The 72,089-nt window shown below is 29.9% G+C and overlaps 4 protein-coding genes across 7 annotated transcripts in view; 1 reads left to right on the top strand and 3 right to left on the bottom strand.

Moving 5' to 3' along the window:
* Positions 1-11,552: 11,552 nt before the first annotated feature.
* LOC114368233 (wound-induced proteinase inhibitor 1-like) lies at positions 11,553-21,414 on the bottom strand. Its single transcript, XM_028325561.1, has 2 exons — positions 21,201-21,414; positions 11,553-11,746 (listed from the first exon to the last, which is right to left on the bottom strand). Exons 1-2 carry the CDS (start codon positions 21,412-21,414, stop codon positions 11,553-11,555), a joined length of 408 nt encoding a protein of 135 aa, XP_028181362.1.
* Positions 21,415-49,512: 28,098 nt separating this feature from the next.
* On the bottom strand, positions 49,513-53,037 carry LOC114425796 (DNA-directed RNA polymerases II, IV and V subunit 8B-like). Of its 2 annotated transcripts, none has more exons than XM_028392755.1 (5): positions 52,971-53,037; positions 52,703-52,821; positions 51,794-51,951; positions 50,344-50,432; positions 49,513-49,809 (listed from the first exon to the last, which is right to left on the bottom strand). In XM_028392755.1, exons 2-5 carry the CDS (start codon positions 52,779-52,781, stop codon positions 49,698-49,700), a joined length of 438 nt encoding a protein of 145 aa, XP_028248556.1. In that variant the 5' UTR covers positions 52,782-52,821; positions 52,971-53,037; the 3' UTR covers positions 49,513-49,697. The 2 variants fall into 2 exon arrangements, with proteins under 2 accessions (XP_028248556.1, XP_028248557.1); XM_028392756.1 differs by lacking the exon at positions 52,971-53,037 and adding an exon at positions 52,857-52,880.
* Positions 53,038-64,746: 11,709 nt separating this feature from the next.
* On the top strand, positions 64,747-69,322 carry LOC114367465 (IQ domain-containing protein IQM6-like). The gene is made up of 9 exons (XM_028324654.1): positions 64,747-65,122; positions 66,374-66,650; positions 67,087-67,201; positions 67,296-67,361; positions 67,436-67,524; positions 67,612-67,699; positions 67,886-68,116; positions 68,230-68,331; positions 68,562-69,322. Exons 2-9 carry the CDS (start codon positions 66,379-66,381, stop codon positions 69,255-69,257), a joined length of 1,659 nt encoding a protein of 552 aa, XP_028180455.1. The 5' UTR covers positions 64,747-65,122; positions 66,374-66,378; the 3' UTR covers positions 69,258-69,322.
* Positions 69,323-72,042: 2,720 nt separating this feature from the next.
* Positions 72,043-72,089, bottom strand: part of LOC114368608 (homogentisate solanesyltransferase, chloroplastic-like) — a 5,502-nt gene continuing 5,455 nt past the window's right edge. For all 3 annotated transcript variants that reach the window (XM_028325822.1, XM_028325821.1, XM_028325820.1), the window contains one exon: positions 72,043-72,089. This exon is cut by the window's right edge and continues 231 nt beyond it. The gene's annotated coding sequence lies outside the window, so the exon portion shown is untranslated.

The following is a 72,089-nucleotide window of genomic DNA, read 5'->3' as shown; positions in this document are numbered from 1 at the left end:
ACTACGGAGGTCTGATTTTCTCATCCCAAATTGAGGAATACGTAGGAGCAAAGGGAAACACCCTTGTCGACCACAAAAAAGGAAAAAATATAAAAAGGGTATAAAGGATATAAGAACATAAAAGGGAACAAAAAATCAAAGTCATGTTTGCACATTCGATTAAAGGCTGCCGTCCCTTGGGACGGGCGTGTGGGGTGCTAATACCTTCCCCGTGCGTAAATACAACTCCCGAACCTTTCAACTTAAAAGTTCGTAGATCGCGTCTTTTCCGGTTTTTCCGACGTTTTCCTCAAATAAACGTTGGTGGCGACTCCGCGCGTATTCCTTTCGTGGAACACGCATCCCGCGAGTCTCGCGTCGCCCTCCCTCCGAAGGGTAGGTTGCGACATATATATATATAGAGAGAGAGAGAGAGAGAGAGAGATGACAAACTCTAGATTATCTATAACTTCAATTTAAATATTAACAACTTGAAACCACTAATTATTCTATCATTTAATAGTCTAACATGCCCCTGTAAGATGGTGGTAATGAAAACAACGTTCATCATAAATTTGTGGCAAAAAAATGTAAGATCTTTGGTGAGAAAGTCCGCACGTCAATTAAATCCAACAAACACAAACTTAACCATTAAGCAGAATTCATAACAAAGGCTTAACCTCTTAAAAGAATAAAACATGCTTAACCACCATAAGACAAAAGCAAACACGCTTAACCATAATAAGGCAGAAACAAGCACGCTTAACAACCATAAGGTAGAAGCAAAAAAGCTTAACCACCTAAAAAGGCAGAAGCAAAAGGTTTTTGTAGAAGCAAAGCTTCCAAGATTATTTTGATGATGCCAAAGATTATTAAAGATCCATTAAAACAAGATTAAAGAATCAAGAAGATTCAAGTGAAGATTCAAGAGAAGACTCAAGATATGCAAGAGCCTTAAGAAAAGCATCAAGGTAAGTTAAAAAGAATTTTTCAAAGAAAAGATTGAACAACACAAAATTGTCCAAGAGAATTTTTCAAGAAATATCTTTTACCAGAGTTTTTACTCTCTGGTAATCGATTACCATAAAGGTAGTAATCGATTACCAGAAGCCCAAAACATTTTATAACTGATTTACAAAGTAGTAATTGATTACCATGGGCATGTAATCGATTACCATTGTCTTGTAACGTTCAAAAATATTTTCAAAATAGTGTAATCGATTACACAATATTTGTAATCGATTACCAGTGGTTTTTTGAACGTTGGATTTCAAACCTCAACATGAAGTGTCACAACTTTTGATAAAATAAATTGTGTAATCGATTACACCATAATGATAATCGATTATCAGTGACTGGTTTTGAAAAATAAATTGCCAAAGAGTCACAACTTTTAAAGTGACTAGTTTTTGCCAAGAGTCACAACTTTTAAAGTGACTGGTTTTTGAAGAAATTGCCAAGAGCCACAACTTTCTTAAAGTGATTGGTTTTGAAGAAATTGTCAAAAGTCACAACTTTTAACATGGTTTCTTCAAGAGCCATCAAATGGCTATAAATATGTAATCATGGCACGAATTTCAAAATGACATTTCTTAACATCTTTCTAAGAGTTTTTGTTCAACACTTGCTTTATCAAGAAAAGTTCATTGGGCAAAAACTTGTTCTATTTTATTTTCTTCCTCTCCTCCATTCTTACAAAAAGCTTTTCAAGAGACCTACTCTTGGTGACTATTTTCAAGAAAATGTCTTCTTGGTTGCAAATACTAAACACAAGGGACCAACGTTCCTTGGGTTCATTGCAAGAAGCAGGATTTGCTTCTTGGTTGATCACTGGACACAAAAGACCAAAGTCTTTTGGGTTCATTGCAAGAAGTGGGTATAACTTCTTGGTTGTTATCACTAGACACAAGGGACCAACGTTCCTTGGGGTTCATTGCAAGAAGTGGGAATAACGTCTTGGCTGTAATCACTGAACACAAAGGAGGGAAGTCCTTTATGGTTCATTGCTTGTAAAGGATTTTACAAGGATAGTGGAAATCTCAATTGGATTGCTTGGGGACTGGACGTAGGCATGGGTTGTGGCCGAACCAGTATAAATCTGGTTTTGCATTCTCTCTTCCCTTAATCCCTTTTACTTTTTGTTGTGTTCATGTTTCTTTAAAGTTACTTCTCATTATTTATTATTCGAGTAACTTATAATTAAAGAAATAATTGAATCTAGGGAATATCTAAGAAAGGGAAATTTTCAATTAGGAATAATCAATGAAATCTTAATTCAACCCCCCCCCCCTTCTTAAAATTTTTGAGGCCACTTGTCCAACAGTTTTGACCACCTAAAAAGACATAAGCAAAAGGTCTTAACCATTTAAAAAGGCAAAGGCAAAAAACAACTTAACCACTTAAAAGGAAAAGGCAAAAAAACAACATAATTTAAAAGATAGAAGCGAAACGTTTAACCACCTAAAAAGACTGAAGCAAGAGGGCTTAACCATCATGAATGATTTAGGATGAAAGACATGATGTGATCCTCGTTACATAATCAAGACTTTCTGGTTTCAAGGAGATGATTCATTTGGTAATTGGAAAATGCTAAATTTAATGGGTACATTGAAAGGAATGGTGAGTTTTCATGAGGAAAAAAATGAAGAAAAATTATCGATTTGGTTGTTAAGCTCCTGCCTCTAAACAAAATAAAGCAACTTACTTTTAGAATCTCAAGGGTGCTCAAAGAGAATATCAATATCATTCACAAGAGAGAGGAGACAATTATGTTCAAATAATCTTTTTTACAAAAAAAATATTTTAAATTACTTTGTCAATAATAATACCACAATTTAAGCAAAAATTCATCTTACATACCACATGTATCACTCACAAAATAGCTTTTTCCTGAGTCAGGTACAATCATTGTTTAACAAAATAGAATTTCCAAGGTTCAAGAATATTTAAAATCTTAAAATTTCATTTTTTTTATATTCTGTATAGGAAAAGAATTTTCCTTTTATTATCTATCCTACTCATTTTTTTTATTTCTTTCTTTTAACATTTTTTTTACTTTTTTATTTTTAAGTTATTTTACTTTCCTTTTCTTTAAAAAAAATTATGTTATTTTTTTGTTTTTTCTTTTAATGTTTTTCTATATAAGAAAAAAAATCCTTTTGTAGTATATCCTTCTCATTTTTTTTTCCAAATTTTTCTTTTAACATTTTTCCTTCCTTTTCTTTTTATATTCTTTTACTTTCTTTTCTATTTTTTCTTTTTACATTATTTTATTACTTCTTTCTTTTTATATATTTTGTTACTTTTTATATTACAATTTTTTAATTTTTCCTTTTGAGGTTTCTTACTTACACTTATACGACTATTATACTGGTATTATAATATGATATACAAATAATTAAGAAACTTTTTTTAAAAATAATATTGTAAATAAAACGTTTATTTATGTGCAATAAATATATTAATTTTTTTGTTTAAAATAAATTATGTTTGTTTATATTAAATGATAATAAATTAATTATTTAAAAATAAATTTTCAAAGATAACTTTATATAATATGAAGTTGAAGTTTCTATAGTTAATAACTTCATATATGAATTTTTTTTATCAATACATATAACAATGTAATTTTTTGGGTTAAAATGAAAATTTTGTACCCCTATTTTTAAAAATTTATGCTTTTAGTCCCTCTATTTTTAATTGAGTCATTTCATATGTTACTCTTAAAAAGTTCACGATTTTAGTCCTTAATTTTTTAATTGAGACATTTTATCTTTTACTTTTAAAAAATTCATAATGTTAATCATGATGTCGAATTTTAAACATTGATCTATGTACTCTATAAATGTTGACGAATAACTGTTTGTTTATTGTACAATGACAAATGTTTTTTTTAATTATTTAATTACTAAAAAAATTCATTAAAAAAAAGAATAAAAAATATACAATGAGCAAGTCTGAAATTGATCAAAGAGACTAAAATCGCAAATTTTTTAAAAGTAATGGATAAAATGTCTCAATTAAAAAATAGAAAGACTAAAATCACAATTTTTTTTAAAAGTGAAAAACAAAATGTCTCAATTAAAAAATAGAGTGACTAAAATCGCAGATTTAAAAAAATAGGAGGATGAAAATTATATTTTAACCTTTTTAAAATAAATATTTAATAAATATAAATTAATTTTAATCTAATTAGTTAATATATTTATTAAAAATAATATTTTGACTCCATGTTTACCAATTTCACATATTAAGATTTTGTTGAACAATATATATAGAAATGTTTAAAAAATTACATAAAAATATAATAAATATATTAAAAATAATTTATTTAGCATATTTCTTTTATAAAATAGATTTAAATCAATTCATCGATAATATCATAAATTAAAGGTTTACTTTATATGCTGGAGACCCTTATTATTTACGAACTCAGGAAAAAAAAACACATAGTATTCACAAATACAATCATGTTAAAATCAAGTAAAATCATATTATTATAATGTTCAATAACTCATATATCATATGTGATAAATATATGAAGTCAAATTATGACTATGATTTTTTTATTTTTTTGAATGGGCTGGGCAAAGAGCACCCAAGACCCAAGATTAATAAATCGTAACTTGGGAATTACAAACATATTAAAGCATATCCTCCATAAAGGAGTTTAAAGAAAAAGAAGGAACAAAATTAAACAAAATACAATCACTGCTTAAGAATATTATATAGTAATGTTATATATATATATATATATATATATATATATATATATATATATATATATATATGTTTAATATGTTTAATAAAATTATATAAAAAAAATAATATTGATTAATATGCATATAATAATGTTATATATAAAATAAAAAATGTTAAAATTAACATACTAAACATATTTTATTACATTTTTTAAAATTACCTAATCAATAATATTATAAATTAAAAAAAATCATCATACAAACCACATTTAGCATTCATCATTCATGAAATACAATTTTGCTTCAATAAGGTAAAACTATTTTTTTAACAAAATTGCATACCCAAAACTCAATAATATTTTAAATCCTATAAAAAAAATTACTTACAAAGTGTATGAAATATTTCATCAATTATTTTTTAATAATTTCATCAATAGTTTTTCAGTAATATTTTTATTCTGTATAGGAGAAGAAGTTTTCATTTATTATCTATCCTACTCATTTTTGCTATTCCTTTCTTTTAACATTTTTTCCTTATTTTTTTAAACTTTTTATGTTTTTTACTTTCCTTTTTATTTTATTTTATTTTATTTTATTTCTTTAATTTTATGTCATTTTCTTTCTTTTTTATTTTAATGTTTTTCTACATAAGAAAATAGATATCCATTTATTATATATCCTTCTCAATTTTTTCTTACGTTTTCCCTTTATTTTTATTTTTATATTTGTTTTCTTTCCTTTTTATTTTTACATTATTTTCTTACTTGTTTCCTTCAATGTTTTTCTTTCACTTTTTTTCTTTCTTTATACGTTGTATTCTTTCTCTATTATATTTTTTTTACTTTCTTTTATTCTTTTTACATTTTTTTTTCTTTTTATGTTTCTTGTGTTCTTTCTTTTTATGTTGTTTTCTTTCTTTGTATTTACACTTATATGGATATTATTTGTACTATTATTATAATATGATATATAAATAAAAATTTTGTTAAATTCATCTTACATACCACATGTATCATTAACAAAATACAATTTTCCTTGAATAAGGTAGAATCATCATTTGACAAAAAAAAAATTCCCAAGACTCAAGAATATTTAAAATCTTATAAATTTTTTTACTTACAAAGTGTATAAAATATTTTTGAATAATTCACCAAATAACAATCAAATTTCTAAAAGTTTTTAATTACCACGTCAAACAATATTTTACTTATCACAGCACTCTTCTTGAACCATGATCGATTCCGCTTGAGCGTCATGACCTCCATTAGGGCTAGCAATGAATTGAACCAATCTCAACATAGTTCAAAACTTTATTTGAGAATTAACTCATTGAACTTAATTTATGAATTAAATGAGGTGAATTTCATGTAAAAATTGAAGTCTTTAAACAAACGAGCTAAACTTGAATTATATATGTATATAGTTCGGTTCAAAACCAACTAAATAATATATATATATATATATATATATATATATATATATATATATTATTTAATTAGTATATTTGTTTTTTAGTTAATTTTATTTAATTTTATTGTATAAAATAAATGAATAAAAGTATGTAAAATAATTTATAATTTCAATTTGAGTTGAGTTAACATGCTAAGTCTAGTTGAAAATTTGAACCAAACATAAAACTCTTAGCAGAAGCTTATGTACGTTGGTTAATCAGTTAGAAGTTTGTTCATTAGTTAGTTAGGCAAAAAGCTGTTAGAGTTAGTTTCCTAATGTAACTAACTAAACTGCACAAGTTTTCTCTTTCCTTTGCACGAGCTCTGCAAGTGTATAAATGCCTCATAAATGCAGCAATAAATGACATGCAGTATTTTGGTCATTCTGCGTATGTTTACTATATTTTTCTCCCTCATGGCTAGCAACCTATCTTAATATGGTATCAGAGCTCTTCATATGAAGAGTTCTGCTGCGCTACCAATTTCATTCTTTCGTTTTCCTCTTTCTCAACGTTATTCACCATGAACGAGTTACTACTGAACTCAGAAAGCTATCTTTATCTTCATCCAAGTGAAAACCCAGTTGTTGCACTCGTCTCCCCAGCTTTGGATTCCAGCAACTACCATTCATGGAGTAGGTCCATGATAACAGCATTGAGCGCCAAGAACAAAGTGGAATTCGTGAACGGAAAAGCACTAGAACCACTAAAGACTGATAGAACGTACGGGGCATGGAGTCGCTGCAACAACATGGTGGTGTCCTGGTTAGTTCATTCAGTATTCATTTCCATTAGACAAAGTGTTTTATGGATGGACAAAGCAGAAGAAATTTGGAATGACTTGAAGTCTCGATATGCACAAGGGGATCTTCTAAGAGTTTTTGATCTTCAACAAGAAGCTTCATCCATCAAACAAGGTACTCTTTCGGTTACGGAGTATTTTACAAAGCTACCCGTCATATGGGACGAGATCGAAAATTTCAGACCCGATCCCGTCTGTTCATGCACCGTTAAGTGCACTTGTTCAGTCCTTACCACCATTGCTCAACGAAAACTAGAAGATCGAGCCATGCAATTCTTGCGAGGGCTGAATGAACAATACAACAATATACGATCTCATGTATTACTCATGAATCCAATACCTACAATACCAAAGATTTTCTCGTACGTGGCACAGCAGGAACGACAACTAACAGGTAACAACTCTTTACCAAGCTTCAATCTTGAAACTAAAGAAGGTCCTTCCATCAATGTTGTTAAGAGCGTTTGTGAGTTTTGTGGACGTATTGGCCATAATGAGAGTGTTTGTTATAAGAAGCACGGTGTGCCTCCAAATTATGATGGAAAAGCCAAAGGATACAATACAAGAAATGGGAAGACATGTACCTATTGCGGGAAACTTGGCCACACCATAGATGTTTGCTACAAGAAACACGAGTATCCCCCAGGATTCAAGTTCAACAATGGCAAAGTAATAGCTAACAACGTAGTGGCAGTAGAAGGAAAGGCCACAGATGACCAAATGCAGCGCCAAGAATCTCAAGAATTGGTTCGTTTTTCACCTGAGCAGTACAAGGCATTGCTGGCTTTAATACAACAGCCATATGCAGGAAACTCAGCATCCACCAAGCCTCAGGTCGCTTCCATTTCATCTTGCTCTAGTAACGATGCAACAGGTATAACCCTATCTTACGAAAAAGCAAACTCTACCTCCTGGATATTAGATTCAGGAGCCACTGATCACGTTTCCTCCTCCTTAACAAACTTTCACTCATATCATCAAATTAACCCCATCACGGTTAGATTACCAAATGGCCACCTTGTTCATGCTACCCACTCAGGCACAGTACAGCTTTCTGCATTCATTACATTGATTGATGTCCTATACATACCATCCTTTACTTTCAACTTAATTTCCATATCAAAGCTTGTGTCTTCTACTAACTACAAGTTAATATTTTCATCAAATATTTGTATTTTACAGGATACCAATACCAAGGCGAGGATTGGTACAGCTGAAGTGAGTCGCGGTCTCTATCAGTTCACACCCGAAACAACAAAACCACATACCATATGTTCCACTATTACTCACCCAAAATGTAAAGTCATTCCCATAAACCTATGGCACTTTCGTATGGGCCATCCTTCCCTCGAAAGATTACAAGCTATGCAGTCTTATTATCCGTTTTTTAACAATAATAAAAACTTCATGTGTAATACATGTCATTATGCAAAGCATAAAAGATTACCTTTCTCTTCCAGCATCTCTCATGCATCCAACAAATTTGAGCTTTTACATATCGATATTTGGGGGCCATGTTCAAAGACATCCATGCATGGGCATCGCTATTTTTTAACTATTATAGATGACTACTCTCGGTATACATGGACTCATCTCATGCACACAAAAGCCGAAACACGCAAAATCATTACTGATTTCATTGCATATATTGAAACTCAATTTGATAGTAAAGTTAAAACTATAAGAAGCGATAATGGAGCTGAATTTCTTATGCATGATTTCTATGCTCAAAAGGGTATAATCCACCAAACCACTTGTGTCAAAACCCCTGAGAAAAATGGCATCGCAGAAAGAAAACATCAACACCTCTTGAATGTCACACGAGCACTCTTATTTCAAGCACAACTTCCACTTAATTTCTGGTGTTTTGCATTACTTCATGTTGCATATCTAATCAATTGCATTCCTACTCCCTTTTTGAAAAACAAGTCTCCTTATGAAAAACTATATGCGCATCCATGTGATATTTCTAATCTTCACGTTTTTGGGTGCTTATGTTACATCAGTACTCTTTATAATAACAGACAAAAGTTTGATCCTCGAGCACACCCATGCATTTTTCTTGGTTTTAAACCACATACAAAAGGGTATCTCGTTTATAATCTTTATTCTCATAATATAATTGCATCTCGCAATATCGTTTTTTATGAAGATCATTTTCCATTATTACATGAACACCAAGACTCCAGTAACACGCATACCCGTATCTCACCAACTCCCTTTTCCAGCAACACCGAAATCCTTGACACTACTATAACACCCACAATCAATCCAAACAATCCTACCCCCCCTCACGATACCTGTTGTCAACTCACCTTCCTCACCTACTCAGAACCCAAACCTACATCGTTCTACGAGAACAAGGCATGCACCCACATACCTCCAAGACTTTCATCGCGCTCTCACTTCCCTTGTTGATACCACCTCGACCAAGGTTAAGTACCCTCTTCATTCTGTCTTGTCTTATTCCCGTTTGTCTCCTTCTCATAAAAACTTCATCATGTCTATAACCGCGCCCACTGAACTCAATTCATATGCTGAGGCTTCTAGATTTGACTGTTGGATTAAAGCCATGCAGACTAAGTTAAAGGCTCTTCAACAGAACCAAACTTGGATTCTAACTACACTCCCACCACACAAAACGGCCATTGGTTGTCGCTGGGTATACAAAATAAAGCATAACGTTGACGGAACCATTGAAAGATACAAAGCGCGCTTAGTTGCAAAGGGATACACTCAGATGGAAGGCTTGGATTTCCTCGATACATTCTCCCCCGTGGCCAAGCTTACCACTATCCGGTTACTCCTTGCCCTTGCTGTTCTTCATAACTGGCACCTTCGACAACTGGATGTAAACAATGCTTTCCTTCATGGGGATCTTAACGAAGAGGTTTATATGAAGCTCCCTCTAGGACTTATTGTGGATAATCCTAACCTTGTTTGTCGCCTTCAGCGTTCCTTATATGGGCTCAAACAAGCCAATCGCCAATGGTTCACACGGCTCTCGTCATTTCTTCTCTCTCAGGGATTCCATCAATCTTTAACTGATCACTCGCTTTTCTTATACTCTGATAATGATAATGATATAACAGATATTCTTGTTTATGTTGATGATATCATCTTGACAGGAAATAACCTCGAGACTATAGCATATGTTACCAAGCTTCTCGATCAAACTTTCAGCATCAAGGATCTTGGTATTATGAAGTTCTTCCTCGGTCTCGAAGTTGCTCGTTCCAGCCATGGTATACACTTGTGCCAGCGCAAATATGTTCTGGATATCTTATCGGATTCCGGTATGCTTGGTTCCCATCCTACTTCTACCCATATGGATTACTCTACACGCTTAAGTGCTTCCATGGGAACCCCACTATCAGAAACTTCTGCTTCTTCATACAGACGCTTGATTGGACAACTCATATATCTTACGAACACACGACCAGACATTGCTGATGCCGTGCAACAACTCATCCAATATATGGCTAATCCCACTTCCACGCACTCACAAGCTGCTTTTTAGGTCTTACGTTACCTCAAAGGAACTCCTGGTTCTGGCATCTTCTTCGTGGCTCAAGGTACACTCACTCTCAAAGCTTTCAGTGACTCCGATTGGGCAGGATGTTGCGACACACGACGCTCCATCACTGGCTTCTCAGTCTATCAGAGTGAGTCTCTAATTTCCTGGTGGTCCAAGAAGCAATCTACGGTCTCTCGCAGTTCATCTGAGGCAGAGTATAGAGCCTTGGCTTCTACTACGTGTGAACTTCAGTGGCTCACCTACCTCCTTCATGATTTTCCGGTCCCCTTCCTTCAACCTGCAACTCTCTATTGTGATAATCAGTCCGCCATCCAGATAGCCTCAAACCCTATTTTCCACGAACGAACTAAACACATTGAAATCGACTGCCATATCGTGCGAGACAAAGTTAACAAAGGATTGCTCAAGCTTCTTCCCGTTTCGTCTTCAATGCAGCTTGCCGACATCTTCACGAATCCTCTTTCTCGTGCTCTTTTTCAAGGTTTATATTTCAAGCTGGAAATGATGAACATCCATTCCCAGCTTGCGGGGGGCTCTTAGCAGAAGCTTATGTACGTTGGTTAATCAGTTAGAAGTTTGTTCATTAGTTAGTTAGTTAGGCAAAAAGTTGTTAGAGTTAGTTTCCTAATGTAACTAACTAAACTGCACAAGTTTTCTCTTTCCTCTACAAGAGCTCTGCAAGTGTATAAATGCCTCATAAATACAGCAATAAATGACATGCAGTATTTTGGTCATTCTACGTATGTTTACTATATTTTTCTCCCTCATGGCTAACAACCTATCTTAATAAAAACTTCATATGCAACTCAATTAAATTGACCTGCAAACTAAATCATTTCTTAAGACAGTCATCAACACTGATATATCTCAATATATAAAAGGAAAATAAGGGTTAGTTTCTTAAATAGACAAAATTAAACACAATTCATTTATGTATTTATTGTGCAGAGCATAATTAAAAGTTTAAAATATTTTTTTGCAATCAAAGAACATAATTGGAAAAATAACTCCTTATTTAAATATTACTATATATTCATAACTTATTAGAACATATATGGTGATGTGCTTTAGTGTAAACACTTCCTATCCAATTTTTGGAACTCTATTAACAATTCCATCTTTATTAACCCAAACCCAAACCCTGTCACTTCGAAGATCCGTTGTGACCACGGATCCTAGAGGCACAATAATAGCATTCACCGAAGGATTCTCCCTCTCAATTGTAGCCTCCGCTACCGTTCCTTGCACCCCAACCAACTCAGGCCATGAGAACTTACCTGCACACAAATCAGCATCAAATTATAATAACATATATACTGTAGTATTAAAACAAAGGAGAAGGAAGAAATTTTTATAAAAAGCTTGCCTTTGATTTTTAGGAGGGGAGGAGCAAAATAGAGAGGAGCTAATTAAATTCCTCATCTGATTTTTGTCTCTATCTCACATTTGAGAGATTTGGAAGTGAGAATAGAGAATTTAAAATAATTTAAGCATAATGTTATTAGGCAACTAAATTAGATTCCCCTTCACAAATCTCTTCTCTCTTTTTTCTTAACTGAATAAGAAAAGTATTGTTTTTTTCTCTCTTCTCTTCCCTTTCCTTTCCCTCCTTAAAATCCCTCTCCTCCTCTCTTTTAACCAAACTTTACCTAAAAATCAAGAGACACTCTGTTGCAGCATAGTATAATTAAAAACTCATAGCATGTATATATGCACGTAAACATATTTACCATTGATCACGGACATTATTTTTTTTTCCTGCTTTCTTAATGAAATTTTTTTTTTTTTTGTTGATAAGATAATGAAATTCTTCTTTTTGTGATACAGATGCGTTAATATATGTATGTGGAGGTATTTATAGTTTGTTTTGGTGGCAATCTTTATGTGTTGCTGAACGTTGCATTATTATTTTTACTATAGTCTTACAAGTAACGTACGCCGGAAGTTAACAATATTGTCAACTGTCATAACCGATATCACGATGGGATGATATAAGAATACTTAAAATAAAGTTGTCACGAGGGAAAAATATTAAAAAATTCTTAAAAAAATGATTTTTAAGATTAAAGATAGATTCGATAGACGATTACCAGCAGGAAAGATATTAACATCTTTAAAATGGTATCTATAATTAATTACACAAAATTATATAATTATATAAATATTTATTTTACCCCCAAAATAAAATATTTTTATTTTTATTACTATTTTTTAACAACACATTTGATTTTTTAGGCAATTGCTCATGGATTCAAGCTAATAAATAGTTGTCATTAAACCCACACGATCAAATAACGTTAAAGATATAATTATTATTCATTAATGCTATTAATTATACATACTCAAATAAAATATATCATTTTTAAAAGGAAAACAACTTTATGACCAAAGGCTCTAAATAACAACTATTTATAAACTTAATTTTATGATTTACATAACATTAAGGGTAAAATTGTTACTCAATGTTAAAAGGATTATTTATCACAAAATCGGAATTTTTTCTGTATTTTTCAATGAACAATATTTATCATTTTTTATAAAAGGAAAGTAAAAAAAAAAAGGTGAAATTAGTAAATTTGATGATAAAAACCTGGAACTAAAAAAAAGATGATTATTTAATGCCCTTTTATTGACAAAAAAAAAAACTTAAAGCCAAAACAAATCTTTTCAATATCCTAACATGCTAACCAAGTAACCATACTTAAAAGGGAAATGTAAGATGCCATCTACACATATACTCAATAGGGGAAAAAATAATAACATGAAAGAGAAAAAAAAAACCGCAACATTCAACAATATTTAAAATGAAAACCAAATTTGTTATTGGCTAAGCATAGTAACGTGGAATAAAAAGAAAAATCAAATTTCAGAGCAAAACATATTCGAATATATGAAATAAATGAAAAGACCAAGAAAAGAGAAATTGCAACGAAGAAAAATTACTTTACTTTTCTGGTACATGAATCTATATCTTTCTCAAAACTGTTGTATGGTGATCAACCACATAGTAGAGCTTTTGACTTTATGGTAACAACGATGGAGTCTGCCTTCTTTTTCCCTCTTCATTTTAGTGATCTCAATCCTGTCACTTTTCCCCCTCTTTTTTTCTCTAAGTATTAGTGCGTCTCTTTTATTCACTATCTCATGATCTCCTTATTTCTAGGCTTATGACTTCATGACTGTTATTTTCTAATAATTGCTTTATTTTTTATGTTGAGTGATTGTTACTTCGATTTATTTGTAACTGAAATATCATCCCGTATTTTCTTAACCACCACATGTTCTCTAATTGTTTTTTTTCTTTTTCTTTTCAATATACATTTTTTAAAAGAAAATAAAATAAATGCACCCGAATAAAATTGGGTATTCGCATCAACTTTTACAATTTTATGTAATCAAGTGTTCTATTTTCAAACTCTTTAATGCGGAATTGTGGTTCACATCTTTATATACATAGCTTCTAATCTAACTGGATATGTTTATGAGATAAGTTAAAAGGCCTCTTACTCATACAATTGCTTACCATAGTATATTATATATATAATTTATATCAATATTGGACACACTATGGCATTTATTTTTTCATATAAAATATAAATCCCTTTCTTCAAAACAAGACTATATATATACAGTGACGCATCCAGAAATTTTTTAATCGTGGGGTAATATTCATATATATAAATCAGTATTTTAGTTTATGGATCATATATAATTAAAATTAAAATAATAAATAATTTTTTAAGTATATAAATTTGATTATAATTATAATTCATAATAAATAAATATAATTAATTAGCAAGTTATTGGTCTAAATAATATTAGACTCAATTCCCTTAACCAATGATTCGAATTCGAGTCTTGTAAATAATAAAAAAAAATATAATGAGATTTAGTCATTTGCAAAGTCGATAATACTATGTAAGAATAATAAGATAATAAAAAAATATAGTTAAATATATAATTTATATTTTGAATTTACAACGAAGAACTTAAATTATAATTTAAGATTATTTTTAACTATTAATAATTTGTATTGAAAAAATATTTAAATTTAATTGGAAGATGAAGATAAATAAAGGTAGGTTATATATATATATATATATATGGACTTTTTTCGCCCCAAACGAAAATTCTTGGATCCACCATTGTATATATGGATATGAAATTAATCCAACGACTAAAATTTATGGTCTATGGTGGACTAGTTATCAAGGTGGTCTACCGTAAAAGCTATAATTCATTATTATTGGAGTAAATTTAATAATTTATGCATGAGTTGCTTAAATATGGTGAGGTATTATGAGAGCTACTTAAATAATTTAAGGCTCAAAATATGTTTTTTGTCATTGTAAAAAAATTTGTCCATTTTTTGTTTACAAAAGCAAGCACCACAAGAAGGAGAATTGAACTGTTATTTTATAAATTTTAAAGCATTTTCCTTGGAAAACAAAGTTATCGTCTGAAGGATAACTTTATAAAATAGACAAGAGATTTTTGCAAAAATGATTCAAATGATATAACAAATTTTGCAAAACAAAATCAAATTTAAACCTAGGTCAGTTTAGCACAGAAGATAAATAGAATTAATATAAGATACAAAGATTTATATTGGTCATCTCTTCCACTAACACTACATCTAATTCTTAGTTAACAACCAAGTTTTACTAACTTCAATGAGTTACAAGTATTTGTCACTATCACATATGCCTCTTACAGTAAAGTTTATCACTAAGCTTTAACAAATTCATTATCCTTTGTTCTAAAAAATCATTATTGGCTCTATACAAATTAAAAGATTAGTTGTTTGATTTGTTCACTAACTAAATCTTAATCGTCTTACGAACGGATATGAAATCTAAGCATTTAGTCTTGTCTCTCGAAATGCTCAAAGTATTTTGAGAGCTTTTGAAAATATTACAAGGAGATATGGAGCTTTTTATAGAAAAAATAGGAATGATAGTAGGTAGGTTTATGATGAGAATCATGAAACTGGGCAAATACAGGCTAAAGGCCCAAGTGGAGAAGGACGAAGGCCTAAGTGGAGAAGGACAAAGCCCCCGAGTGGAGAAGGATGAAGGCCCAAGTGGAGAAGGATGAAGGCCTAAGTGGAGAAGGATGAAGGCTCAGAGGCAGAAACACTATCAAGACAATTAATTGTTGCTGAAGGCCCAAACTAATTTGAAGGCCCAAGTTAAATATGTTTTTAGTTAAAATATTTATTTATTGTAATTTTGGCCCAACCTGTTTAGAAGGTCCATATTTATTTTTATCTTTTTTGTTCAGCTACACTATAAGTATTGGTTTTTGTTTTGAATAAAAAAACTTTTGGCATTTGATAAAATTTGGTGAGAGTTTCTCTCTGGGTTCCTAGTTGAACCAATCTCAGACTTATCAAGGTAATCCTTGTGGCGTCTACCCAGACTTATCTTCCTTCACCGGAAGTGGCGTCTACCCTAACTTATCTTCCTTCACTGGAAGTGGCGTCATCCAAAACTCTACAGCTTGTATCAAGCGATCCGCTCCTACTCATAATGATGAGAATCATGAAACTGGCCAAATACAGGTTAAAGGCCCAAGTGGAGAAGGACGAAGGCCCAAGTGGAGAAGGACAAAGCCTCCGAGTGGAGAAGGATGAAGGCCCAAGTGGAGAAGGATGAAGGCCCAGAGACAGAGACATTATCAAGACTATTAATTGTTGCTGAAGGCCCAAACTAATTTGAAGGCTCAAGTTAAATAAGTTTTTAGTTATAATTTATTTTTATTGTAATTTTGGCCCAAACTGTTTAGAAGGCCCATGTCTATTATTATCTTTTTGTTCAGATACACTATAAGTATTTGTTTTTGTTTTCAATAAAAGAAACTTTTGACATTTGATAATTTGGTGAGAATTTCTCTCTGAGTTCCTTGTTGAACCAATCTCAGACTTATCAAGGTAATCCTTGTGGCGTCTACCCTGACTTATCTTCCTTCACCAGAAGTGGCGTCATCCAAACCTCCGTAGCCTGTATCAAACGATCCGCTCCTAATCAGGTTCACATCATCTTGTCTCATTTCTTCAAAGCTTCTAGTACTTATAAACATTCATTTTCAAGTGTTTGTTGTCTCTCTAAACAGATAGATTTCTTCACTTGATCTCACGTATGAAGTTTTTTATTGTTGTAACATTTAATGCTTGCATTAAATACACATCCTTCTTTATGTTGAAAAATCACTAGTTGACATTTGCGTTGAGCAACTATAGTAGAAAATTACTTCCTTTGAGTCAAGAGTAAATTTGAATATCCAAACCTAATGTATAACTTTTTTACATCAGTTATATGCATCATTGATGTAAAAGAAAACATTACATTTACATTGGTTATATACCTAACCAATTACATGCAATCGAAGTAAAAAAAAAAATCATCTTCCTAAATTCTAATAATCAAATTTTGTTCGAGTACATTATAATTTTAAAAGGATAATGTTGTCGTGGTTCAAAATGACTTGTTTTAACTAGGAGATTGATTTGAATTGAAAAGTTGTCATAGCTATAAAAACTTGCAGAGGTGGAAATGAATGAAAACACATTTAACCATACTAGGAGCTACTTTTTTTACATTTAACCATACTAGGAGCTACTTTTTTTTCCATTCAATTCCCTCTCTATGAAGCAATTGGACTTTTTATTCCCTCATAATTGTACTTTACTTTTTTTAAAAGTTAAATACCATAATATTGATTTAATACTGCAAAGGTGAAATTAATTAAAATTAAAAATATCCCAAAATATTTTTTTACCAATAAAATAAATTCAAAATTATATAAAAATATCACATAAATATATTTAATTTTATCATTTTAAATTTTTAGCTACTTCGATATAAGGTTTTTCGCAATACGGTTAGGTTTGATTTTTTATTAAAACGTCATTTGAACCAAATATAAGAAATATATGTGATTTCGTTCGGTTTAGTTTGAATTTATCAAATATGAATCCACCTAAAGAATATTAAATACAAATCAAACTAAATTAATCTTTTATGATTTGATTTGGATCAGGTTTTGCAATTTTTACAAAAATAATAATTTCATTAAAATTTCTCTATTTGATTTTTATCTTTTCAATCAAATTTATATATATATATATATATATATATATATATATATATATATATTAAAAAATTGCTAATAAGAATCTATAAAACTTGTTAAATGATTGAACATTCTATGATAAAATTGTACCAAATTCTCATCCATGTAAGTACCTGCCAAAAGTGAATCTAGTCACTATATTATATATTATTGTTTGTAACCAATAAATATTATAATAAAGATATAAAAATTTTATCAATATCATGCCTGGTATTTTCTAGAACCTAATCTTAATTAGAGTTTTTAGAGGAATCTTAATTAAAGTTAATTAATTAAGATTTAATTAGTTTGAATAAACCTTTTTTTTTAGTTTGGTTTGATCAATTGAGTTTTGTAGACACCAACCACAAACCGAATTCTACCGCTCGATATAACCATAAATCAATTCAATTGAATCCAGCAAATAACAGTGTGGCACAAATTTTTAATTTTTTTATTGATTTTCTATTTTTATTTTGGATAATTTAAACTTGAACACCCATACTTTTTTAAGAAAAACAGGTAAAATTGCATCACATTAGAATCACTCATCTAACTAGGTTAGTACCAGCGATCCTAATGCTCCCACCCAACACAACCTAGTTTATTAATGAAACAAAAAGAAAAAAATACAACGAGCTAGTAAGCGTCATAGGGGGACCAAACCGAAACCATAAACCACAAAAAGATACCATGGGTTGTTCCCCTTCAATTGTCCCTAGAGAAAGGTTCTATAATACAACCCGGAAGAGAATCCCCCCACCCCATGGTACTTAACTTAGCTAACCATCAAAACAACAATTTTCTTTAATTTCCTATAGATACGCAACACAACAAAATTCACATCACGAATTATGGAGAGACAATTTGACCGCCTGTTACAAAGTTCCGGAGGGACAATTGAAGGAGAACACCCGTAATTCAATAGATAATTTTATAAAAAATACTTATAATTTAATAATCTAGTTTAATAAAATTTAATTATTAACTAGATTTTCAATTAGTTTTATAAAATATAGCTAACAAAAATAAACATCTTATCAACTACCTTACATTATTTTTTTAAGGATAAATAGTTATTTTTCGTCCCCGGATGTGTAGAGCGCTCACAAATTCATCCCCAGAAATTCAAATTTAGTTCGAGAAAGTGAAAAAATCACGACAAATCAATCCATCCATTAATTTTCGTCTACTACGGTTAATGAAAAATGCTACATGACACATTCAGAGACGAAAATGACTATTTATCCAAATATAATTTAATCTTCATCTTTTCTCCTTTTTTAATTGTTTCAAGTTTAACATTACACTAAACACTTAAAAAAATAGAAAAGCAAGCATAAGTTAGAAAAAATATAACAATAACCATCATATGATTAATAAACATAATGTGTATATTGTCATGAAAGCTTTAATGTGACAGTATCTTACCAAAAATATGAGACTCAAACAAAAATACATTGTCATTAAGTTAATCCTTACAAAAAAAAAAGAGACCCAACTTGATTTTGTTAAAGACAGATTATGCTTATTAATCAATATTATGTTTATTATTATGTTTTTTTTCATTTATGCTTGTTTTCTTTTTTTTTTTAAGTGTTTAGTGTAATATTATGCTTACAACGATTAAAAGGGAGGAAATATGAAGATTAAATTATATTTATTTTCATCCCTGAATATGTAGAATGATGACAAATTTGTTTCTAAATGTGTCAAGTAGGTTTTTTCATTAATAATAACGTACGAAAAGTTAACACATAAATGAATTTGTTACACTTTTTCACTTTCAGATGTTAAAATTTGAATTTTTATCTTTCGAAGATGAATTTGTTAGCCATCTACACGTTCAGAAGCGAAAATGATTATTTATCCATTTTTATTACTAAATTTTAATTCAAATATCAATTATTATCATGAATATTTTCTCCTCGTGTACAAGATATCAAAATATAAATCGCAATGAATATCAACGCTGTCCATTTCTCGTTTCCTTCATTACCCCCACAATCTAATATCTATTAGAACAAATACATTTGTCTTTCTTGTTGAATAACCATAAAGAACTCATTGTTTTATTGATAGCAAAAGTGCTGTTAAATGTTAACACGTAAAAATACATTATTTAATATGATTTTAATGACGAGAAATTAACTTCGTAAATATTTTTTTATAAAATTAATTTTTTAATAACTTTGCATATATTAAATTTTATTAATTTAGTCATTAGCTCACTCAAACTAACTTGATATCTGCTCACTTTAAAGAGGAGGTTAATGTTGAACACTCCAATTTGTGCAAACAAATAAAATTAAAATAAAACAAATTATACAGCTACATCAGACTAAGCAAAACAACTAAAGCTGTCAAATACCTATAACAGACTAAGCAACAGACTGAACAGACAATGCTGTAAGACTACCAGACAACGGCGTAAAGATAAAGGTTGTGAATTATAAATCAGAAACCTCACACAAAAAAGAACAAAATTGACCTGATATATTTCAACAACACAACTTTGATAGAGTGTGACAATTAGAATTTAAATAGACAAACTAAGAAATTGCTCATTGGACAAAGGAAAAAATAATCATGACTTAAGAAAAAAAAAGTAAACACCATTAGCCTGCAATTACAAATTTTGCTTTTTCTAAGCATAATCAACCTTTAAACCAACTTTACAAGCAACCCTAAAGCTGAATAGATATTTTAATGATATTAAGGATAAAGCAAAAAATCTCAAATTCTAACTAGATCTCACATCCAATTATTCTTTCTTCAAATCTCTTCAGACTTTAAATCACTCTCACATCCAAGCTATTATCAAAAACAAAGTTTAGGAAGGATAGGTTTAATATATTTCGTAAGATATATAATAAGTTTTCTCTATTTTTTTTTTAAAAAAAGAAACTAATACAATGAAACTCATAAACGAATGAAAGAAGAAAAACATGTTTGACAACTTCTTTAATCCACAACAAGACCTTATTTTTCTTCATGAATGACTCCTGTATATATGATACTTCAAGAGAATGAACGTTGTGACTTGAGGCTCCAAGAAAAGATAATCTTGAATCTTCATTTAATACTAGTTAATCAACAACGACTAACACAAGTGATAATAATTTATGTTTCTTAATCAAATAGTCTAGGGTTCAATTCCTAATTAATCTTTCGACATGAAATAAATCATGTTGGGAGGAAAATATTATTATAAAATCAACAAACTTTTCATATATATGATAATTTGAGATTAAATAACTATGTAAAATTATTTTATATAGTAAATTTAAATGTAAATGCATAAATCTTTTTCTTTATAAAATTATTTTATACCATCATTCAATTATAACCCGTCATATATGATAAATTTATTTTACTCACTACTACAAATTTAATTTTTTTTATGACATCTATTCTACGATGGTTCTCTGGAACCACCTTAGAAAGTGAAACGGTGACATTTTTGTAATTATTGTAATAAAAAAATGTATTTTACGACGCACATTCTAAGACGATTATTGAAAATCATCTTAGAATGTTATATCTAATAAAATTTATGACGGGTTTTAGTAAAAAAATCGTCGTAATTTTGAAAACAAAAAAAGCCCTAGCTATAACCTTCAGTGTCGTGCACAGCCCATTCAAGCAACGCCTCCAAAACCCCCACCTCTCTCTTCTCCTTCCGCCACCCTCTTTCCCATTCAAGCAATGCCTCCAAAACCCCCACCACTAACCCTTTTCCTTCTTCTTCCTTTGAATCCCAACTATTGATCCCTCTGGGCATTGAACCCGACAAGGTCGATGACTCCACGGTCCTTCCCAGCTCCAACATCGTCGTCGGACCCTACGTCGGCGATTCCCAAATCAAGGACGTCCAGTTCGTCAAGAGCAGTGCCCACACCAAGGATTGCCCCAAAGACTAGGAGGAAGCATTTGATTTTAAAGGAAGGTTGGAGGTTAATGAAGAAGTGGGTCGAGGGCATTTTGGGTACACTTGTTCTGTTAGGTTCAAGAAGGGTGAGCTCAAGGGTCAACAAGTAGCTGTTAAGGTGATACCAAAAGCAAAGGTAATCTTTTAACCTTTAATCATCAATCCTTAATCTTAATCATTTCAAAGGTTAACACTTTTGATTCACCATTTGGTACACATGGCAATACTGCTTTAGTCGTTGAGTTCCCACACATTTGCTTGACTAAACTTAGGGTTTTATCTCGTTTTGGTGATTTGTGTGTATAAAGATTGTGTTTTGATCTTCACCCCTTTTGTTGCCAGATGACTACAACAATTGCTTTGAAGATGTGAGAAGGGAGGTGAAAATACTTCGAGCTTTGAATGGACACAACAATCTGATATAGTTCTACGATGCATTTGAAGACCAAGATAATGTCTACATTGTAATGGAGTAAGCTTGGGATGCCTGTTTCCTCTTTAAAGTATATTGTAACAGTAGTGTTTTGTGGCTGTCCTAGTAAACTTTAATAATACTTCTTTTTTTTTTATTTCAAATAAAATATCTTGTGCTAACCTCAAATAATACAACCTTTTTAGTGACACCAGCACTATGTATTAGGTTATAAAAAAATTGTTGACAAAATGCCCATTGCTTATTGATATTTTTTGCTCTTTGATGATTTTGTAATTGGTTGGATCCTATTGACATTTCAGGTTATGTGAAGGGGGGGAGCTCTTAGATATGATATTATCAAGGTATTCATAAAATACCAGCTTTTCCTTTTCTAATTACGATAATAAAAAAATAAAAAAAATTGACCTTTGGAATTGCACCTTGCCACTAACTAACTATATGGTTGATTTCTTCTTTAGAGGACGGAAATACTCAGAAGATGATGCAAAGGTTGTCATGGTATAGATACTTAATGTTGTTGCATTTTGTCATCTTCAAGGTGTGGTACACCGAGATCTTAAGCCAGAGGTGAGCACATTTGTATCCATTTCTTTCATATGGTTAAAGCCTATCTGCTACATTTTCAAAGATTCATCTTAATACCCTAGTATGGAAATGCTAAGCGGGGCATGGATGGGTTACTCATTTAACTGTCTTAATTTTACACCCCCTCCCAAAGAAATCCCAAAGAAAATTGTTTGATTTTTCTTTTCCCTTTTGGTTTCATACATCATTCAGTTGCAATATATAGGTCAATATAAGCCATGAATATATGACATAACTTTTTGTTGTTTCATTCAGTTCACCAGTCACTTGGGCACAACCCAAGCATTAAACTAGCTTATTCGACATAGGTTTTAGTATTTAAAAAACAAAGTAAATTACAGCAAAATAAATTCCATGAAGAAATTGTTTTCCCATATAAACCCCTTTGTTTGTATAGTATGAATGAATAACAAATATATTCAAGATTTCAAGGATAATTCTAACCCCCTTGCCATTTTCTTCAGAATTTCTTGTATGCTAAAAAGGATGAAAGTTATCAGTTGAAAGCTATAGACTTTGGGTTATCAAATTTTGTCAAACTAGGTCTTCCTTCACAAGTCCTTACTTGGTAGTTGATAGTAGTATCCTTTGTGCTAATTATTGAGACAACCATCTTTTGTTCTTGAAGCATCCATCAATACTCTTCGTGTATATGTATCTTTCTAATTTTATCTTTGTCCTTGTTATATTAGTTGTCACTTTTTCCCAGCTTGAATGCCTAATATAAGATACAAGGAAATTTACATAGACACTTCAGTATATCACAGATACAAAATAATAAACATGTATACCTCAAACAATTCCGTTATATCAGGCAGGATACACATATACCTAATTCATTAAAGCAGTTGTTTACAACATTTGATGTCTAGAAATGAGGGGTTATCCGACAATTCTTGGGATTTTGAAGTTTGAACTAAGCCTAATTTATGAAAATGGTTCCAAACTCGTTTAAATTACAATATCATAAACTATGAAGATGCTTCCATGATTGTTTAAATTACTTGGTTGGAGTAAATTATCTATAATGTTTTATGTAAAAGAAGATGTACATATGGGCATACAAGTGCTAGGTGAGATGCAACAAAGACCAAAATTAGAAGCAATATCATGAACTTGGGGTTGGGGTTAATCTAACTCATAGTTACCAAAGCATACAAAAAAGGACTAGTTCCATATATGCCAAGTCAATCAAAAAGAAAATTATCCTGAATTACTAGTTTTGGGAATGCAAGTTAGAGTTTCTCCAAAACATACTAAATGTTAGTATTGTGCTAGAATGAACTATGAGGCAAATTTTATCACAAGGGTTAGGGACTTAGGGTCATGATTGAGTCGCCCTGTAGTAGAGTAGAGCTACTGTATGCCTTCATGAATAGAGTATGAAACCTGAATTATATTTAGCATCCATGTTGATCTATATTGTTGTGAGTACTTTTATAAATAGCAAAAACAAACTTTTCTTCAAGTTTGATTCTGTTAGTCAAGGTGCTAATAACTTCCATATCATGCGAAAACCAACTTTGATTTTGTTTAAAATTTGGAATGATCTTTTATGGATAAAATCAACTGCTCAACTATCTTATTTTTAACTTTTATGATTCTTCTCTCTATGAAGCTTGCCCGTTAGGTTCTTATTGTCCACTTGCAAAACTAAACAATTCAACCGGAATATGTGACCCGTAAGTTCTACTCTTGATGTTAATTTTTCTCCATTGTTAATTTTCTAAGCTTCATCACTACAACTGAATTTGTAGATATAGTTACTTGATACAATGAGGATATCATATTTGCAAATATTGTTAACTTTTTACATATATGCAGTTTACTAAAAAAATTCAAATTTACAAACTAAACAATGAAGATATCATATTTTAACTTTTTCCATTGTGAGGTGAATACATTATAACAAAGTTGATATGATAAATTGGGCTAGATCCAGAAGATTATCTCTCAGTAATTGGATTTAACTTTTGTGTTATTTTCATGCTCTATTTTGTTCGAGAATGGAGGGCACTAAATCAAAACCTTAGTCTATATTGTTCATTTTTGCAGCATGCTCCAAGTTGAGTACCTGTAATCCCAACACAACAACCTAAAATATGCATGCTTTGATTATTGTAAGTAGAATCTAATATGGTATTGGATAAGGTCATGCTTTGCTTCTCCTCCATTTCACTTTGCTTTATTAGTTATGCAGTATGGAAAATTTTCATTCAACTTTCTTTTGAATGCATAGCTTTTTGTGGTTTATGTTACATACACATTATTGGAGCTTATGGTTCTCTCTCGTCCTGTACCAACCCTGTCGTCTTATCACATTGCTTCTTTTTTTTTGCATATGCTCTAAAATACATGAAATATTTTCAAATATTTTCCAAGAATTTCTTCTCCCTATGTCTAGTTTAGCATATTTGATATTATTTCCCCTTGTTGGTTGCATTGAGTACTCTCTTGATCTTTAGCTTTAAAAGCACAAAACTAGGAACCTACCAACCTTACTAAAATGTTGAATTCCCTTGAGGATGATCTGCATAGCAATGAAGGATTCAATCTACAAATTGGAGATAAAAATATTAAAAAACATATGCCAAAGGGCAAGAATTTACATACACAAAGCCAAATTTTAAGGTATGCTTATGGTCAAATTGAGAAGGAGAAAGCTCAATAAGAGAAAAACAAGAACTTGACTTTCTCAGGAGTTGTTTCAATGGCTACTGAAGGCGATGTTCGAACAAGGTCTGTGATTGAGGTAGCTTTTAAGGATTTAACTCTTACTTTGAAAGGTAAAAGAAAACATATAATGAGATGTGTGACTGGTAAACTCATGTCGGGTCGAGTTTCTGTTGTGATGGGTCCCTCTGGAGCCGGCAAAACTACATTTCTTTCTACCTAGGCAGGGAAGGCAAGAGGATGCACTATGACAGGTTCAATTCTAATCAACGGAAAGCCCAAATCCATTCATTGTTATCAGAAAATTATTGGTTATGTGCCACAAGATGATATTGTGCATGGGAACTTGACAGTGGAGGAAAATCTTCATTTCAGTGCAAGATGCAGGTATCTAATTTGCCTTGGAGAACCTACTTTGTGCCTCTTTTTTCCATAAGCTTGAAATGTGTGAACTTTTTTTTGTTATTACCTATAATTCATTGCAATTGATTCAAAGGTTAATAAATTAGGACAATTAATTCTATATATTCAACAATTATTTATGATGCATTCCTAATTGATCTCATGTTTATTTTAATCCTTGATAATTGGCATGATAAGGTACCAAAAATCTAACTCTGTTTTATCTATATTAACTTATTAAGTAACAATGCAACTCTTTTCATGTTATTCATACGGAGTATATTTAGAGATAGAATGAGAGAGTTAGTTAAAGAAAAAAATAATACAAAACTTTGAGGGTGTGTTCCTCTCAATCTTTTCCTCACCAAATACTTCCTCATTTCTACAAATACCTCAACATTTTTACTACATTCCATTCCATGACCATGTATATGCTTCATATTTCCTATTCTACCCTCATTAATTCCATGGTCTAGTCCATTGCTCTCCCTCTAGCTCTCCTTTCATAGAACTTAATAATTAATAGTCACCAAAAAAATTGAAGATGTAGAAGGTTTATGTAACATTTAAAATAACTAACAAAAAATGTGATTTGTATAATTTTGTCCAAAATGGATTTATGTAATTTACTCTTGAAATTTGGTTTCAAGTGTCTGACAAAGTAAGTTTTTCACAAAACCAAATTACACGGTATTGTTGATAACAATTTTAAAGGGTAAGCTAATAGAGGGCAATAATTCGGAGTTTATAGGGTGTATATATTTCACCCTTTTATTTAAATATGAAGGATTCATTAAATTATTTCATGTCTTCCATGTTAACATCAATCTTTTTTCTTATTCTACTTGTTATGCTAGGACTTATCTTTCTAAAAAATAGGAATACATAGTAATAATAATCACTAATGTCTATGAATCTTAAAAGTTTTGATGATTGCATAAGTCCAAAGATTATATAAATTTAGTGACAAATTTACAAAGAGTGTAGAAACACTCAATTATAAAAATTTGGGATAGCGTGAAGTTTGAGACAAAAGTATCACACAATGATCATCGATCTAAAGCATTGTTTCATGAAAATTTGTATTAAATTGTTTGAAATCAAATTTGAGACAATTCTGAAGATAGTACAATGCTTTTGTTATTTAAAGTAGCAAGACGTGTAGATGAAAGAGTACAATGAAATTGAAGTTAGAGTTTAATGTTTAAGTATTGATCGAGTCACTACTGCAAAACAGGTATTTAACGACGATTGATAGAGACATTTAACGACGATTGTGAACCGTCTTTATATTAAACATCATTAAAAGTTGAGACTTTTAAAGACGGTTATAAAATAACCGTCGTAAAAAAGTCAAACTTTCTAAGATAATTGTTAATTAATAACTGTCTTAAAAAGTCTTAAAAAGGGTATTTCTAAGAATGGATATTTTCTAAGATGGTTGTTAGCAAACAACCGTCTTAGAAAGTTGTCTGTCTAAGACTTTTTAAGATGGTCACAGGTAATAACCGTCTTAGAAAGTACCTTTACTAACAATCATCTTAAAAAGTTATCTGTGTTAGACTTTCTAAGACGGTTGTGGGAAACAAACATCTTAGAAAGTCTTAGACAGGCAACTTATCTACTGTCTGGAGTCCTAAGGACTCAATTACTCTTTCAACAATCAAAACCTTATCTGGTTTTGGCATATCCGCAGACAGTCTCCGATAATAAGAAACAACCATTTAAATGAAATTAACAATTAGAAGACGACAAAAAATAATATAAAAATGAAAAATTAATGCACTTATTTTGTATGAGCCATTTAGTGCATGGGTTCACTATAAAATCATAAAGATGATTATGTAGTTGGTGCTAATGAACCAGTTCATTTTATCCATCCTTTTCTATTTGCAAATATTGCATCATTCAAAGATCTTTATAGTTCATTTTAAAATTTAGCACCTACACAAAAAAGTAAGAAGTATTGTAATGCATGATTAGAATCAATCTAAATCCTTACCAGCTCCTTTTATTAGTGATTATTATTACTATATATTCCAAGTTTTTAGAAAGATAAGTCTTAGCATAACAAGTGGAAAGAGTAATTGGGTCCTTAGGACTCCAGGCAGTAGATAAGTTGTCTGTCTAAGACTTTCTAAAAGTCTTAGACAGACAACTTTTTAATACGGTTGTTTGCTGACAATCGTTTTAGAAAGTACCATTTTCTTAGAAAGATACCATCTCTAAGACTTTTCAAGACGGTTATTTAACCGTCTTAAAAAGTTTGACTTTTTTATGACGGTTATTTTATAATCGTCATTTAAAGTCGCAACTTTTAACGACATTTGATATAAAAACGGTTCATAATTGTCGTTAAATATTTCTATCAACCGTCGTTAAATGCCTGTTTTACAGCAATGACTTGATCAGTACTTAAACATTAAACTCTAACTTTAATTTCATTGTACTATTTCATCTACATGTCTTGCTACTTTAAATAGCAGAAGCATTGTACTATTTTCAGAATTGTCCCAAATTTGATTTCAAACAATTTAATACAAATTTTCATGAAACAATGCTTTAAATCGATGATCATCGTGTGATACTTTTGTCAAAAAACTTCAGGCTATCCCAAATTTTTATAATTGAATGTTTCTACACTCTTTGCAAATTTGTCAATAAATTTATATAATCTTTGGACTTATGCAATCATCAAAACTTTTAAGATTCATAGACATTAGGCATCCTTGGTTCCAACCACAGTAATTTTTACAAAAATTAGGATACTAAATCTATACCAATTTATTATTTTATTTAAAAAATTATCAAATTAAAAGAATATATTTATACTTCTAAAACCTCCCATTCAAACTTCACTAGAAACAAATTAGAAAAAATAAAATATAGACATTTTTTAAAAAAATTATAACGCTTGTAAAAAAATAAGTAAAAATTACAGGTTAAATTTATATTAGTTAATTATTATATTCTTTTTTTAAATATTAAATTTGAGAATATATATTAAAAAATGTATCCATTTGTAAATCAAGGTAGACATTTATTTCACAAATTATTTTTTATTTTTATTTTTAGAAGGCTTAAATATGTTTTTTATTCCTGATATATACTTGAATTTTTTGTTTAATCCCTAATAAATTTTTCCTTCATATCTGCTCCCTGATATTTGAAAAATTTTGTTTTAGATCCCTATCATAAGTTAAGTGATGACATGTCTGTTAAATATTTGATAACGCAAATTTTAGGGACTAAAAAACTCAGTATTTGTTTCAAAATCAAATTTAATTTTTTTATGGTTGAAAACCATCAGAATCAATTAAAGTCAAAAATAAATATCTCAAACATTGAGAAGGAGAAGACAAGATTCTGACCACTGTTTGCCATTGCTGGAGGCGATTATCGGCAACAACGTTTCAAGTTTTTTTCCCTTCTCCTTGCCACCATTGCTCTCTTCCTCTTCTTTAGCGTCAATGATCCCGTCAAGCTGGTTCAACCTCACCATCACTATAAAATCTTAGAATATGAATCGTGAGTTGTAGATAGGCATGACAATGGGGACGAGTTTTTGTTTAACCCGCCCCTGCCCTCGAAACCCGACAAGGGTGTAAATTTATCCCCCATCCCCGCCCCCAACGGGGTTGGTTTTTCTCGTCCCACCCCCGACATGCTTATAAAATCCTATAAAAAATACAATTTTTCATAGAATGAAAAAAAAACAATTTTAAATAGTAACCACAACATATTTTTAGAATGTACATGACAACATAAAATATAATCCTACAGTAGCATAAAACTCAATCCAGAGAATGAACTAAAAACTCAGCATGTGAAACAAAAATGATAAAAATTACATGTCCAGAACTTCAAGCAATTAATATAAAAATTCATGTTCCAATGTCACATCCTATCAGAGCAGTGTGTCCTAGCATTTTCTAACACGAGTTTCTTTAAAGTCATCTACCTAACTATTTGCTTTCATGAACACAATGTTTGAGATCATCATACGATCCAAACACAAAAGGTACATAGGGAGTGAGTTATCACATTCCTAAATAGATGGAGATAAACGAAAGCACGCGCGCGCACACACACACACACACACACACACACACACACACACACACACACACACACATATATATATATATATATATAAATATAAATATATATATATATATATATATATAAGTATAACAAGCTCAACTTAACACAATTCACATAATTTTACCACTTATTGCGTAACATCACTTGTACCAAGGATTTAATCATAAAATCACATTTCACACCTTCACATTAATCATGTGTTTAGAACAACACATCTCAAGTACAACACAACATCTTATACTCACACAATTCATTATCCATCATCACGTAACAAGTCACAATGATCATTACACAAGCGCTATGCAACAGATACACTAAGACTCAATCCTATATGCAATGTGGTATCATGTCAGTGAAAAACCTCATCGAGCGCCTAGTAGTACATGACAAGACAGACCACACACTGCTAAGTCAAGTCACTCTCACTAGGTAAAATCATAGGGAGACCAGTCAAGGTTACGCTATTTTGCAAGAATGCTCCAAACGTGTGAGATCAATACATATTTAAAGGAGCACTCAAACCAGGTGTACTCACCCCCAAGGCCTAGACTCCAAAGAGTCCGTTAGGGCATCTCCCTCCTGATTCAGGTCCACCCAGAAAACATTTTAAACCACAGACTCTATCTATGAAAAATACAAAACATGTGACTACTCAATTGTTCTCTAAATAATTTTGACTCACTGGGTTCCCACAGTGAATCCCATCATAATACTCATCGCGCATTAACTCATCAATCTTAAAGGGTCTTATAGTTGTGTGATTGTACGATTCATAGCTCACAACTCAATGCACATAATATCTCAATACATGTGTCATCTCATAATTTAACACATACTCAACTTGTCACTTACACATAGTTTACCACACTCTCATAATTCTAAGACATCGCGTTGTCACGCCTCATGCATCATATACATATCACACAGTAATAATATTAATATATTATGTTCATATGATTAATCATCTCATTAAAACAGACATTTAAAATCATATATGTGTTACTGGAGTTTGAACTATGTAATACACACAAGTACTCAATTGTTTTTAAAATCATTTTAGCTCGTCGCGCCTCAAATTCAACTCATTGGGTTCCCACGGTAGAGCCCATCATAAAACTCGTCACGCATTAACTTATTGCCCTTAAAAGGTCTTATAATTGTGTGATTGTACAGTTCATAGCTCATAACTCAATGCGTACAAAATCTCAATACACATGTATCTTACAATTCAACACATACTTAATTTATCACATACACTCAATCTCAATCACAATGTTATAATCTCAAAGCAACATGTTATCACACCTCATGAATCATATAAACATCACACAATATTAATATTTACTGGCACAAAACATGTATATATTAAATCAAACAATATTATTTTCAATTAAAAAGAGTTAATAAATAATTAAACTAAAAATGCATCAAAAGTATTTATCATTGAATCTTAATATATTAATTTCCTTCAATTTAATTTTATTATTTGAACTATTAATTTCTAATTTGTTTTAACAATTCATATACATATATGTGTGCATGTGTGTGTGTGTGTTATAATCATCAACACGGAATAAGCTTATGCGACCAAAATATGACAAAGAACGTTTCCAAATACCTAATTCTCACGCTAATCCAGTAAATCTTGTCGAAAACACAAATGAATTATACAAAAATGTTTCACAACATGGGGAGTAAAATCCCTCCAACAATTTCACATAATCATATCAAAATCAAATGAATCTACATATAGGTTAAAAAACACCAAGAGCACTCAATTTTATCAACCAATTTGCATTAGGGCATCATTGGTCCGTCAAACTTAACAATCTTGTGATTGATTATAATCATAAAGGTAGAATTACAATACAGTAAACATCTCAAGATAAACCTCAATTTGATTCTCTAAGGATCCCTATACATGTTCATTCTAACTCAAATTGTGATAAACTTTGTCCCTAACCTCTTAGCGGGTTCACATGTGTAGTCCGGCAGCGATAGCGACATCTCTAGTAGTTCCCTAAGATTTCTCAAGTTTTTCCTCTAGTTGCTTTACTAGGGTTTCTGAGCATTAGAGAGAATGAGAATGGATTGAAACCTCAATTTTACTATCTGCTTGTGAGGGGAATTTCTCTCTCTACATACATTATTCCGTAAATCTCAACAGTGAGAATGTGCGAAAATGAGTTTCGAAGGTGATGTCCAAATTTCAAAACGATCTAACACTTAACAAGTATGAGATCGTTGTTTTACTAAGATATGTTTAAGTGCATGTGAGAAAAAAAGAGGATTTTGGGAGAGGAAGAAGGGAGAACGAATTTGGGAGAAAGGAAGAGTGTAGAGACTTGTCGTAATTGTAAAAACTGATCCAATATGTCTATATTTATAGCTAAGGTACTCTGAGCCTATTGTTTACTATATTTTTATTTATTTTATTATTTTATAAAAAGGAATAATATTTTACTCTTTCATTAAATAAATAACCAATTAAAAAATCCATTTATTTTCTAAAACATCATTTTACTCTATTTATTTTCTAATAATATAAAACTCTTATTTTAATTAACAAAACTTTTTTCTCTCATTTATTTAATTTCTAAAAATTATATTAATTTTAAATAAAATTATTTTTATTTATTTTATGAAAAACGGGGTGTTACACAAACTCAAAAATTACTCTAATAACTTTAACCTACCCTCCAATGATTTTTGGTTCAATAGCTCCACTAACATACTAAAGTCCAATTGGCTCTTTTGGCCTCCAATGTTATAGTTTTTCTTTTGTTTAATTTATGATGATCTTAAGGGTAATTGAAATTTAGACTACTTCATTTTTAAAGCTAATCATGAGCTTAAGGGTAATGAATCACAATGTGTTGCTTGGCTGACAAGTATGGTATGTGTTTTGAAGTATATACATTGGACAGAAATTGTACACCCAATGAAAAATGGGTCAAAGGGGTTTAACTTTATTGGTTGAGCAATGTTGCATGAATTATTGTAAACACCCTAACACTGTCTTTGATTCCCATGATTAAAAAAAAGGTGTATAATAATAATCATTTGATAATTTTGTCGATATTAGTTTTTAAACATGAATGAAACTCTTTCATTGAACATTTTGGCTGTGACTATTTATATGCTTCATTATGTGACTATTTATATTATGTTTTAGTTATTTGTGAACTTTTCAGTTTCTAGTAAGTATTATGTTGCAGCACAACTCACTGCTTTCAACATCTAATTCAATCAGGTTCCCAATTTTTGCTGGATTTCCCTTTTGTATTTTAATTTATGGTCAGAAAAAACTTAAGTAAACAAGTCTCATTAATAAGTGTTTAAGGGAATGAATTTGGTTTTTTATCCTAAAGTGAAATAGGTATATATTTTGGCAATAGATCAACCTTTGATGGAGCAAGAAATTGTCAACTTGTATAATTTGTAGCCATTTATTTATCTTCCCTTACTAGAGATACATAAATTTTCTTGGTATAATCAATATTCAAACTTTTAGTTTCATATGATAGGCATCATCAAGAAGCAAATTAGCAAACGCTTAGCATGTGAGATCTTTTAAAAATATTGTCAAGGACCTTGAAGTTAAGCTAGGGCCTCTTGAAGTGAGTGCCAAAGGAAAACTAGTGCAGAAACACTTACCGAGAATGAAGATAGTGAAGACAATAGAACCAAAACAAAGGACAAAGAGCAGCACACACAAGCTTTGAAATCATTGGATAAAGCTAAATTGAGTGTCATCATGGATAAAACTTGTGTAGAGAATGCTGTCAACAAAGAGGATAGACACTATCATGAATTAGCGACCGAAAAAAGTCGGTCGCTAAATCGTTCAATTCGGTCGCTAAAAGTGTTAGTCACCGAAATAGCGACCGAACTTATCACGTCACAAAAACCCTAGTCGCTAATCCTTTGTAACCGAATTTACTGTCAGTCGCTATTTAGCAACCGAAATAGACAAGCACAAAAATAATAAATTCGGTCACTGAGTATTTTGGTTGTTATTTCGCTTGGGACCAATTCTGCAACTGAAACATTCGGTCACTAATTTGGTCGCTAATAAATAATTAAATTTTAAATATAAAATAAAAACGAACAATATTCGGTCGCTATTGAATAATTAATTTTAAATATAAAATAAATTAAGACGGCGTTCGGTAACTATTTTGGTCGCTATTGAATAATAAATTTTAAAATAAAATATTAAAAATTATCTTTTGTCGCTAATTCGGTGACTAAGTTTAAAATAAAAATACATTAAAATATATTTCAGTCTCTAATTTGGTCCCTAATAAACAATTAATTTCAAAATACAAATGCATTTTGGTTGCTAATTCAATTTCTATTTAATTTTAAATTTTTAAATATAAAATAAATTAAAAATTCATTTCGGTCGAAAATTTGGTCGCTAAATGAAAATATGATGTACGTTTTGTTTTTCCATTTTGACATGCTTAATTATTGTCAACTGTAAACACAAATTTTAATTAAATTGTATAATCAAACTTATAAATAAAAGTGGACATTCATAATGAGTAAATATATCTAATAACAAAGTTCTATTTTAAAGATTGATAAAGTGTAAATTCAAAGTTTTCAAAGTTTAATCAAATGCAATGTAAAAGTTTAATAAAGTTCAAATTCATAACTAACGTGGCATAATCAAACTAAATAAACAATAACCAAGAGTCAATGATCATTTCCCATGTCATGAGGATGATCAACATGAGCATCATTAACATGGTGCTCAGTTCCATTTGCTATGGTAGGCAATAGACTATGAGCTAGCATGATAGGCTGAATATGCAAGTGTTGTAGTATACACTGCATTTGTTCATTTTGTTGATGAATTTGCTCATTTTGTTCTTGCATCTATTGTTGCATCTCCTGACTTTGGTGGTCATGATTCTCCATTAGCTACAACATCTTTTCCTCAAGTGTCTTCTCCTTATTTGCCATTGCCAAAAGCTCGGCATTCAATTTATTAATTGTCTCACGCATTTTCTCTATTTGGTCTTCCACAAGAGCAACAGAAGTAGATGGAGTTGATTTTGAGCAACTAAACCTTTTGCTCAAAGTACCTAGCCTGTACACGTTCCCCTTGTAATTTGGACCTCCAACAACATTCAAATATATTTCATTATCATTAGCAGAAGTAGCAGTGTTAGGGGAATCCTGTGTAGATGTGTCTTCCTCTGTCGAATGTTGTAAGATTTCATCTCGACGATGTTGATATTTCTCCTTCAATATAAAGTGAGGTATGAAGATAAATTGTTAAATGTGTAGACATATAAGGATTAATATTCAAGAAAATCACCACTAATACAGGAAAAAAATGACTTTAATCTACTATAGTAGGCTTCAAAGTTTATACTAGCCAATCACAAACATTTAACATTAGCTAAAGAAAAGAAAATCAAGATATGTAAATAGGTTCAAGAGATATTAACCAAAGGTAAAAATTCATTTATAATATCAGCCACTATATATCAAATAATGTGATAGGATTAGAAAAAACAACTCACAGCAAATTCGCGGGACTTGTCATTGACCCATTCTCCCGACTTTAATTTCTTACTTTTCTCCATCACCTCCCAAGCAGTTGGTGGTCTTTGAAACTCCTTTGACTACATAAACTTAAAAAGTTAAAACTGTAAAACATTTAATTAATTACATTAAATTGAAAATCAATGAGGTACACACACACACACACACACACACACACACACACACACGCGCGCGCACACACACACACACACACACACACACACACACACACACACACACACACATAAAGTGAAATTGCCAGCTTTTCAAAAGTGAGTTGTAGTAGATATGGAACCACCACAGTATGTTGAGACTCCTTTATCAATAGATCGATTTGCCTTGGTAATGGAGATCTTGTTTAGGAAATCTGTAGAACCCCAATGTTCGTCTAATGTTGCTCGAACATTGGCTGTTATCCACTCTTGACTATTTCTAATCTTGTTCATTGCACTTTTCAAAATGCGTGAACCTTTTGTCTCAAAAACAACTCTAATGGCTCACTCTTCTTGTGGGTGCCACCTATACTCTTTCTGCATAAAATAGAAAACAAGAACTAAATTAGAAATGATACAAGAAACAATACATTTTAAGTTAAACCATAATCCAAGTTATCTTAAACTCTCCAAACCACCTATCGCAAAGGTCAACTAACACCTTCAACCAACTTGCAGTTGGTTCATCAAATTTTGCCCTAATGATATTTGATATGATATTAGAACACCCATATGTTGGTTGAAACCTATGTACAAAGACATTGTCAATACCACATTTAAAAAACATTTTAAGAAAAATTAATAGTTAAATAAAATGCACTTACTCTCCTTTATATGCACGAATGAAAGACCTCTGATCAACAATATGTTCACAATTTGGATCTGGAGGGTACTCAAGTGTAAGAGAATCACCTGGTGCTGAAGGTGAAGCATCTCTAACAGGGGTAGTGGGAATTGACTCCCTTACAAAGGTAGGATTTGGTTGGTCTTGAGCTGTAGGAAGTGTGTTTGGAGTCGGTGCAGCGAGATGAATCATCAACTCCGAGGTTGATATGTGAATAGATGAGGTGGAAAGGTTAGTGGTAATTGGAGCTCCCAAACTAAGACCACGTCTTCTACCACGATTAAATGTTCTACGACCACCACCTCTACCTCTGTCTGTCATCTGCATGTTTGATTTTGTTACACACACACACATATATATATATATATAAATGAAGTACCACAAAATAGAAGAAAGGTATAGCTGCGGCAACGAAATATAGATAGGGTTCAAAAAATGAAACCCTAATCGAAGAGGAAGAGCAATGAAAAAGAAGAACTGAGAGGAGGACCAAAGAAGAAGAAGAGTGATATGTAACAGCTAGCACCCGCATTACCTACTCCTATTCCTTAAAAGTTTAAACTGACTGTTTCAGCTACACAACAACAACACTCCTATAGTAATAATAGTAGTGTTGTTCACGTTTTAATTAAGCACACTTTTTAATTAATACAATTAGTTTATTATTTTACTCTTAAATCAATTTATTAAAATATTATTTTCAATTAATTTGCTTGTATTCTTTCATTAAATTTCCTTTACCTAAAATAATATCTAAATCTTTTTTTATTAGAAATTTCTTCAAATTGAATGGTCCCAATATTTTAAATATTTTTTTTTACTCAAAATGATGGGTAGTAACTTTCTGTTATCCACCTTCTAATATTTATGTTTTTATGCTATATTATTTTGTCTAACTTTTAATTTAAAAGGAGTTTTTAAAATATAAAAATGAAAACTCATAAACAACTTCTACTTATTTTTTGAAGTTCTAATTTTTCTTATGTTAACTTATAAGTAGCTTTTGAGCCCAAAAAAAGTTGGGTCAAACAAAACCTTAGGTTATTTCATTCCCCTAACCTAAAATTATAATTTAATTATTATTATTAAATTTTCCTAACTTAATTATAACTCAATTATATTTATTAATTTTTCTTAAATTTTTTATAACTTTATCAATATAATATTTAATAATTATTTTTATACAAGATAATTAAAAAGTTGAGCTTAACATGTAATATATAAAATTAAAAAAAATTAAAAAAAATGAGTTTGACTCTTTTACATAATCAAGTGAGAGTGGTATCTCAAAAAGAAAAATAAGCGGTTAAGTTGTGCATCAAACGCAAACATGCACTAGTAACTTTTAATTAATTGTTAAGCTTTGGTTATTATATTTTTTCTGGCCTAAAGTCATATATTAGATCTTGATTGAGTTTTAATCAATCATTACCGCTGAACTCACGAGAAACCAAATGTTGCAACATAGAAAGGTGTGTCTACAAGGAGATACGGGAGGTTGAATACAAATCAGGAATGAGCTTTTTTTGTTGTGGGTGGAGAATAGGGAGAAAACTAGGAATTAAGAGGGAACGTGTAAAAGGGAGACAGTGGTTGGAGGCCCCCTCCCTTAACCTCCTATGCTCATCCTTTACTCTTTTTTCTTTTATCCTTTATTCTCTCATGACCTAATGGACTCTTTTAAGAGTCCAATAAATTACAAATGCATTTTCTTTTTTATTTATTATTATTATTATTATTATTATTCTTTTTTATTTTTACACTTTCTCTTATCCTTTTTTTCTTTTTTTTGTACGTTTTCTTGTTTTTTCTGTTTCTTTTTTTCTTTTCTTTTTTTTCATTTTTTTACATTGCTTTTTTTTTCACGTCTCGTTTCTTTTTTATTTCTTTTTCTTCTATTGTTCTTTCTTCTTTTCTCTTTCTTTTTTTTACATTTTTTTTATTCTCTTTTTTTCATTTTCTTTTTTTTTCTTCTTTTTTTCTTTTTTTTTCACTTTTATCCTTTTTCTTTTTCATGTCTTCTTTCCTTTTTCTTCTTTTCTTTCTTTTCTTTTTTTCTTTTCATCATTTTTTACGTTCTTTTTTTTTTCTTCTTTCTTTTCTTTTCTTTTTTCCTTTTGTTTTCTTTTTTTTTTCTCTTTTTTCTCACTCATTTTTTTGTTTTTTCCCTTCTTTTTATTATTATTATTTTTCATACGTTTTTTGTTTTATTTTTTTAATTTTCTTTTCTTTTCTTTTTTTGTTTCTCTTTTTCTTTTTTCTTCCATTTTTTCATACGTTTGCTTTTTTATTATTTTTTCTCTTTTTTTTCTTGCATATTTTCTTGTTTCTTTTTTTCTTTTTCTTCTTTCGGACTCAGACAGAATTAGAGTCTGACAAGACTTAATTGTAAAATTTGTTCCCCTATTCTGCGTATTTCACCAAATTAGTCCCCCTATATTTCAAAATTTATTATTTTAGTCCTCAGAGTTAACTGATGAGTAATTATTCACTATTAAATTTTAAACATTGACTACACTAGAAATTTGACCAATATTTTCTTAAAGAATAAGAAGTTAAAAAAATGCTTGAAAGGACTAGAATCATGATCCTTGGAGTGAATGACACATTCTTTTATCATTACAACCATGTAGCCATTTGAATATTTGATGTAAAATATAGTATTAATATAAGTTTTATGCCAAAATAGTTCAAAATTCAAAGTTTATTTTTTTAATTTATTATATTTTTATACTCTTATACATTATCTTTAAAATATAATATATAAGATTAAATTTTATTTTTCACATAAATTAGAATGCATATACTTATGTAAGCTTTACTTTATATTATATTTTAAATGATAATATATAAAACTAAAAATATAATAAATTTAAAAAATAAACTTTGAATTTTGAACTATTTTCGCCTAAAACTTATATTAATACTATATTTTGTACCAAACATTCAAATGAGTAATTCAGTGTAGTGTAAAAACTTATATTAATACTATATTTTGTACCAAACATTCAAATGATTGGTTTGGTGTAGTGTAAATGAGTGTGTTTTGTCCTTCAAGGACTATGGTTCTAGTTCTTCTTCAAACTTTTTAAAGTTTTTATTTTTTAAGAAAACGTTGGTCAACTTTCTAGCTTTTTAAAATTCTTAATTTCACAAAATTTGATTATGACATATTTTCATAATATAAAGGGTATATATTTATTATAATTTTTAATTAATTTTATAAAATAAAAAATTATTTTGTATAAAACACAAATTAAAAGACTAATGATAACCATGATTTATTTATCTTAATCAAATAATGTAAATATTGGTCTTTTAATTTTATTATAAATCATCAAAGTGTAACTAAAAGTATTATATAATTATTATGATTTACAAAATAATGAAAATATTGATTTGTTAATTTAAAAATATTACTAATATATTAATTTCAACAATTTTCAAGTATAAAAATATTTAAGAATATTAAATATTGATTATGATTTATAATAAATATATACCCTTTATATTATGAAAATATGTCATAATCAAATTTTGTGAAATTAAGAATTTTAAAAATATTGTTTTAAGAAATCAGATTGTTAATAAATATATACCCTTTGTATTATGAAAATATTGATTTGTTAAAAATTATTTGGAGAAGACATCAACAATCTGATCTTCTATTCTAGATGAGAATTTTCCTGTTGAAATATTGTTGTTTCCTTCTCATATGATTAGGTCTTGGCATAGTCAGGGACTTTAAACACTTCTCCCCATGCTCAATTTTTGTAGCTTTCTTCTTCATTTCATCTTCCTTTCTAACCAAAGTCCCGAAAAAAATTCTCTTAAAGCATCTTCACTCAATTGTATCAGCTTGTTTGTGAGCTCCTGCACAATAACTTTAGATTTTTCTTCAATAGCACCACTTCGAGACTTGGGGGCTTCTATTTCAAAACTAGTTGATACACTAACATTCTCTTTTATAGGAAATGCAATTTTCTCCTCCTCCAATGGATTTAAAGCAAAAAAATTTCCTCTCATTTTTACTTTGAGAATATCTTTATCATTTGCATCTTTAATCAAGCAGCTTTTGTTTTTGAACAACAATTTAAAACCTTTCTCAACTAGTTGTCCAACACTCAACAAATTTTGATCAATTTCAGGAACATACAACATATTAGAAATGAGTTTTGTATCTTTGTTGGTTGAGATTGCTCCTATTCATTTTCCATTCACAGTGATGTACTTACCATTTTCAACTTGAACCTTCAATGTGCTTGCATTGCTTAGTTCCTTAAATAGATCTTTGTTGTTTGTCATGTGGTTAGTACAACCACTGTCAATAAGCCAATTTTGACTTGATTCAATGCTAGAGAAACATGTATCAACAAACAAGTACTCCTCCTCATGTACCTCCTCATCTGGATCAACAACCTTTGCAACTTCTCCATGTGGTTGATTCATGAATTTGAAAATAATGGCTTCATGTCCCATTTGATTACATTCATTGCACTTAGCATCAAGTCTTTTCCAGCATCTAAATGGAGGATGACCTTTGTTTCTGCAATGTTGACAAGGTGGATAAGATTTCTTCTAATTTCCTTTTGCATTGGTTGATGTTGAACTTACTCTCGTTCCATCAAAATCCTTGTTTTTTTTTTGTATTTGGACACACTTTGTTGCTTGGCTAGTAAAGCTCCTTCAATAGTATGATCTTGCCTCATAAGCCTTCGTTGCTCCTAAGCCTACAAAGCATGCAATACTTTTGACAAAGTGATCTTAGACATGTCCTTTGTGTTCTCCAAAGTGATCATTGATGCTTCATATCTTTCTAGTACCATAAGCAGAATTTTTTCAACAATTCTGGAATCTGCAAATTTAGTGCCCAACAATCTAACCTTGTTAGAAATGCAAGTTGTATCTCTAACTAATCTTTAATTGTCTCAGGCTCTTTAATTTTTTTGTAGCTCAAATTCCTTCATTAGGTTCAGTAGTTGATTGCCTCGAATTCTCTTGCCCCCTTCATATTATTCCTTCAAATAGTTCCAAATTTCTTTGGGTGTCTTGAGGGTTATAATTCTGGTAAAGATCATTTGTGAAACACCAACAAACAAACATGACATTGCCTTCGTCTTCTTGGTTTTTCTCTCCTTATGATTCTTTATTTGGGCTATGGTATGATTTTCAGGTAGTAGATGCATTTCATAATCCTCTTCCACAACATCCCATAAATCCAAAGCCTCCATGTAGAATTGCATATTTACTTCCCAAAGGTCATAACTCTCCCTATAAAAGACAAGAAGAGTTACTTGGGAAAAACTTGTTTCACCTTCTATTCTACAAGTCGCATAAGAAAAAAGGGCTATAGATACCAATTGCTGGTTTTAGTTTTAGCTTTATGATAAAGAAAACTTGGAATAGAAAAGTAGCAAAGGAGACAATGTGAGAGTCTAGCTAGGAATTACATGAGCTTATATTTTTATTGAATGAAACTCATATTTAAATACATTGAGATAACTAAATAAAATATAATGCCTCTTGATTTTAGAAAATGCTATTGATAGTTAGAAAATAAAATCAAAACTAACTTAAATAAAAAACTAACTTATGTATAGCAACAAAATTATAATTTTGACTTATTCAAATGAAAACTACTTTGAAATTATCAAAAAGGCACGTTCTCAACATAAACAAAAAAAAGAACAAGACTAAGGATATACTTGGAACATATAACATGACTTAAGTTAGTGTTGAAGAAAGGCCACTTCTAAGTATTAATAGTGTCAATTTCTAATGATCTTAAGCGTAACTGAAATTTGGACTTACTTCTAACTTGGAATCATGTTTCCAACATTGTTGATTAATTAATCATAAAATACTTTTTGCTGGCAAGCAATGTGCTAAGACTGTTGAAATGTTTCTTTAAAAGGCCACATATTTCATACTGGATAGATCATGCCCCAATTTTAAAAATTGCAAAGATGGTTTACTTAATAGCTAACCTATTAATCTATTATCCATCTGTTATAAATAGTATTTCATCCGTTCTTAAGTAAAGATATTTTTTAGAATTTTGTTTGTTTATTTTTATAAGTCTTTTTTCTAATTTTGAGATGCATTAATTTTTTTCTACATACTCTTACTTAATTATTATCTCTTCAAACATTAATGAGAAATAATTAAGTGGATAGAAAGACAAGAAAAAGGATAATTTTGAAATAATAGTACAAAAACTTAATATATTTAATGTGATTAACTAAATTAATTACTTTTCTTAAGCAATGTAAATTAGTTGAAAAAATCTTATAATTAAGAACAAAGAGAGTATTATAAAAATTGTTGAGTTGTCATTACGTGTTGTAGGATTTTTTTTTTTCACTTCACTTTCTTTTACTTCTACCTTTCATCTCTTATTTTATGTGGTTGTGGGTTTGAAACCCCAACTAACGTTTGAAATAAAACTGACACACTAACATTTATTGATCCAAACCAAAAAAAATGTTCCTTATCTTTTTTCTTCATAGGATTGCCTAGTACTGGTGTCGTGTTGATAGTAAGGCCAATTAGGCTTGTGCCTTAGGCCCACAAATTGAAAATTTACTAATAATTTAGATTTTTTTTTTTTGCTATAATAGTATGGTAGATATTTGAGAGGCACACAATCACAACCACAATCATGGGTATATTGCTAGTAAATTGGAAATATTCAATAGCAATGAGATACAATCATTAATTTTTCAAGTTCCAATATTCACGAAATCATTGGCCACAAAACTTTTCAAGTTACTTTTTTAATGATATATTGAAAACATTGATTTTTAACAGGAAAGTTTTAATAACAATATTAATTTGTGATTAATAATAAGATTTTAATTGAAATAAAAATCATTTTGATGATTAGTTATTTACAATATTATACCTTAATGGTTATTTTTTTTATCTCTATATACAAATTATAAAAATTAATATTTCCACATCATTCTCTTCACTATTTCATTCTTAATCTTTTCTCTTCTTTTTCTCATATTTCTATTATTTTCCTAAGACGTGAAGTGAATTGTCAGAGTGGATAATTGGTTACAAATTGTTGCATTAGAAAACATCAATATGTAATTTTCTCAATTTTCAGGTTCTAGCATTTCATTGTTCTCTCTTTTTTACTTTATAACATTTCTATTTATAAATTCTATTGTTGTCTTTTCATTTTATTTTCTTCTTACACTTTTAGAATTGTGATAATATAAAATGTCAAATAAGAAATATGAATCTAGTTTTGAAAAATTGAAAATTTAATTCAATCTCAACATGGTGTTCTCTTGATAAATTTCTTACTATTCATAAAAAGGATATAGAAACAAGTACAATTGATGAAAAATTATAGAACAATTACCTGTAGATAACATTGAAATACTAATAGTCTTAATTCCAATCAAGAACAAAAGGATTTACAGAAAAATACTTCATTAGAAGAAAATATTGAACATAGTAACACCCCGAGTGAAGTTCTTGAAAATATTTATGATCAATAACATCCTGAAATTTCGCTAATTGGAAATCGATGTTTAATGTATTTCTTGTGTTATTTGATTGATTTGGATGAGTTGAGGTATTGTGTGGATTAGCTATGTGTGATTGCTTAATGTGAATGTTAGGTTATGTGGAATTTGATTGACCTATGTTGAAATTATGAGATTTCAAGTTTTATCAAAACCTATTCCAGCAACACCGCGATCATAAACTTGTTAACCGTTAGATTGCCTTCAAATTTGGATTGTAGGTCTTTAACCCAAGTCTTCAGGCTTTGACCGTTGGGATTTGCAAACTAATGCTTTTGGATATCTGGCTTAGCGAGACAAGAACGCTAAGCGTAATTCCAACTCGAGGAGAAATTGTGTTGAGCGCAAAATGTCATACTTAGCATCAAAAGTTGAATTTCGCTTAGCAAGATCTATAAATTATAAATACTTCTAACAGCTTAAAGTTACATGTTTTTAGCTCTCTTTCTCTCTCTCTAAACTTCATCCAAAAACCCTAGAAACTCCTCCTCCACCACCCACAATCACTGATGGCCACCACAAGCCGTCGAACCACCACACAGAGAGGAATGCTTTAATCGGAATGAAATCCTCATAATCCAACTTAAGGATTCAGTATAGAATAAGCTCTCAATCCTTTCTTTTGTAGTTTCTCTGAGGTAATCTTGATTTTTATGTCTTTCTCCTAGTTAGTTTGAACTTCTCTTAGTGTCTTTTGTGTTTTGGGTACCATAATAAGATGTTTTTACACTTCCTTTGAAAAAACCTTGAAAAATAGACATTGTAAAGTTATCTTTTTGTAAAATTGATGTTGTTTTCGTGATCTTCGTTGAACTCCGGTCACATTGGCATGATCGGAATTTCAAAATGACGTCTCTTTGTAGTAGAACTTGAAACATCCCCTAGTTCCTTTTATTTTGATAGGGGCATTTGACCTCGAATGTTATTATTAACCTTGTTTTTTAAATCTATACTAAATTGCGTTCGATTTGCTATATAGAACTCTGTGTTTGGATCGACGAACATGAACGAGAAAGGCCTCTAAGAGACGCAAATAGGAGCTAATGAAGAGCTCATGATAGATGAAGGGAGTTTATTATAATTTATGGCTTTGATACCATAATTGGGGTCAGAGAACCAAATTATGAGAATGTATGTTTGTCCCTGTGCGTGCTGGTTTTCAAGAAAGATAATATTTTCGACTAATGGGATGTGATACATCTATTATTGATAAATGACATTATTGTTTTATTAGACTTATGATGTCTAAATACCTGAGGAGTGTGAATTTCAAGCAGGAAATTTATATGTATGTATGTGTGGAATGTGATTACTGATAATGTTGTTTTTGATAATAATAATTTATATGAGACGATGCTGGTGTTTATGATAATATTGATATGAAATGATATTGGTATTGTTGATAATGTCATTGAGAGGAGATGATGTTGATGTTGATAATGTCATTGAGATGAGATGATGTTGATGTTGAGAATGACATTGAGATGAGATGATGTTGATGTTGATAATGACATTGAGATGAGATGTTATTGATGTTGATAACGTCATTGTAATAATGTATGTTGTATATGTACATGGGGTGTAGTGACTAAGTTGGATATCCCTGATGGGGGAAATAAAGTGGTTAAAGAGTGAAAGAGTGGCTTAGAATTTTTAATTATCCACAGTCAATGCATTGATGGTGCCCATGTGTCATACTTCATAATGCATGGAAATAATATAAACTTTGTTAGTAAGTACTTGTAGTTTTTTCATGAGGGAAAATACTTGTACTTAGGGGTATGTCACTCGGTTTGGAACTCCCTTGTGACTTAGGCCGATCACCATGTAGTGGGGGTGGGGGGGTGGGAGGGTTGTCTGTGCACGACAGGGTGACCTCGACACTTGTTGTCTAGTTTTCCTGAGTGTGAGTGTCGCGTGGACACGCTCAGGCTATTTCCTGACGAATGGTACCACATTGTATTTGAGAGTTGAGGTCAGGTGTATGCATCATACTGAGCATGATTGATTGGAATTGTGGAAAAGTTGGTGAATAATTCTTAAGTGTATTTGTGTATGTTGAATTGATGGATAATTGTGTATGATCATGATACTTGTTATTGTTTCTCTTGCTAATTATAGTCATTTGATAATTGTTGGTTTCTTTTATAATAAACTCACCCTTGCAGTTTTGTACCGTGTGGTTGGTACCTGTGATGATCGCGAACCTTCGTTCGTGGGAGCAGATGAACAACAATAGATGACATGGAGGGAGATTCTTTTTGTGGGAGTCACCAAGTCGACATGATGACGTTGGAATTATTTTGGAAGAGAGTTGTGTTTTGTTGTTAACTCCTCTGTAGTGGTTCCATGATTTTTTTTTATTTGGGCATGTAAATCTCGATTTTAGATACATGTAAAAACTAAATTATTTTATGTCATGTGAATGGTGTATAATGGTTTAAGATATTCATATATATGTGTTTATTTAAGTGTTTGTGCGTTGTTTGGTGAATGTATATGGCAAAAAATTTACTCTCGTTTTCATAATCAAATTAATGGAGATTTCATTTAAAAATTGAAATTACGTGTTTTAGAGTTAGTGATATCATAGCGACGAGGACACAAGGGAAGTGGAAAACTATCAATGAAAAATTTAGAGATTTAATGATAGAAAAAGGTCCAATTAGAAATAAGGATTTGCAATTTCCAAAAGATAAAAATAATAGACATTTTAATTCATCTTTTTATCAAAGGATATTAGCAAATGAAGAAAAATGATAGGAAATGGCTAGTTTATTCTAAAGATTTAGATAAAATGTATTGCTTTTGTTGTAAGTTATTTTGTTCAAGTGGTATTAGTCAATTAGTAAATGAAGGGACTAGAGATTGGAAAAATCTTAGTTCAAAACTCAAAAGACATGAAACAAGTCATGAACATATTAGTAATATGGCCAAATGGATTGTACTTGAAAAAAAAAAGATTGAAAAGAAAAAAGACTATAGATAAAAATTTACAAGAACAAACTAATAAAGAAAAAGAACATTGGGAAAAAGTTTTACTTAGAATTATAGCTATAAAGTTTTACGATGAAAAAATTTGAAAGATAATGTATGCAAATTTTCTATTAAAACATTATCTTAAACTCGATAGGAGAGTAGAATTGAAAGTGTCAAAGCAATAAAATTTCAAGCACCAAAGATAAGGATGCTTTGCTTCAATTAACAAAATATTGTAAAGATCCTAAATTAAAAAGTGAAGCCATGTGTTTAACATCTTATGAGATTGAAAATTTTGAATTTTCATTAGGAATGAATATTTGTTATGATATTTCGTTTGTTGATAATTTTGTAAGTAAGATTTTACGGTCGAAAGAAATGCATATAGATGTTGCTATAGATAATTTAAAATATCTTATTGCTTATTTAAAAAATTATAGGAAAAATGGCTTTACTTTGACTTGGGATTCCACACAAAAAATTAGTCATTGAAATGGATATAAAGTTCAAATTTCGTGAAAAACGTATAATTCGTAAAAAATCACATTTTGATGAAAATGTTAATGATAGATCACACATTCAGTTGAAGATTCTTTTCATATCGAATATTTTATATGCATAGTAGATCAATTTATTTCTTCTAGTGAGACTTTATTTGAGCAATTTTTAAAATATGAAGTTATTTTTGGTTTTTTATTTGAATTTAAAAAAATTGAAAACTTTAAGCGATGATGAGTTAAAAAAAATGTGTTAATCTTGAAAAAAAAAATTGAAGATCCGGTGAACATTTCAGGTATCGATGGTCTTGATTTATTTTCAAAATTAAAAGTATTGAGAGAAATATTAAATGAAGAAGTTAAGATTCCAATAGAAGTATTAAACTATATAAAAGGATTAGATTTTTTTTCCAAATATGTGCATTGCTTATAAAATATTATTAACAATACCAGTAACAGTTGTTACTTTCAAAAGAAGTTTTTTAAAGTTGAAAATTATTTAAATCTTATCTAAAATCAACAATGTTATAAGATAAATTGAATGGATTAATTATTTTATCTATTGACTGTGAAATATTAGAATTACTTGATTATAAAACATTGATAAATAATTTTGCAGCTAAAAAAACTAGAAAATTAATATAAAAATTAATAATTAATATTTTGTTAATTTTTTTTAGAAATTTTACCTTAGGCTCTAATTTATTTAGACACGGCCCTGCTCAGTGCACTAAACGTGCTTTGTACACGGGACTCTTGTGGTGATTTTTGAAAAACTTTAAAAAATTGCAAATTCCCAAAGCAACCTTTAGTAGAATTTACCAAATACAAAGTCGATGTCTTTTTCTTGGTAAATTGTGGGAAAAAAAATGAATTTTAAGAAGAATTCTAAAAAAAAATGGTAGTCACTATTGAAAGAAGAGAGTGATACTTAAATGTTAACATAAAAAATAATATTAACTAAACATTGTTAATATGACATGAAAGGATAATAACACGTTTCAATGTGCTATCAATCGATTTTTCAATCATTCTAAACAATCCTTAAAGATTTGCATTTTTTTTTTTCAAAATAGTGTTTGAATAAAAATGGCCCACACTAAACTAGAAGAGCCCGGTTATTTTGTCAAAGTTCACAGATCAATTGTTCCTATAAAAAAAATACTAAATTGGTTGCCCTTTAACACTTAATTTACAGAAACAATCAAATTCTTTTATTAATTTATATAGCAAAATATATTGACGATTTTCTACATTTGTTTTTAAATATTCAAAGTAAAAGACATGTTTAAAATATTATCAAGATTTTTAAAATTAGATTGATCATCAAACCGATCAAGATCTTGGTTTAAGGTTCACTGTAGTTATATCAATGTTAATAAATAATAATAATTAAATAATTATAATATATTTCTAAATAAATATAATATCACATCACTTTATAACATTAACAACTAAAATAAAACATAATTTTACAAGTTCTTAACATTTAAAATATACATAAAAATCTAATCAAATATATCATAATATAATTCTTATGTTTAAACTTTAATAAAATACAATAATGTCTATTAACAATAATAAGTTTATGTTTAGAATAAATTAATACAATACAAAATTATAAAGAAAAATTAATATAAATGAGTAAATTATGTGTTTTATAAAAAAAAGTTAATAATATTAGATAAAATTATTTATATCTATTTGAAATATTTATTAAATGTGTTTTTATTTATCTTTAAAATATTTTAAATTCAATTTAGTTAATCCATGTCCCTTAAGAAAAATGATTAATTTAATTCATTACATTAAATATGTCAATTATTTATATTATTATTTTTAAATTGTCATTTTCTTATCTCTTTATTTATTTAATTGCTTCATATTAATTTTTGGGGAAAGAATAATAAAATAAGAATGTTTAAGAGAAAAAATAATTAATGCATCTAAAAATTAGAAAAAAATTATAAAAGGCAATAAACAAATTGCTAAAAAATTATAGTTAGGAACGGAAAGATTACTTTCTTATTTCTGATTTGACTGAAATGGGTCATTGCCAGATCCAGAAAGCACTGCCCCGAGCCATTGACTGCATATGTTCTCTTCTACTGATATTAATTCTAAGGTTAGTTTGTGAGGACTAATTAACCTTAATTAGATATTCTGAACAAGGCATAGATATTCACAAGTCAAGGTTTGATTTAGTATATGAGCTTTTCTTATTGTAATATACGGAAGTTTATAGTAAAGAACACGTTATCCAAACAATAGTAAAGACACCCACCAGGGGAATGAGTATAATCAAACAATAATAATTTCACACCCCATGGAGGGATGTCAAATAGGTATAGGAGAGAGAGAGAGAGATAAGAAAAAACAAAGATGTGAGAAAACCAGAGTTGTTAATCAAATCACAAATATTTGGTTTTTAAACTTCGGGTCCTACTAAAGACCCACATTAGTGAGATAATCAACAGCTAAAATACTCAAACATGAAGTTAGAAATAGATGTTGTCTTTTTGCTGCAACAAGGCTTCATATCCTCATATATTTTTTTACATACAATTTTCAGACTTTCCTTATCAGAAGATACAACCTCTGATCAAGCTCAAACTTGTTGCAATGAGAGGTATCTCCCTTCAGCATCATCAGAAGCCCACCAAATGAAATATTCATCTCCCTACAATTCAAAGCCAATAAACATTTATGACTATTAAAAAGAATTTTTAAAAAAACATAAAATACACAACATTAAATTAATGTAATGATCACATTAATCTCTAACTAGGGAGCTGCTACTAGAAAAAAAAATCCACTACATAATCTCAGAGCTTAAGATAACTTGTTATCTCATAATCTCAAGATAATTTATAACTGACTGGCACAATAGAACTAAATGTCAAGATAATTTTTCATTTTTATTTAGTGAGCAGTGTTTATTTAAAAACAAAATGAGTCAATCGGCATTATACAAACTACATATTAGCAATTCACTTATTCACTTCATGCTCGCGATCAATTAAAAACAATTCACATCCGAAGGAAGAATCCTGGTTCCCAGTAACTAGCTTCCAAATGGCTAACTGGCAACACGTGCAGACTATACAGAATTAAGTTAGAAACATTAATTTAGTAATTTATTACATTTAGTTATTTAGTAAATTATTACATATGAATATGAAATTCAAAACTGGAATTCTGGAAATAGACATACGCTTTTTCACGCCCCGAACCCTCTGTTATCCTGTAGAGCTTCCCATACATGACATATTCAAAATTGTTGGCCAGTGATTGTCGACTGATCTGGAAAAAAGAAATATATGGAAGAATTCTGTAAGCCAAATTAATTTACTAACGGATTTGACAAGCAATAGGGGGGAAATGAGAGAAAAAACAGAAACAGCAACCATAAAAAGAAAATGAGATAAAAATCACGTGTACAGGCATGAAGGTCCATGTCTTCATGTATCTGCTATGACCAGTGATGGGTTTCTGCTTTATGTTTGAATGCTATGATGGGTTTTATTTAAATATTATTTTAATATCAGGAATACTCTTATGACAGAAACTCAATGAGTTTGAGTAGACTGTTGGATTTGACAAACTTGATTGCATATGCTCTGTAGCAATGTCGTTTTGAATGTTTACTTGTGTCTCAGTGATTTACAAGGCTAATAAATGTCTTTAATTAGGATTTGGATTAGGATATAAAGGGATTTGCACCTCTGAGGGTTGTCAGAGGGCTTAATGACAAATAATCAATGTTTTTCATGGTGATTAACCAGAAGAGTGACCCTCTTCCTCTACTAATCACTCTCGAGCTATAAAATTGCTTACTATTTAGTATAGCTTTAAGGATACAGAGGAAAAGATAGTGTTTATGTAGTTTTAGTCCTATTTAAAGTATCTAAGCCATATCCCAACCCAAATGTATCACTCAAAAAAATTGAAATTAAAAAAAAAAACATACATATATAAGATATTCCTTCGATATGTATCCAGGTGTATCACACACATACCGGAGTCACATACAGGTACAACATTGATATGCTGGAGTATTTGAGAATCATACATACTTGAAACTTGTTTTAGTAACACAGAGTGGCCTCATGGTTAAATGGTAAATACAATCATAGATACTGAATATTCCAATGCACAATAAAAAGGCACTAAAAAAATATGGAAAGAGCAAACTGTATTAAACAATAGGGAAAACTTGCTTCCAACTGCATTAAATTAAGCAATAGTGTCATCTGATCATCAAGATCGATGCATTAAAACTTAATTTACTGAAAATAACTACTGGTCCATATATAAATTGCATCACACCTACCCAGAAAAATCTTTGGCAGAAAACAAACCACTCCTGAGTCTTGTCACATCAACCATGTCTACACTCACCATTAACCCAATTTCTGATTTGAATTCCAAGCTCATGGTGAAGGAAAAAAGCTCCCAGTCACAGAAAAAACTTAATAACAACAGTAAACTAAACAAAGATTGGCAAACACCTGAGACTTTGATGAGAATAAGCACAGCCACACACCATTAAATGCACACTCTAGAACAGTAACTAACTTTTCTACGATGGCTCACTTGACAATCATAACAACAATCCTTCACAGCAAAAAAAGGTTCCTTGTAAAAGATAATAAATTAATTACCTGGGTATAATAGCCAGTGTCTGGTGTTCCATCAGGATTAAGCGATGAAACAAGCACAAGAGCAAACTTCTGACCCACCTTTAATGGATATACCTCAGAATTAATGTCCAGGTGCATAAACATGTCAAACTTTTCACTTCTTGCTTCAATGCGAGTGACTTGAGATGCACAACATCAAAGCATTAGAATGAAATACACAGAACAAAACTAAAAATGTCTCTAGTAAGACCAAATAATCATGTCACCACAACATGGAATGCAAATAAAAGCAGACAAAATTTAATGGTGAGTTCGGATGGGGAATTTTAAGAAAGGAAATTCAATTTGTAAGTGAATTTGAAATACTATACATCAAATCTAAAGAATTTTTAAGATAATCAAAATTTTATAGGGGATTTTTTCCCGAACCAAAATGAAAGAATTTGGAAATTCTTTATCTTTTCATGTTCTCACTGAACAAACACTCATTCTGAAGCTTTGATGCATTCCCTCTTCTCCACCTCTCTTTCTCTCTCTCCCTTCTCTCACTTTACACCTCCATGTATCATAGAAGCTGTCAATATTTGCTTCTTCCTTTTCTTTTCAACTATATTTTCATAGTTGTAAATTATATTGAAATTAAAACATCAAGTAGTACTAAACAAAGAATTTTAAACACAAGATACTTAATTTGCTTTATCCCAAAAAATATATTTTAAAAATGAAAAGAATTTAATTGAAATAATTAAAGAGAAACTAATGAGAGTATTTACACTGTCATTCTCATAATTAAACCCTAGACATTTAACTCTTCACTAGACGATGATAGAACAATAAAGCATGGTAAGTTAAACTAAAACAACTAATATATGGACACAATTGTAGTATTGAAAAAACAACAAACTTGCAAATAATAATGATAATTAATACCTTTATCGAATAATTTTTTGTCATCGGGGTTTAATTTTTCGACCCTAAAGATATCCTCGAAGAGATTGTTCTCCACCATGGCTGAAACGGAACAACTTAACAACCAAACGCGACGTTATCTGAAAAGCACAAAGCAAAGAAAACGCGACGTTATCTGAAAAGCACAAAGCAAAGAAAACGCGAATTACAACGACGATTTCATCCGCAAGATGCGAACGAAGAGATTAAAAGAAGAAGTGAGAGTAGTTATTGTCAGAACAGAACCTACCTACGGTTCGTTTGGTAAAGTACTCTGCGTGAGGACTGAGACTGAGTAAAGTAATAACGCAATGAAATGAAAGGAAGCAGAGAATTTTTAAGGGGCCTGGACTGGAATGGCCCGTGGCCCACTACTGGCCCACAAATCGTTTGGGCCTTTTGTCTTAAGCCCATATATAAAATTTTTTTCATCATTTACTCTTCTTATGAGAAGAAAGAAATGAGGTTCGATGAAAAAAAATAGTGAAGAAGAAATTAGTGATTTCTAATAAATTTTAGTTAATTATAAAAAGAGTTTTAAAAAGATAATATAAGAGAAAATATTGTTAACATTTCTTTATTTAAAGTGCAATAATGAGGAGAGAGAATCGTGAATGGTTTAAAACATTTTGCTTATATATTTTTTGTTTTTTTAACACTATAACAGATATGATACAAACTAATGCATTTGAGAGAAATTTTCTGTACTTGAGTTTATAACAATTTTATGTCTGTGTTTTACAGGAGATTCAGAAACCTTATAAAGTGGCTGAATTTTTTTTTTCTTCTTCATTTATAATTATTAAATGTGTAACTTTTAATAAATAATATTTTTTTAAAATTAATGACTATTTTTACACATAAAATTAGAACACTTTTTTATATTAAATGATAATAGTCTTAATTATTATCATAATAATGACAAACATAACTATTATAATAATAACATACAAAATTAATTTATATAATTTTGAGTTAATTAAATTTAATATATATATATATATATATATATATATATATATATATATATATATATATGAAATGTTCCAAAAGAAAAGGAGGAGGGAGAGCTTTGCCCGCCGCCTCCCTCTAAATCTGCCCTTGAGTGAACTCTTTAAAAGAAATAGTATATAATATATTTATAAATTATTTTTTTGCTTATTTCAATCAACTCTTTTGGATAATTTATGAAAATAGCTTAAATTTATTTCCCTTTTAATTATATAAAGAGCTTATAAGTATTTATCGTAATAAGATTTTAATGGTTATATGGACTAAATGTAAAAACTCTTACTCTATCAACCAATTAAATATTACCGTTAACATGACTCTTAAAAAAGTATTTATAAAAGTTAACAAATTTATTATATTTAATTATTTATAATTTTATGATAATATAAAATTATTTACATTAAATTCATAACATATTTTCTCACATCTTAAACACTTAATATTCATTCGGGTAAACAATTAAATTAACACTTAATATTGAATGTATACTTATAATATAAAGGCCTATGTGTAATTTATTTTTATAATAAAAAATGAAATGAGGTAAAAAAAAAATATTATAGAAGTTGTTTTCTAAGTTATTTTAAAGGTTATCACAATAAGTTGAAAGCAAATTATATAGACATATATAATTATTTTTATAAACTGTCTCAAACACTTTATTAAAGTTTATATTATAACATAAGTCTAAATAAGTTAGAAATAAACTCTTCTAAATGCACTACTTATTTAATAAATGTTTAATTAACAACCGGCCAGCATCACTGTGCAGAAAGATAAAAAGGTAGGTTAAAGAAACTTATTATAAGTCATTCTCCAACAAAAAAATAAGTCTTAAATAAATTTTTAATTAAGACTTAAATATATTTTATCTCTTAAATTTGAGTTAATTTATTTTTTAAAAATTTAAGATTGCTTTTTTAATCCTCCAATTTTAAAAATGTTGGTTCCACTCCTTCGTCATTAACACCATTAGAGGTGTTGCAGACATGGCTAATGACGTCCATGTCACATGTAATTAATTAACTAATGGATACTAATTTTTTGGCTAAAATATCTATTTAATTTCCAAATTTAAAAGTGATTTTTTTCGCTCTTCTAATTTGGAAATAACTCAATTTGATCCTTAGAGTTAACTTTGTTTAAAAAAAATTATTAATTGACTAACAACAATTTTTTTTTTGGTAATTTAGAAATATAATTTATGACATTTTTAAACTCTCAAAATTTAGATTAATGGGTAATGTTTTAAAATATGTTTTTAGATGTTTTAAATTCTCAAAATCTAGTGAAGAAAAAAAAAATGACAATACTCACTTTCTCTTCTAATGCCCAATTTAATTTCTCAATCTTCAAACTATTTTTTTCTTTTACTTCAATTATCTTCATCTTATTCCTATCTATCTCAATAGCATCCATTAACCACCTCGTTTACCTCTTCCGCTTTTCCACCAATTCCACCCTCACCTTTTCTCGTGCCATTTTTCTCATCACGTTGCCACGAACGGAACTTTGGCTTGCAATTTATTTTGAGAGTAATATATGGTGACTTGTAGATAGAATGTGCAAACGTTTTTTTTTTTATTTGTTTTACTGGATTTTGGGGTTTAAAATTGCCACAAAACACATTTGAAAACATTATTTATTAATCTAAATTTTGGAAGTTTAAAATTGTGATAAATCATATTTCTAAAATTGACAGAAAACACACTATTAACAACATTTGTGGATTACTTTTATACAACATGAATTTTAAGGACCAAAATTAGTTATTTCCAAATTAGAGGATTAAAAATACCACTTATAAATTTGGGAACTAAAAAAATACTTTTCTAAATTTGAGAAATTAAAAAAAAATCAATTTTAAATTTGGACTACTAAAAAATTACTTTAAAATTTTTAGGATTACAAATATATTTTAAGGGAATAAAACTACTATTTCACAAAATTTAGAGAAAAAAATAGTTTTAAATTCAAAACCAAAATAAAATCAAAATATAAAGAAGCAAAAACATATTAAAGTCTTCAATTAATTATAAAAATTCATTGAAGTTTTTATTTTTTTTCATTTTTAAAGATTCTCGAAGAAGAAATTAATAGAGAACTTCTATTTTTCGTTCTATTTCTAAATTCGATCGGATCTCTTCTGGAGAACGTTTCCAATGATATTATTTTTTGAAATCCGACAAGGGTTTAATGTTTATAGATTGACAATAATGAAAAATGATTTTATATTGTTATATAATTATAAATTATCATTTGAATTAATTTATAATTATGTAAAAAGTTGACAAACTTACACCATATAATAAATTATTATTAGATGATTAAGTAAAACTTTTTAGAACGTAGAGTATAACTTTTTTTTTCTCATCCAACAAAACATGTCTTTAACTCTGATATTCATTTTCTAAAAAAATTAAAATAAAAACAGAGCAAAACAAACGAATTATTATTTTTCTCAATTTAAATTAATATTCACTCATTCTATCTTTTTTCTATTTAATTTGACTATTTTTTCCTCTTATTTTCTTTTACAATCAAACATAGTATTAAGAAAATTAGAGACCATTTAATTTCAAAATCTCATTTTTATTTTTAATTATAAAAATAATATATTATTCCTACTTATTTTTCATTTTTAAAATATATAAAAATTTATTTTTATTATTTTTATACAAACCTTCAAAAATGAAAAGTAAAATAATTTTATAATTAAGAACAAAAAATACTTTCTCAAATTAATCACACGTGTCAAAGCCTGTAGCCAATCGTGTCGGTGTCTGTGTATGGCTGGAATTCGACGGCAGTAATATAATAGAAAGAAAAAGAAAAAAAGCGTTGAATCGATTAACAAATGAAAAAGAAAATTTAATTCATTTTCAAAAAAATAAAAAAGAAAATTGTTATTTTATTCTTAGAACCAATAACAGATGTTATTATTTAACTAAATGTTATAGGAAGAAGATTTGTTATTATTTTTTGCAACGATATCAACTTTGTACTAATATAAAAAAAACCTGTTCCTCAATACTTTATTGAAAAATGATAGAGGATAAATCATGAAAAGCATACACAAATCAGTCAATAGTCCGACATTTGCATTACAGATGTACTGGGTGGTCGAATTATTAGAACAGAATAGCATAAGAAGGTGCCATTCTTATATTTGTTTTGATTTGAACATTGTACAACATTTTATTAAAGACCTAACCGACGACATATGACATGCTTGCAAACGTCATCCAAATAAGTTCTTAATGGAAATGGTAATATAATTTTAAAAATACCAAAATTTAGAAAATACCAACACTTGAATATAACTAATTGTTCTATATATATTTATATTAAACATATATTTGTTTATTCACTACTAAGACCCATAGATTAATTAACTTAAAGATTATTTCAACTTACCTAATAGTTGAATTTGAGCAATATTACTTTCCATAGAAAATACTTGCATGTTATAATCTTACCAAAAGATATATCTAAAGTACTTTACAAAGTGCAAACACATTGAGCAATCTTAACTAAATTTTATAAAATTTAATTTGTTTTTAAAACTTTTATATACTAATAAGTATGCAATATTTTATTAATTTATAATAATACGTTAATTTTGAAATCCCGCTATCTTTTATTTTTAAATTTAGATTTTTAACCTAATTTTATGTATTATATTATAATTATACCATGTTTATAGTTTTATATGTTTGTTCATGTTTAAATTTACAAAAATAATCACTCATCTTTTTCAAAAAAATAAAATGAAATAAATTACTTTTTAAAATAAGGAGGAATGCTAGCTGTACTCTCTTTAACACTTAGAGAATTCAAAATTCGAAAGAGAGTATGAAAATGTCTCTGCCATCTCTCTAAAATAAATTCAAATAAACACACTTTAATTATACCCATTAGGATCAATTTAGTAGTAAAGATTTGAATAGTTTGTTTAGAGTTTTAGATTCTATCTTTGTTGTCACCATTGTTCAAAAGAAAAATGCACACTTTAATTAAGAGGCCAAAAATGTGAGAGGAGGAGGTTATATAACCAGTTAAGGGACAAAAAGTCTAAAGAAATGTTGAACTAAATGAGGGTATCGACTTTATTAATTGTTATAGAAATTATAATAATATCATGTTTATAGTTTTTTATGATTTTTTAGCACAAAATATTTTTAACCGAAAGTTAAAGACTAATACAAAATATTGAGATCCATCCAAGATACTGATTTTTACCCACCCACTTAGAGATGCACGTATGATGTTGTGGGGGCAATTATTTCCAAAAAAATTATTTTATTTGTATATGTATAATAGAAAAAATATTTTGTCTCCAAAAAAATAATATTTTTCCCCACCAACATATTTTATTTATAAATGAATGTAAAAATATACCAGAAATAAAAAATATATTGATACATCCTTTTAATTTTTGATAATATTGATAATAAAAAAATTAAAGAATATTTTTAAAGTATAAAAATGCTTGAACTATAATTATAATTTGTAGAAGGTTAAATATTATTTTTCATGACATTGTATTTTTTGTAAAAGTTTGTGACAATTTTCTTTTACAACAACATTATAAAATATTGGGTTTATTATGTTTTTGGTCATTAAACACTTTATAAATTTCACTTGTAGTCCCTAAACAAATTTTTAACGTATTTGATCTTTATAAAAAAAAATTGTTAATAATTCTAGTTCGTAGCATTGTTATTTGATCTTTATAATTTTCTTTTGTTAATAGTTCTAGTTCGTAGCATTGTTATTTGATCTTTATAATTTTCTTCTGTTAATAGTTTTAGTTCGTTGCATTGTTACTTGATGATGCAACTAGTCAAGTTAGCTTTTTTTTTTTTTTTTGTAAACAGCCTCTTTGATAATCATTAATTAATATTTTTACTGGATAAGAACAACTAAAATTGTTAGCAAAAAGAAAAATATCAAAAAAAAATTATTTGAGGATTGAAAGTGCAATTTTTAAAAAGTTTAGGATCAAAAATATATTAACTTTAAACTATTTTTTGCCCCCAACTTTTTTTTCTAAATCTATGACTGCTTCTTCCAAAAATATTTGTTTTTCAAATGTACAAACCTAAGATTCAACTATATATGATCATATAATTAAAACAAATATTATTTATCAATTATTTTTTTATTATAATTATAACTTTTCAAGTCCATGTTTAAGAATGTTTTAAGTTTTAAAAAAATCACTTATTTAAAAAAACTAATATAAAACAAATATTGAATTGAAATTAATTAAAACATACACACACTTTATTCCTGTCTCCGTCACATACTTTAGAATCATCTGTTCCTTATAGTTGTACACGTCTCCACCAACCTTAAAAAGAAAAAGAAATAATAAATAAATAAATAAAAACTTAACAGAGTAAAACCACTGACGTCCAGCTAGTTGTGTTGTGTTGAAGCCGCGTGTGTGTACGGTGGAAGGTCCGTACCATGGGTCGTACTCGTACATAGTAAAAGTACGTACGTTGTAGTAGCTGTCAACATGAATTTGCACATTATTCTTGTCAGAAATGTTTTGTTCACTAATGACTACATGCTGTTCTTTAATACTATACTAGTGATTAATTAATTAACTATAATTAATAATCTCATTCCTCGACTAACACTAGCCGACTACATTAGTGAACTTTTCATTCATGAGTTTAATTCGGTTGGTTCAAAATAATTTTTGGGTGTATTTCATGTCGGGTCATACTCGACTACTTATGTCGGTTAATGAATGTATTTTCTGCACACTAGAGTAAAATATTAATGATTAAAATACATTTATTTGTAAATTATATTGTTTGTTAATAATTTAAACCTTAGAGTTAAGTCTTTTCCATCTTAATAAGTTTTGGGTCGTTTGGTCCTAATAAGGATTCATTGACCCGATAAGTCAATTCTTATACCAATCAATTTCGAAGCTAAAGCTCAATCGCATGAACGGTTAATCACGACCGTCTCTCATGTATACTGACTTAGATAAGAATAATCCATTTATAAGTTTGGAAATAGAGGAAATGACCTCTTGAAATAACTACTTGCTCAAAGAGAAGCTTTTAGATCTACTTACCTAGACAACCTCTAAAATTTTACTATTGAGATTAATAATATTAATATTCCAAAATTAACCTTAAAACTATTAGGATTTCACTTTCTTAATTTTTTTTATGTTATTATTTTCACTTGAGGGGTGTAATATCCCATTTTTCGTAAAATCAATAAAAAGAGTTTTATTTAAAAATTAATTAAGTTTTTAAAAATTAAATAAATGAGAGAAAATGATTTTTGTTAATTAAAATAAGGGTTTCATAGTATTAGAAAATAAATAGAATAAAATGATGTTTTAGAAAATAAATGGATGTTTTATTTAATGAAAGAGTAAAATAGAGTTCCTTTTAATAAAATTATAAAAAAATAGAGTAAATAATAGGTTCAGAGTATCCTAATTATAAATAGAGATATATTATGTCATTTTTTATATTTATGATATGTCTTTAGCTCTTTCTTTCTCCCAAATTTATTTTTTCTTCTTTATCTTCCAAAATTCTCTTTTTTTCCCGTATACACTCAAATTTGTTCTAGTAAAACTATGATTCCGAATTTGTTAACTGTTGGATCTTCCTGAAATTCGAACACCACCTTTGAAACTCATATTCGCACATTCCCACCATTGGAATTTTTGAACTAATGTCTATAGAGAGAGAAAGAGAGAGAAATTCCCCTCACATAGAGACAATGAACTTGAAGTTCCAATCCCTTTTCCTTCTCTCTAACGATTAGAAATCCTAGCAGAGCAACCAAAAGAAAAGCTTGAGGAACCTTAGGGAACCTCTAGAGATGCCATTATCGATGTTGGACTACACACATGAGCCCGCTTAGAGATAAGGAATGAGTTTATTGCAATTGGGATTAGAATGAACATGTGTAGGGATCCTTAGAGGATCAAATTGGGATTTATTTTTGGATATTTAGTGTATTGTAATTCTACCTTTACAATTATAATCACGAGATTGTTATGTTTGAGGGTCAATTAATGCCCTGATGCGAATTGATTGATAAAATTAAGTACTCTTTGTGTTTTCGTGTTTTTGAACCTATGATTTTGATTCCTTTGATTTTGATATGATTATGTTAAATTGTTTGAGGAATTTTATCACCCATGTTGTGAGAAGCATTTATGTATAATTCGTTTGTGTTTTGAACAAGATTTACTAGATTAGCATGAAAATTAAATTGTTAGAAACGTTCTTTGTTATGTTTTGGTCTCATAAGCTTATTACGTATTCATGATTATGACACATATATATGTTTATGAATTGTTAAAATAAATTAGGAATTAATATTTCAAATAATAAAATTAAATTAAAGGAAATTAATATATTAAGATTCAACGATAAATACTTTGAATGCAATTTTAGTTTAATTATTTATTAACTTTTTTTTAGTTGAAAATAATATAATTTGATTTAATATATGCATGTTTTGTGCCATGTAAATATTAATATTGTGTGATGTGCATATGATTCATGCGGTGTGATAACATGTTGCTTTTGGATTATAACATTGTGATTGAGATTAGGTGAATTGATAAATTGAGTATGCGTTGAATTGTAAAATACATGTGTATTGAGATTTTGTACGCATTGAGTTGTGAGTTATGAACTGTACAATCAAACAACTGTAAGACCTTTTAAGGGTGACAAGTTAATGCACGACATATATTGTGATGAAATCCACAGTAGGAACTCGACAAGTTGAAACACTTTGAGGCGCGACGAGTTGAAATGATTTTGAAAATAATTGTGTAGTTGTGTGTATTGTATAGTTCAAACTCCAGCAACACATATGATTTTAAATTCCTGTTTTAATTAGATGATTAATCATATGAACATAATATATTAATATCATTATTGTGTGATATGTATGTCATGCATAAGATGTGATAGCGTGATGTCTTGGGAATATGAAAGTGTGATGAACTGTGTGTAAGTGACAAATTGAGTATGTGTTAAATTGTGAGATCACATGTGTATTGAGATGTTGTGAGCTATGAATCATGCAATCACACGACTGTAAGACCCTTTAAGAACGAAGAATTAATGCGCGATGAGTATTATGATGGGATCTACTGTTGGAACCCGACGAGTTGAATCGCTTTGAGGCATGACGAGTTAAAATTATTTTGAAAATAATTGAGGAGTCATGTGTTTTATATAGTTCATAGATAAAATTTATGTGTTAAAATATTTTCTGGATTGGACCTGAATCAGGAGGTAGAGGTCATGATGGACTCTTCAGAGTCTAGGCCTTGGGGGTAAATACACCCGTTTGAATACTCCTTTAAGTGTGTGTCGATCCCACATGGTTGGAGCATTCTTGCAAAACAACAAGACCTTGACTAGTCTCCTTATGATTTTACCTAGTGAGAGTGACTTGACTTACCAGTGTGTGGTCCGTCTTATCATGTACTCCTAGGCACCCGACGAGGTTTTTTACTAACATGATACCACATTGTATATAGGATTGAGTCTTAGTGTATTTGTTGCATAACGTCAGTGTAATGATCATTGTGACTAGTTACGTGATGATGGGTAATGAATTGTGTAAGTGTGAGATATTGTGTTGTACTTGAGATGTGTTGTTTTGAACACATGATTAATGTGAAGGTGTGAAATGTGATTTTGTAATTAAATCCTTGGGACAAGTGATGTTGCACAATGAGTGGTAAAATGATGTGAATTATGTTAAGTTGAGCTTGTTTTACTTAATTATATATATGTGCTTTCGTTTATCTCTACTTGTTTAGGAATGTGATAACTCACTCCTTGTATGTTGTTTGTGTTTGAATCTTGTGATGATCTCAAACCTTATATCCGTGAGAGCAGATGGTTAGGTGGATATGATTATGGAAAATCTTATGCTAGAGGACGATGTAATACTTTGCTCTGATAGGATGTGACATCGGGGCCTAGGATTTCTATGTTGTTTTTATTATATGCTATTTTAAAATATGTAATTAAACATGATTTAGTTCTATGTTTTTCATTGGAATTTCAATTGTAATACTGGTATGGTCTTTGTTTAGAGTCGAAACTCATTTTTATATTCTTAACGATAAATTTTAACTTGATTAAATTGTGAATCTGAACCTTTTAGTCTGTTGAGAAGCATTGTTTTGATTTGTGAAATAAATATTTTTAAATTACTTCCATTATTTTAAATATAAATAAAATTTGATGAAGATAACCGATCGACATCTAGGTGAAACATTTTTATTTGCACTTGAAGGTATCTTTTACAACTAAGATTAATTTCTTTTTAGGTTTAATAAAATCTTTTTATATGTAATACAAAAATGAAATATTGGACAACATATTTAAAAGATTTAATTAGGATAAGTGGTCACCTAAAAGTGTAATATAATTTAATGTTAAATTGATCCTTAAAAATTATAATTTAACATCAAACTAATCTTGCAAAACCTAATGTAGAATACAATTGTCAAACTTTTTTACACATTTAAAAGTTAAATTATAATTTTTGTTCTTTCAAGAAATAATTGTCACCGCATTACATCTTTAGGGACAAAAAATATCATTTATCCATTTAATTATTTATCATTTGTGTTTTACTATTGCCATAACCACGACAATCTAATAATACAACGTATGGTAATACTTACGAATTTAAATTAATTGGAAAAAATAAAAAAAAGTTATGCGTATAATAATAAAAGTTGTCTATAGTTATATAAGTTCTACTCTCTCAAGCGAAAGTGTGACATTTTTTTTTAAAAAGAAGATGAAGAACCGTGACATCTAAGAAACAAGTATTTTTTTTTCATAACATATCTTGTATATTAGATAATTTTTGTTAGATCTTTAAATACTATTAATAATGATAAGTTTAACAGTTATTTTTTCGGTTACAATATTACTTTTGTAGTTTTTATTATTATTTACTAATGTAATATTCTTAAACGAAAATGTTACACCTTAAAACACAAGCATAACCTTCATGTCAAAAGGAAAAACCAAGCATAACCTACGGGGCTACTTACTTTATTGTGATGATAATTTTAAAAAATAAATAATTATATTTTCAACAATTTTTTTTTAACCCGACAAAACAAAACAAAATATTGAAAGATCAAAATTTCACATTTATCATAATAAAAAATAAAAGTGTAATTGAGTTAAAAAAACTAAAGAACTTAATTATAATAATCAATTTTTAAATTGAAGTAAAATTTACTAACAAATGAAAATGTATATTAATTATCACCGATTAAGTTAATCAAATAGGATATGATTGTTCTAGTTTAGTTAATAATTTCAAATTTAAAATTAAAATATGTAATACTTATAAAAAAAACTGTGTTCATATTAATATGGATTCACATGAATAAATAAAGATCCGAAATAAAGTTTTATTTTTTTATTAGTATGGGTTTGAATTCTCCAAACGTTATTTTCTATTTTTGGACAACCCTCCTAAAGAGATCCCCCAATGCCTAAAGGTTAATTGAATACCTGTAATTGGATGAAACTGTTTTCAGTAATCTTGATTCTTCAAGGTGGGGTTCTGCTAGCAGTCCTAGCATGCCCGGTAGTGTATTAGGAGTGTCATCCCTGTATTCATAATATTCTATTCACTCGAGAAAAAATTGTACTTCAGATTGGTATGCATACATTTCCATTGAAAAAAAACAAAAAAGAAAACGAATAAACTCGTTGAACTGTACCATGCATGTCCCTGTAGAATGAAAAGGCAAAAGGGGAAACCCCATGTGGGTTAGTCAGAGTCAGAGATACCAGCTTGCATGTCTCACTTCACTCCAAAGTCCAAACAAACCTACCTTTTTAATTTAGCGTTTCCACGGTCATGTCATAAAAAAAAAATCCCTTTCTTTTTCCCAAATTTTTCTCTCTATATAAAGATGGAGCAAGAAAGCCAAGAATAGCATGTAGCATAACGTGTTTGCATTAAGCATTGCAATAGGAAGAGAGAGAAATACTACATACACACCCTAGCTATAACTTAGCCACCCTGTAATAATTCCGAAAAAAGAAGTGAATTAACCTCTTTTTTCTTTATCCTCACACAATATTCCCTTCGATCCTCTCTTCCCTCATTCTTCGCTAGCTCTCTGTCTCTTACATTGTTTCCCTCCATTTGTGCCCCTTCCTTTCTGGGTCCCCTTCCTTCTTTTCTCTTAACTTTCATTTTCTCTCTCCACCATTTTGTTTGTTGTTGAACCTCTCTCTCTCTCTCTCTCTCTCTCTCTCTCTCTCTTTCTCTCTCTGCACCAACACCTCCTTGAGCCATTCTTCTCCCTTGGTCCCAGTGTCAAATATTCAGGTATATGCTGCTTCATAACCTTAATATATAACAATACCATTGTTGTTAGTGTATATGGTGTTGGCCTAGCTAGGATGTTGTCATTTTTAATATTCAAACATATTGGAATGGAGAGCAATAATATTAATGTGACAATGTTTTCTCGTTCTTATTATGATTGAAAATGTGCCATGTTGGTTGCATGTTTTCTGGGTTTGATGCCAACCATGTCATTCTTTTGTTGTTTTTTGGTTTTAATTTACTACGTTGGAGGTGTAAAGGGAGGAGGAAAATAATGATATAAAAGTATGACCAATATAATTGAGCAACATGCTTGTTAAGGGAATAAAGAACAATCTGGTCATTCTTTTTTTAGGGTTATTGTTGATTTATACCAACAATGACAATGTCCCTTAACCCCTCTTCTTCTCTTGCATTGTTGCTTCTGAAATGTTGGATAATGTTTCAATTTTTTTTTTTTTTTTTACAACATTGGCTGACATTGATATTTGAAGATTTGATTGTTTATTCTATATTCCTTTGTTTGGATTGTGTGGACTTCTTTCTGATGGATGATTCCCTTTTGTCTGAAGCGACTGACAAGTCTTTTTTGTAATGTGTATCAATTCTTAAAACTACTATCCCTTGGAATTATTGCTACAACTTGTTTTCTTAATTTCAATTATGATTTGGTTTTTTATGGATAAGATATCGGAACAGAAAATTTGATTAATGCTTCTTTTATCAGTAAATCTTAATTGTTAGATTGTTAGTTTTTGTTAGTGGAATGGATTCTAACCCACAATCTCCTCCCTTTTGATTAATGCTTATGAGGCTAGTAATGTTGTCAAGCAATGCCGCCTGCTATGAAGATTTCTAGATGCAAATAAAAATTATTGGAATTTATTACAATTTGTGAATTGGGTTTCCTTCCTCTTTCCATAAAGGACCAAGAATGCTAAGAGTCTATAAAGAAGCTTATAAACCTTTGTAGGTGAAGATTTGAAGATCTTAATGTATACTACATAAAAGAAAATGCTAAGCATAGCTTCTGCTTTTTCCTCTTTCTTTTTAACTTGGTTGGACTCCATAAATTTTGTTGATTAAGATGTTGATTATTTGAAGATATATTTATAGCAGTTTGTTAAATGAGAAAAATCCTACCTTGCACATTAGTTGATTTGGATAGTATTACGGATGTTTCTCTTAGGGGAATCAAATTCAGACAAGAAGTTATATATAAACTTGACTTAAAGAAACCAAACTGTGCAGGGAAGATGATGCACGAAGGATCGGTTGAGTTGGAGACCGTGCTTTCTTTAAGATCTCCTACAGCAGATATGGAAAATGATGACTTGTTTGGTAAATCAGGGAGCACAAAGACTACTAGAGACACTTGTGGTGACTGGTTGGAGAAGAACTTCTATTCACCAATGCTGGAGACACAGAATCAATGGAACCAAGCTGCACTGAGGTTGCAGAAAGTTTACAAAAGTTTTAGAACAAGGAGGCAACTTGCAGATTGTGCAGTTCTTGCAGAGCAGAGATGGTTAGTTTCAACACATGAAATTTACCTGGGTAAACACAGTTGGAATTTACATGAAACATTGTTCATTTTATTTGATACTTCCTCCATCAGTTAAATTTTTTTACACTATCAACCAATTAGAAATCAAGGTAGGTATAACTTGTAAGGTAGTTATAGTAAAAGCCAAGAAACTTACCAATACATGACAGCTTGTGAATGGATGACAAGATAAAGATTCTTTACATTGTCAGGGCATATACTCTCATCATCTTTTGTATGAGGGTGTACACTTTTAGATTTAGGAGTCTTAGAGCAATCTCATAGAGTACTTTAAAATTAAGTTGAAAGAGAAGGGAATAAAAAAATCTTTCATAACTCATGTGCGTGTGTGCTCTCTATCAAACACAAAGATGTTCATAATCTTGTTTATGTTACTGAATTAGATTCATATGTATAGGTGGAAGGCTTTGGATTTTGCTGAACTGAAGCGCAGTTCTATATCATTTTTTGACATTGAGAAACCGGAGACGGCCATTTCACGTTGGTCAAGGGCAAGCAAGAGAGCTGCCAAGGTAGGTTTTCACATGACTCGCATTATAATATGTTGAATTGTTGATGTTGTAGCTTGAAAGATTAGTAATTTTTTTTTTTTTCTCTGTTTAATAGGTTGGAAAGGGTCTATCTAAGGATATGAAGGCTCGCAAACTTGCTTTGCAGCACTGGCTAGAGGCAGTAAGTCTCATAGCTAAAGTGATATAGTTCAAATTAAACTGCTAATTTCTCTAACTGGTTATCAACTTAAACAGATTGACCCCCGCCATCGCTATGGTCATAATCTTCAATTTTATTATGTCAAATGGCTTCGCTGTGATAGCTATCAACCTTTCTTCTATTGGTAAGAATGAAAACAGAATGAAAAATTTAATCGGTTTAACAAGTAACTTTGAATCAAACTGATGGATAAATCAATCTACAAGTGTAGGCTTGATATTGGGGATGGCAAGGAGGTACAGTCTGACAGATGTACTAGGACAAAACTTCAGCAACAATGCATCAAGTATCTGGGTCCAGTGAGTTTCTTGTTCCCTTTGATTTCACTTTTTTTCTTCTTATATAAACAAGAAGGATCAATCTCATGTTAAAATAGGTTATGAACAGGCCACAATGTTTTATTTTAGAGAAAAACTCAGAGCTATTATATAGCTTGACCGTCAAGCAACAAGTAAAAGTAATTTTAAAAGATGTTTCTTTTGCAGGTGGAAAGAAAATTTTATGAAGTAGTTATTGAGAATGGGAGGCTCTTGTACAAGATTAGTGGGAAACCTGTTGAAACAACAGAAGATGCAAAGTGGATTTTTGTACTTAGTACTTCCAAGACTCTTTATGTTGGCCAGAAGAACAAGGGCACATTTCAACATTCAAGCTTCCTTGCAGGGGGAGCCACATTGTCTGCTGGTAGATTAGTGGCGGAGGATGGTGTTCTTAAGGTATGAAAATGAACATAAACCCAAAAGATTTTTAACAACAGATTTAGTATATTGCCTTCCTTTCTATATGCCGTTGTATCGCATACTGACAGTAGACTTTTTCAACTCCAAAGGCAGTTTGGCCTCACAGTGGGCATTACCTCCCAACAAAAGAAAATTTTGAGGAACTCATGTCATTCCTTAAGGAGAATAATGTGGATCTTACAGATGTAAAGGTAAATGACTAAATGGTGACTTTGCTGCAGTATAAGATCAATCTAATGCAAATTTCCATTCAGCATTTACATGACTGAAGAAACTTAAACTCCTAGATTAACATAATTTCACACTCACTATAATCTCATACTAGTTTACTTGGGATAGAGAGTTATATTTAGATAGGTATTAACTTTAGCCATGATATCATGCATAGAAAATTAGCTAATTGCCATTTTCTTATATTCAGAAAAATCCAGTTGAAGAAGAAGACTTGGCCAAAATTAACCAAGATCTCTTCCGAGACAATCCTTCAGAGGCAGTGGAACCTCCAAAAATTGAAACTGAAAGTTCCAGCCCGTTAGCTGAAGATCAGCCTGACTTGAGAAATGAGGATTCTAATGCTGATTCAAATCATCAACAACCCTTATCAAGATTGTCGGTACGACTAGGATCAAAAATAGCTAAACTTGAGATACCAAAACGAGTCACGGTGTATGACATTTTCGGAGAGCTAGCAAATGGTCCTCGCACCAAATTTTATTCTCCAACTGCAGTATCAGAATGCGGTTATGAGACAGCAGAAGAATCATTTATAAACGAGGCGGAATTCATGGTTTCCAAATCAAACATGTTTGTTGAAGATCAAGATGAAGAAGAGGAGAATACTATTCCAAAGGAGACAATCTTGAAGAGGATAGATTCACACAAAGGAAGGAAATCATATCAATTGGCCAATCACTTGTCTACCAAATGGACAACAGGTGCAGGCCCTCGAATTGGTTGCATGAGAGACTACCCTCTAGAGCTTCAGAATTTGATTCTGGAGCAGCAAAATTTGTCTCCAAGGACAAGAACAACAGCTCCATCACCCAGGATACCGCCGTTGTCTCGCTTCAGCCCTCATGTTGCTTTTCCCCCTCCTTTGGATGCTCCAATTGCCTGAAACAGCTAGTATATTAAGCTGACAATACATAGGATGAAGTAGCAATTAAGGGGTGTCACTTACTTCTGTTGAGAAAATGACATAGGAGTTCTTTTTGCAATGCTTTTGATGCCATTCTTCAAAGCCATATAGTTTTGGTAGGTCATGTGATGGATGAGGAACAAAAGAACTTTGTAAGTTCTGGTTCCAAATGAGGAGAGAATCTGATTGGCTTCTTTCATCCAATCTAGATTGAGATAGTAGCAACTTGCAAATCATTAATAACATGTATAGTTATGCAGCAAATTTCTCATGTTATCCTTCAAATTGTGTACTACTATATTTATCTTATATATGATAACATGAGGAAATAGGTAGAGTAAGATTATATTATAACACCAAAATTGTTACTGAGTGTTTCCAATCCTTAATATCTATCAAGAAATACACTGTTAAATTGAGGTTTGAGATATGTCTAATGTATATAAATAATACCTGCCTCTATGTTTTGGAGTGGTAGAAGTGCACTTGAAAATTACATTATGAATTACTTTGATAATTTGTATGAGTAAAAATGAAAATTAAAATAAGAACCAGTGATAAATGCATTTGATGATTGAATTGGAAGTTGCGATGATTGGCAGCATAACAAACAAATCTGAAATTCCATGGCTAATATTAGTTATATTACACATCTGCACTTTTTGTCACCATATGATGGCTGCTTTTATAAACGACAGTTCCAAACAATAGAAAAATATTAACTTCAAGCAACTACTTCTTTATTTAAACATAAATAAAGGGATTAGACATCTATCACTGAAATGTAATATATAGAATTTACAATCTATTTATAATATATAATTTCTAAAACATTTACTTAGTTGTCACTCCATTTTCTTTCTTCTATCAAATCCCACATTCTCATTCATTTTTAGGTATCGTTGTGATTATCCACTGTTTTATTACTCTTAAACTCCTATTCTTCCTTGTAAATTGGACGCATTACTTCTTAAAAGGCTTTTGCAATTAAGCAGCCAATGGAATCACGAATGTTCTTCCAATTAATCTTCCTTTGCTATCCATAATGAAAAAAAATTCATTTTTCTGCTAGACTTTCCTTATTTTGTGACCAATGACCACGAACATTGTCTTCTCATTCCGTTGTACTTAGGGTTTTTCTTACAAGTAACTAACATGAGAATTTTTTGCCAGTTTGTTTAACCTTATATAAAAAAATTAAATTAAATAAGCAGTTTTATGATGTGTTTGTCTAAACTAATCTTACTTAAAATAAACAGTTTTCTACTTTTTTTTATAAGAAGTAAATCACATCTTCTTAAAAAAGCATTTATATATAAAAAAAAACTAAACTTGCAGTTTGTTAAACATATAAACCATTAGCATATTTTACTTTTTTTTTCGTCATTCTTACCATTTAACTACCTTAATCTATTATTCACAATATGTATTCATCTAAGCTATTTTCTTGTTATGCTACTGCTTTTATTTTTAATGCATATAAATATCATTTCAAATTTCAAGTAAAATCAAAATAAAAAAGACAAGGGTAAATTGTTCATAAACTATTACTATCTCATTATAATTATTTTCTTAGGTTATTTTACAGAGACAAACACAAACTAATAAATAGATAAAAAAGAATAACAATCTTACAAAATTAATCTTGTCATCATTAATTCATTTTTATTTTTAGTTTTATAGTTCCTATCATTAATATTATAAGAGATATAAGTAAAAAAATAATAAATATTACATTAAAAAACTAAAATAACAATTATTTTAAGTTAAACTTTTCTTCTTATATGATGATTAATATGGGACATAAGGAATATCATTCAATTGCAAACAACCATGTATAAGTGTATTGACTTTTATAATTATATCTTAAAAGTCGTCCATATTGGGACTTTTTTATTAGTTAATGATGTAGTCATGCCAAAATTCAAATTTTAAGATAATATTAGAGTCTATCATAACAATTATTATTTGGCTTATGAAGAAACCCACTATTTAGCCATTATCAAACCATCTATAAATGTATAGTCATGCAAACTTTACGTTTGAGATATCTAGCCCTCAATGTGAAAGAGGCATAAGATTTCACATCTACTAGTAATATAGTCAAAATAGTAATATATAACATTGTGAGATAGAGTTAAGCTTAAACTCGAATTCTAAGGTAAAATAACTAAATTATTTATTGAGTCAAAGATCAACCGAACACGTCCTAAATGATGCTCACATTTAAGCACAAATATCAACTAAAGCATACACAACTTTTCTACCAACAACAATTGACACAAGTGATAACGATTTGTGTTTCTTAACTAAGTGGTTCATGTTTCGAATCTTAATTGACCCTTAGGTATAAAATAAATCATGTTAAGAATAAAATACACACCACTTTTTGTGCACTAGAGGTCTTCGGCGAAGATTAGTCACTGCTTCGACAAGACTATTTCGTATCGATACCATGTTCTCAAAAAACAAATACACAACTTTTCTAGTGATACTTAGTTATTTTTATTGGGGAGAAACAAACTTGCAACTACATCATCGTTCATTTAAAATTAGGAAGCAACTTAGAGGTGCAGGAAGCAACAACCTTAAAATTATCCATCATGGTCGCCAGGCCCATCGCCCAAAAGGGAAATCCACAAATTGAAAAATGCCACGCCCATTTTGTTTTTACTTTCTACATCTCTATGCTTGCTTTTAACATAAACTACATTGCACAGACAACTTAAAAAATCCCAGTTAAAAATGATCGACGAAGAATAGCTTGGAGGTATTGCGAATGTAACATTATGAAATATGTTAATGGCATTA

The sequence above is a fragment of the Glycine soja genome, chromosome 9, assembly GCF_004193775.1.
Source record: "Glycine soja cultivar W05 chromosome 9, ASM419377v2, whole genome shotgun sequence".
In the NCBI taxonomy this organism is placed as follows: domain Eukaryota; kingdom Viridiplantae; phylum Streptophyta; class Magnoliopsida; order Fabales; family Fabaceae; genus Glycine; species Glycine soja.
Note: the sequence above shows the minus strand (reverse complement) of the source record. Positions and strands in the feature narration are given on the sequence as shown.

Bases quoted from the DNA above. Each gene is read 5' to 3' on its own strand.
- LOC114368233 (XM_028325561.1), bottom strand. From the start codon at position 21,414: ATGTTGGAGCTGGGAAGGACCGTGGAGTCATCGACCTTGTCGGGTTCA. The intron at 11,747-21,200 runs GTTATAGCTAGG...ATTTGTGTGCAG, and splicing joins GGCTGTGCACGACACTGAAG to GTAAGTTCTCATGGCCTGAG.
- LOC114425796 (XM_028392755.1), bottom strand. From the start codon at position 52,781: ATGGTGGAGAACAATCTCTTCGAGGATATCTTTAGGGTCGAAAAATTA. The intron at 51,952-52,702 runs GTATTAATTATC...GTGCATCTCAAG, and splicing joins CAAAAAATTATTCGATAAAG to TCACTCGCATTGAAGCAAGA. The intron at 50,433-51,793 runs GTAATTAATTTA...TCTTTTTTCCAG, and splicing joins ACACTGGCTATTATACCCAG to ATCAGTCGACAATCACTGGC.
- LOC114367465 (XM_028324654.1), top strand. From the start codon at position 66,379: ATGATGCACGAAGGATCGGTTGAGTTGGAGACCGTGCTTTCTTTAAGA. The intron at 68,117-68,229 runs GTATGAAAATGA...TCAACTCCAAAG, and splicing joins CGGAGGATGGTGTTCTTAAG to GCAGTTTGGCCTCACAGTGG. The intron at 68,332-68,561 runs GTAAATGACTAA...TCTTATATTCAG, and splicing joins TGGATCTTACAGATGTAAAG to AAAAATCCAGTTGAAGAAGA.